This window comes from Urocampus carinirostris, chromosome 14 (genome assembly GCF_059441175.1).
Source record: "Urocampus carinirostris isolate Australia breed hairy pipefish chromosome 14, RoL_Ucar_1.0, whole genome shotgun sequence".
In the NCBI taxonomy this organism is placed as follows: Eukaryota; Metazoa; Chordata; class Actinopteri; order Syngnathiformes; family Syngnathidae; genus Urocampus; species Urocampus carinirostris.
In genome coordinates this window covers 22,154,628-22,222,572 of record NC_142362.1, presented here as the reverse complement: position 1 = coordinate 22,222,572, position 67,945 = coordinate 22,154,628, and the positions used below count along the sequence as shown (strand labels likewise).

At 39.0% G+C, this 67,945-nt stretch overlaps 1 protein-coding gene across 1 annotated transcript; it reads left to right on the top strand.

Moving 5' to 3' along the window:
• The first annotated feature begins 14,470 nt into the window (after positions 1-14,470).
• Positions 14,471-66,988, top strand: nck2a (NCK adaptor protein 2a). The gene is made up of 4 exons (XM_088352846.1): positions 14,471-14,749; positions 45,894-46,135; positions 61,556-62,310; positions 63,812-66,988. Exons 2-4 carry the CDS (start codon positions 45,910-45,912, stop codon positions 64,004-64,006), a joined length of 1,176 nt encoding a protein of 391 aa, XP_088208972.1. The 5' UTR covers positions 14,471-14,749; positions 45,894-45,909; the 3' UTR covers positions 64,007-66,988.
• Positions 66,989-67,945: the final 957 nt, after the last annotated feature.

Here is a 67,945-nt window from a genome sequence, read left to right as displayed (position 1 = left end):
CCGGTCCACATTGTCCCTAGGTGTGAATGAGCGAGTGAGTTGTCTATCTCTGTGTGCCTTGCGACTGGCTGGCAACCAGTTCAGGGTGTCCCATGCCCACTGCCCAAATTCAGCTGGGATGGGCTCCAGCACCCCCGTGACCCTACTGAGGATAAGCGGTGCAGATCATGGATGGATGGAAGAATAATGCCAGAGCCCGTTTCCCAAATATCAACAAACTTGTCTCCCCCCACAATTACTTAAGATCATTGAGGTTAATTTTGTCCTTAATTTATTTTATGAATAATCGGTTTTAAAAAAGGTGCAATCAGAGTTCTTTTGTTAAAACCGGATAAAATTTCACTAACGAGGATCCCGACGTATTTACCTTCGGCGCAGGTGGCGCATGGCGTGAGACAGGAGAGAGTGCTTGTGCTCCTTTCATAGCTCCACCCATCCCAACCGCTCACTCAATCAAATTTATCTGGGTGCCCTTCTGGAATTTTGGCATATTTACAGTTTGTACTGTGGATTTTCATAATAAAGTGTCAAAAGTAAACATTGAATATTTAATTATTTTCCATATGAAGGATTCCATAGCGATGTACAGCCAAAATTATTCCTTTGTTTGACTTTTTGACTGTTAACTGGAGTTAAAATGTGCCCTAAATATACTGGACAGTACCAAGGCAATTTTCGGTTTTGGTCCAGCTTTGGATGCTGTATAATACGCTTTACTCACGCGAATTTAAAACGACATGGGGAAAATCTGCAAGGTATCATTTTGGTCCCCGAGCCATACGCACTCTTGAAGAGAGCACTGGGTTCCGACCCCTGCTGTACAGTTTTAACAGGATTGTTGATTGCACAGTATGTAAAGATGGTAGATGGATGTGGTATCTGAAGGGCATAAACATAGCACAGTATATAGTTCATAGATGGTACGCCTAATGCTGAACCATGTCAGACGTGCAAAATAGTTAATCTTCTCTGTATAAACCGCATGGGTGTAGTAACAGGCACCCTGCAGTCACTTTCTGTAGAAGCTTCACTGTTAATCTTTTCTAAATTCAGTGAATGAGTGAAAGACACTCTCTTATCTTGCCAACAACCCAAGCCCACTGTTCCCGCATGTGTTTATCTGGTCGAATCCACCCGTTGCATGGCAATCACAGCTGCTCGCAGTTACTAGGCCTCGAGTGTCCAAAGGCAGAATCAGGAAATGAAACCCCAAGGTGGTTCAAATTGCAAAATACTCAAACGGTTGATCATAATTACATTAAGCATAAGGTATCGGTCCATGTCATTTGAAACAACCGGTAGTTTGTTTTCAGTGACACTTCGGAGAAAAAACAAGTTGTATAAGAAAGTGTTGTTGGCATGCAAACCTTTATATTTGCTGCTTTAATTTCAGTCTAAATATACACTATATATTGTTACATGTTTCTGTATATATTGTTTCGTGTTTCTGTTTCAGTTTCTTCAGATCCATGTGTCCAAACTTGAATTCCTCTTTCCTCTGAATTTTCATTTTCCTTGTTTTCCTTTTTTTATAAAGCATTCCCCCAAAATTAGGAGTATATTAGGAGTGACAAGATTGGATAGATTGAGAAATGAAATTGTGAGGGACAGACCTGGAATAGTAGGGGAACTGAGCAAACGTGTGAATGTGAGAGTACTCGGTTGGTTTTGACATGTGGAGAGGATGGATGAGGAGTGAATGCTGATCTACAGAGTAGAAGTAAATGGAAGGATACTTAGAGGAAGGCCGCGATTGACATGGATGGTGTTATGAGTGCACTGCATGAAAGAGGTCTAAATGTAGTGGAAGCTAGAGCTCCAGTTTGTGATAGGAGAGGTGTTGTAAAAGGATAGTGGGATGTTTAGACTCCCTCAGAGACTCTGTGATTAAGGGCTATACAAATAAACATGACTTGTTCTAAAGGATAGGAAGGGCGCCTGTATGATGCGGCAGGGGTAAACCAGTGAAAGCGCTCGGGCCCTGCTGTTGAACAGAAGAGTGTGTTGTGTCACCCTGACCCGAGTGACATGGCCGCTTTCTTGTGTCCCGTTTCATCTGGAGGGACGAAAGCATGACCAACTTGGGTGCCGAGTTGATTAACTTGTTTGGGTGTTTGGGCATTTGGGTTGGCTATGGTCATTTTTTTCCGTTTTCTTTGTTTTTGTCTGTGTTTGTCTTGCTGTCAGTCACCCCTTCTCGAGGGATATGACCAGGGTAGATAGATAGAGAATCCCTCAAAATGGATGCACAGTAAAGTGTTGTCATAGAGTTGACACACAATCATAGTTCGAGAGGAATTGCAGCGAAAGACAGGCCGCTGGATCATTTTCAATGGGCCTTTTTCAATCCAGATCAACAAAGACAACAGACACTCAAGCTCGATTTACACATGCAAGAGAGGCGGTGTCATGAACTTGCACTCTCACGATTTGCTAATTGACAAAGTTGGAGGCACATTAACGTGTTCATAACGCATTATATGGTCCATCCCTTGATAGGGAATTTCCCAAACCTTATCACTCAATCATGCATGTATCGTGCCATCAGCATCTTGTGACACCTGGGAAGCCAAAAAGAAGAAAGCCAATAGTAACACGAGTAAATAATTATGAAGCGGCTGTAGCTCAGGAGGTAGAGCGATCGTTTTAGGATTAAGGGATCCCAGTTCGAATCCCGGCTTGTCCGTGTTACATGTCGAAGTGTCCTTGGGTAAGACACTGAACCCTAAATACCCCCAATAAGCAGGTTAGCGCCTTACATGGCTGCACAGATCACGGCCGCTATTGGGAAATGTGAAGCACAATGTAAAGCGCTTTGGGAAGTCATTGACTTGAAAAGCGCTATATAAATGCAGATCATTTCATTTCATTTCATGATAATTATATTTGTCATTGTTCTGTGACTGGCAGACAACCAGGGTGTCCCCTACTCACTGCCCGAAGATAGCTGGGATGAGCTCCAGCTCCCCCGTGATCCTGATGAGGACAAGAAGCTAGAAAATGAAGGAATGAATAGACGAATGAACATATTTGTCATGCAGCCTTGTGTGTCTTTTGACACCACGAGAATGTCAAAAAGAATTCGGCTCTTTAAAGAAGTACATTTTACGATAAGTACTAAACGAGTAAATGTATAACCGTATGGTATAGGTGAGACTTAAACAAAAATTGCAATTGTCTTTTTCCCTTTATACATTTCTAAAAATAACATGTATGTGCCACCACTAGTCTACATTTTTGATTGAAACTGGAAAATCTACAATCTATCACTATCCAGGGGCTGCCATTTACAATACACCATCAACTGGTTCACTGAATATTATTTAGCTTTTATCATTCCTGCTAAGGTTTTCCTGTTCAAACACAGCACCAGAAATATTGAATATTGATTATTGAATATTGAAATTAAAGTGGTTTTGCTTCCAACAAACTAGTGGAAGGACTCATTCTGCTGATTACAATTGTCTTGGACTGCATTCTTGTAAATCAGTCAAATGCTCTGTAAAAACAAATCAGTGAATGGTAGGATGTCAACTACCTCTGCAATTGCCACTCAAATGAATCAGCACTCAAAAATGTGCTGGCTCCTGGTGGAATATTTTGGGAACCTTCACACCCTTGTCTGTTTACTCTTGATTATTTGAATGGACATGCAATATTGTAACATTTCGCCAGTGACAGGAAAGAACTTCAGCCAATTTTAGTTTGTTATTTCCCGTTTTTATTTGTTTTCAAAAAAATTGAGCCACTATTAATTTTACAATTATTTTCAGCATGGCACAGAAAAAAAGTGGACAGCTGTCTTCCGGTGATCCAGGCGACCACTGTGTCTGGGGCGCCATTTTACACTCCAAGTGATAAAGTACGTAGCTGTGACTGACGCCTTAACCTAGCGGGAGTCAAAAGTGGACCAGTACTGCGCAGATATTTTGGGAACCTTCAAAAATGCAATAAACATTTACCAGAAGCAGTTTGAGAAGACAAGTGACAAGATTTACAGCAAGGCTGGGAAACTCAGTCCCAACTGTGGGCCTTGTATGTGGTCATTTGAGACATCCTACCAGTAAAGTACTGCATTTCACGCACTATAAGGTGCCCCGGATTATAAGGCGCACCCCCGAAAATAATCTTTTGGGATATTTTCTTCATATAATAGGCGCCCCGTATTATAAGGCGCATTGAATTAAAATTGACATAAGGGTTAGGGTTGCACAAAATGTAAAAAGTATGATAGTTGTGTATAGATTGATCAATCAGAATTTATCACTTGGTACAATTGCATAACATTGGATGCAACGGGAATCATTCCTCATATTGCGGCCAGGAGCGTTGGGGTACTATCCACTAGGGATCCCCATGAAATCCCATTAGGTTTTATCTCATCATCACGCTATTTTTACTCCTGATACTAAATTGTTGATGTTATTATTTGACCAGATCACGAGAATATGGTGTCAGACATTAAACCAGTCCCAGGTACAGACAAGTTAGGGCCACTGAAATATAGTACTGTATCGGTGACTTTAGAACGTGCATACAGTTCATAATTGAATGAAGAGAAAGGCATTGTGGGTAAGTAATTCAGTCACCCTGGACTGAATGAAGAGAAAACATTTGTGAAAAATAATTTGGTCATCCTGAAAGATATATATAAATATGGCCGCTTGTATTCAAAATGTTTGTCACTTACAATTCTTAGTTTGAGCTAGAAAAAAATGAAACAAAATGTGTCTTTTTATTTGTTGTCTGTCTCCATAGTAGCCTAGTGGATAGTCAGGCGCTCTCCCCCGGTGATTCCGGTTGCATCCAATGTCATTCAATTTTAAACAACCATCCATGTCCTTAGCAACCTGGTGGTAAGGATTCTGTGCTCTTACTATTTGTATCCTGAATGACCCTGTATCCACCATAGTTATGCAATTGTTGTCGGCGAAAAAAATAACTAATTTCCAATATTCTCTGCATGTAAAGTGCCCTGGTTTATGAGGCGCAATTTCTGGCCAATTTTTGGGGGGCAGTGTCTTGTAGTCCAGACAATACGGTAATCACTCTGCAGCCCCGCTTGTAAATTCCTTTGATGTTTTTATCAATATTTGGAGGCGTTCACCGTGCTGTTTTTTCATAATGACAATGAACGTCTTTACTGGGATTAATTCAGTAATTGATAGCTAACACACAAGATTCTAGGCCAGGAGACTTGTGAGGCACATTAGCCAAGATTCTCCACTACTCTGCCAAGTACTTTCCAAATTTTGTGTGGCTCTTAAAGGATTATTTTTATTGATGGGCCGTGCATTCTACGCCTAGGACTTCAGTAAGCGGAATCTATCCAACCCTCAGTAACTGATTTATGCCTATAAAAAATGTACTGCATCTATAAAAGCATCAGTAATAACTTCATAAAATTGTGCTTTTATTTAAGAATATAGCCACATTTTACTCACCAAAAATTATTTTACCCCCGCACAAATCCATCCATCCTCTTGTCTTTCCTCAGGATATCAATTACGTTTAAGTTCCATCCAAAAATGATTTTCTATCGCCATCGAAGCTCAAACTGAAAGTCGAGCCTGTCCTTACGTATTTCTTGCATACGTTTTTATTTGATTTAGGACTGAAAAAGTCCATTCGACAGAAGCAGTGGACACAGGAATTATTTCTTTACATTTTTGTTGGGAACTTCTGCCATTTAGCCAATTATAAGTTGTGACACCGGCAATGTTTCCTAAGGCTCACTAGCTGGCGCTTACTCACCAACTCAAAATCCAAGTGGCCAAACCATTACCTTTATCAAACTCTGATGTTATTCCTAAGTACCTTCCGAAGTCTTTGTCAAGGCCTCAGGGCAGATCTCTGACCATGGCAACAAGTAATGGCTGAAATGTGATTGATTAAAAGCTTGAATATGAAAACATACATCTGGAAGCCGCGCGACCATTGGGAATGCAACGGTAGGAACAGATCATTTGGAATCATATAATTAAAATTAGTGAACAAACTCTAATAACTCGATTCAAATATTTTTCAGGTCAGCATAGAAGGACTTGCGGGCTCTGAGGACCCACCATTGATTTTTTTTTTAATACCTAAATGGCCTTTGAGAAGGAAAACTGCTTAATCTGATTTCTGAATCAACCCCATTTGCTTAATACAATTTGAAAGACGCATGGACACAGATTAGCCAATTTAGTCAAAAGTGCAAAGAAATACAAATAAATCTCTATTTATTGCTCCCCTTTCATCCCACTCCCAGAAAAGGCACAGGGATTCAATCTACAAAGGTTTTCGCAGTTTACCAAAACTAATCGAATATGGAACCTGCTGTTTCAACATACGCCCATCATTAAATCGCATTCAGCTTGAATCACGTTTCACGAGCATGAGAGCCAGCGAATAGCCCACATAGTTGAGGAGTCATAGAGATTCTGGCCTACATCATTACTCTCGGTCAGGTGGACTTAAAGGCGACCGCCCTTAGGTCGAAATAGACTTTCTGCTCTTTAGGCCTGTAACTATAGCTACAGACCTCTCCGCAGTTAATCACTGTCATCATTTAGCACCAGCAGGTGACAGTCAAGGCTTGGAGACTCAACAGGGTCAGGGGAGTTTTCCTAGCTGACGAAAGTTGTTGTGTAACCCCCGTTAAAAAGCGAGTCGTAAAACGTGAGTTACAAATAAATAAAACAAAAGTTAATTTGACATAAAAAACATACCGTATATATAAAAAAATAAAAAGAAAACACATAAAGATGGCGCCCAATTGGCCCCGCCCGTGTGGCGCCAGCTGCGGCTCGTTGACAGATTGGTTTCCCTTCTATTTAAGCTAAGTGCTCTCACTCTCCCTCTGTCAGTCCGTCAACGAACCTCTGCCCCGCAAGACGTGGGTTTTGACTCGGTCCGGTTTCCTCCATGCATTTCCTGTCCGGTATTGTTCCCGTCTATTTTTGTCCTGTTTATTATTTTCTCCAGTCTATGTTCCCCTGTCGTTTGTCCTGTTTAATTTCGACATCCTGTTTCAATATCAATACTGTCATTCCACGCCAGACTGCTGCCTAACGTGCATAACTCCCCATTTCCTGTAAAATGAAAGGCTCGTGTGAGAAACGTCACGACATGACACTATCAAATAACAAAGTTATTAAATGAAATATATTATTTTAATTAGCCAACAATGATTTGTTGTTCCCTATTTCAATAAAGTTTTGTAAAAAAAAAACAACAACATAATAGCGAGTGCCATTAACAGGTCTTTCTGCATTGCTCGCTGCGGGCAGAACAATTTACACCAACGTAGACGACAAACAGGGCCTGAGATTATCAACAGCAATCATTACCAAGACATTACTTTGAACAACAAATCTCCTTTTCCTCGTTTTGGATCCAGCTGGTAGCGTGTGATTCATAAAGGACGAAAAACCCAAGCTAGATGAGTTTTAGCCATTTTTTTTACCTCCAGAAAAAAAAAATCCTTGAATTCCCGGACGATTAGAAATCCTGCTGATCCAATTGGAGAGCTACCCAGACCAGGAATCTAACAATGATCTGATTCATCAGAGAGCTCCACATCAAGGTCCTGGTGGGAATGGGATTATTCCTCTTGACAGTAAACTACTGAACTCTGAAGATCCAGCGTGTGCACATACCCATGGATTTGGGTAAGCACTAGCTTGTAAATTTGTTTTGCACATTTATCCTGACATTCATTTTTCTTTATCATGTGTTTATCTTGTTTATCTTCGTCCCATGTCTATTAAAATGTTACCAGAGACAAAAGAGATAATTGTATTCTATTCAGATTTTTTCACTACAGTAATAGGTGTTTTCCTGTGCTTTTTTCCTTTCAGGGTTTTAGGTTCATCTGAAGCTTTAAAACCCTGCCGTGTAGACAAACTGCTTCCCCCAAAAAAGTTAGATCCAGTGCTACAACCACATATTGTGCATGTGCTCTGACTCATGGTTAATTCCCACTCATCTGATTACATAAAAGCCAGTCATGACCATCTGATAAGCTTTAATCGGAGAAGGGCTACAACTGATCGACTACTCAAGAAAGACGTATGCAAAGGTCACACTGTCAGTCATGAAACACGAATCACTGATAAATTACATCAAGGAATGCAGAAATATTAGCTTTACTCAGAAACCCGAGTACGCCAACTTGTAATTCAACGTACAGCCCCCATTGGTCCCATTTAGCCCCCTGTTAGCTGTACGGTGTGTTGTTTGGCCATCTGGCTTGCCATACTTATCAATCGTTTAATTCGCATTTGTTGCCGTAGCCGTTTTCCGTTGTTGGCTTTTGGTTAACCTGGCTGCTCACTGCGTGTTTTTGGGTCGGCCAGCCTCGCTTTTTTTTACCAAAGTTGCAGCTGCCTTTTGTTGATCACTCCTGAGCTCCGGTTAGCTGCAAACAGTAGTTGTCTGGCTGGGTAGCCTGCCGTCCATCCATCCATTATCTGCACAGGGGAGCAATAAACACAGATTTATTTTTATTTCTTTGCACTTTTGACTAAATTGGCTAATCTGTGTCCATGCCCAGCCATCTTTGGGCAGTGAGCAGGGGACACCCTGAACAGGTTGCCAACTCACTCGCTCATTCACACCTATGGACAATTGGGACCGGCCAATTAACCTGACATGCATGATTTTGGGATTGTGGGTGGAAACCAGAGTTCCCGGAGGAAACCCACGTAGGCACGGGAAGAACACGCAAACTCAAAACAGGGAGGCTGCAGTAGCTGGACTTGAACCCTGAACCAAGCGCTAACCACCCAGCCGCGGTGCCGCCTTGCGTAGCCTGCTGTGTCTATTGTTTATTCCCGGCCGGGTTGGCATTTATCGCCGTAGCCCGATTTTTGTTTTTGTTTCCCAGTATACCAGGTTTCTTACGGCGTGTTTTTTGGTCGGCCAGCATTGCATGTTTCATCGATCAGTCCTGGTTAGGCCCGTTGGCTCTCCATTTGTTATTTTTGTCATTTAGCCCCTTTATGGATGCTCGTCTTTTGTTATGCACGTGCAGAACAATGCTTAGGCATTCTCCACAAAAACTACCAAAACTTTGCTTGAACATTTGTAACCTCTTCAACTAATTAACACGTGAACCAATATGGTGACTGGCCTGCAAGGGTGCTGGTGTTCCTTAGATGACGTCACAGCTCAGGATATCAAGGACAAGACAAGCTGTCTTCAAAACGCATCATCTTGCAAAATAATTGAAAGATACAATGGAATATATTATATATATACATTTTATGCAAAAAAACGTAATGCTTCCTAACACTTTGCATGTTTTAGAATTTGTCAATGCCTTTTTAAGTGTCACATTTCATTTTATTTTATACCCTTAAAAGTGTTACTTTATATTTTACTATGGGGTGTTAAAAAATGTAATGGAAATTATAGTTTGATAATACTTTGTGTGTGCCTTTGTATAATTTTATCCTCAAAAGTACCTTAACGAAGCCAAATATTATATCCAGGTGCTGTTTGTATTCTGGCAACAGTTCTATCTTCTTGGCGTCCGCTAACTATTAAACAAGATGGCCTTCACTTTAGTGCCTGCAAGCTTGCCTCCCTTTTCCACTCTTATGACTTCACAGTGACGCATTGCACCTTTAGATAGATAGATAGATAGATAGATAGATAGATAGATAGATAGATAGATAGATAGATAGATAGATAGATAGATACTTTATTCATCCCCGAAGGGAAATTCACATTTCCAGCAGCATCCCTGAGCTGAGAACAATACAATAATAAAGCCAAAAGAATGCAATATACAAATACCCAGTGTGACGTGCAAATGCCCACTGTAGCGTGTTATATAGAGTAACTAAATAGTGCTACACAGAATACATATTGCAGTAAGATTCGGTAATATCCAATGTAGGTGGTGTGGTTTAATGTGTGATACAAACTTTTCTTACAACTCATTTATTATGTTTACACGCCATCTAGCAAACAGCATTATTGGCTTAATTTAAACAAGTGAGTTCTGTCTAAACCAATCAGATTTGTCTCGTGTATTCATGTGATCTCGCTTAAGCCAATCAGAGGTGTTGTTTTATGCCTGTGTTTTCAATAAATGAGTCTGTAGCCATTGTGGTGTGTGATTCCTTCCTGAGCCGATCTAGGAAGCAGAGGCGTGTTCAGGAGAGTGATCAGACATGTAGTCTCTTGTTAATCGCTTGCCGCGCACTGCTGAACGGTTGTAATCGCTCACTGTGATTGCCTTACTGATCCAAAATGGCCGACGACAGTACAATGGATTTCGTTCTACAGCTTGCTTTGAGCGAGTTGGCTGATATGAGCGACAGTTCGCATATTGACACAGTTAAGGTTATCCTAAACGCAGTGGAAGGGTCATACCTGTCTTGCATTGTTCACAAACATTACCAGGCAATGTAAGACGATATATTACATCGCCAACAGCACTCGTCAGGGTGAGATCCTCCATCTTCTGCACTGTCGACGCCATGTTGGAAATCAAAGTAAGCGGTCTTTCTCCCGTGATTACTCGGGCACGCGAGCGCTCAATAATCACTGGCCGTTCAGAAGCTAGCGATAGCTCGCGATAGCAATCACTCACTCTCCTGAACACGCCTCAGATCTAGCACAAAAGCTTGGGTGGGACGCACCTCTGAAGGAAAGGGTATCAAAAACCAAATACCCAACACAGAGTGTGTTCTTTTCTTTATCCTAATACAATCCCAAGTTTAAACGTTGAAAGGGTACACTGACTAGTGTTAGTTGGCCTAAAGTACTTACAGTGCTAAATTTATTTGACGAGTCCCCCAACACAATCCCAATTTTAAGCCACTAGTGGCGGGCACAAGTCCCCAAAAACTATCTCAGGTTAATGCCCACAAGTCCCCCAACACTAGCCCGGTTTTATGCCCACAGGTCCCCAAACACCAGCCCGGTTTTAAGCCAATAATGGCAGGCACAAATCCCCAAACACGAGCCCGGTTCTCAGCCACTAGTGGCGGGCACAAGTCTGCCAACACAAGCCCGGTTACCATCCACTATTGGCGGGCACAAACCCCCAACATTTATTATTTTGGTTTGGCTCCCTGGGGTCTCTTTCCTCACATGGTTTGTCTGTGTCTTTCCATTTTCCCAAAAAAATATTTTATTTATTTCTTTGTTTTCTTTTCCTATTTAGTGCGTGTGTTTGCGTATTATGTTGTTTATTCATATACAAGTTGCATTTTGGGTGTTTGACAAGTGGTAGACAATTTTCTTTTAATTGAAATGTATGCAAAATGTTATATTTTTTACATGACACACGTACGGCACACTCTTACCATGCATAGAGATGAATTTACTTTATAAGTAAGGATTTGCTTTAATGGCAGCACAGCGACTGAGTGGTTAACGTACAGTCCCATGGTGCGGAGGTCCAGGGTTCAATCCCAGCTACCACAGCCACCCCATGCAGAATTTGCATATTCTCTCCATGCCTGTGTGGGTTTGCCCCGGGCACATCGGTTTTCTCCCATGTTCCAAAAAGATTCATGTCAGGTTAATTGGCCGGTCCAAATTGTCCATAGGTATGAAAGAGCAGGCAAATTGTCTGTCCCTGTGTGCCCTGTGACTGGCTGGCAACCAGTTCAGGGTGTCCCCTGCCCACTGCCCGAAGACTGCTGGAATGGGCTCCAGCGCCCCTGCAACCTTACTGAGGATAAGCGGTGCCGATAATGAATGGATTGATTTGTTTAAATGATCATTGTATTATTATGAATTATGCACGCATAATTTATTTTCAGTAATGGTTTAAATATTTTTCATAGAGATGTTATTTTATTGATTTGAGGTTGATGAGTCATTAAAAACCCAGCTCTTTTTTCATTTAACTAAACTAATATTTTACATAATAACATCTACAAAATACATATAATCCCTATTAAAACGTTTTTAAGTAAAATAAAACAAAATAATAGAAGGTACTGCAAGCCAGTGGTACGAGTATAAAAACATAGTGTGGAAATATGTTATTGTAAAATAATTATATTTTTCCTTTTCCTTGTCAGGAATTACTTGGTCTGTGGGGACAAATGATTTGTTTTGTAGACGTTTGCTGCCATCAAGCTGGCACTTTAAGCCACTGTTACATTCATCTCAGTGTGCATGCATGTCATTCTGCTAATAACTTTACATTTTGAGGACCTGAATTAGTTTATTGAATTAGTATACATTTATTTGGCACTTCACTTCAATGGTCAGGCACTATTAAAAAAATATTTGAATAGTTTTATAATAATTTTGAGATGTATGATGATTAAATCAATGAAACAATAAATCAAAACATACATTAATTTTCCTGCGAGCCTGCAAGGATACGCAGTGCAGAAAATGGATTGATAAATTCATTTTTGACACTTTTTATCCATTAGGGCGCCGCACATTTTAGGGGGTTAGCACTCATCTCATCTCATCAGCCGTACCGCTTATCCTCATTAGGGTCGCGGGGGGGCTGGAGCCCATCCCAGCCATCTCCGGGCAGTGGGCAGGGGACACCCTGAACTGGTTGCCAGCCAATCGCAGGGCAGGGTTAGCACTCATGTGATGCCTAATTTACCATTGTTTTTAATTAACTTTATTATTTAACAGTATACAAATTAAGTGAAATAAATGAATGTGGTAATAACATTTCATCCAACAGCAAGATTACGAGAAAGGCACTTAGATTAGTTTATAAAAATGTGGGGAGAAAAATAAATAGCTAAAAAGGAGAAATTAAAATATATTCAGGTAAATAAATGTTCAGTTTTTGGTAATGCAGCTCATGTGATGCCCATTTTGGAATTATGTTTTTTTTAATAATTAACTGTATTATTCAACATATATATTGTGTAAAATAAATGAATGTGGTACTAATAAGGCTTGGGCCAAACTGTACTGGGACATTAGATATAAATCTGCTCCAAGTAAATACAGTATTAACAAACAATAACTATCTGATACTGGTACCTTTTGCTTGGAAATGTCATGATAATTGAAAAATAAACCCTTCCGCTTGTGTTATTTTATAATTATGAAAAAAAAAAAAAACAGCACATAGATTTTAGGCACTAAAAAAATTCAATTTTTAATAAAATAACTACAGTATATAAAAATGAATATAAAGGTTTAGATTACAACTGTTTCAAAACTAATGTCGAGTCAAACAAAAAATACAGTAATGAAATGAAAATATAAAAAACACAAGGTCATCATGAGAAGTATAATGCCTTCCACAGCACATCTTGAAAATGAAGTCATATAGCAAATCGTGTAAACAATAAGATGTGAGAACACTAAAAAACACAACTAAAGTCAAGACAGATAACCAAATTAAGCAGCAATGTAACAAAATAGGGCAGCATGCCGGCGTAGTGGTTAGAGCATGTGCGGCACAGTTCCGAGGTCATGAGATCGATAGAGTTTGCATGTTCTCCCCGTGCTTGCATGGGTTTCCTCCGGGCACTCTGGTTTCCTCCCATATTCCAAAAACATGCATGTCAGGTTAATTGGCCGGTCCAAATTGTCCCTCGGTGTAAATGAGCGAGTGAGTTGTATGTCTCTGTGTGCCCTGCGACTGGCTGACAACTGGTTCAGGGTGTCCCCTGCCCACTGCCCGAAGATAGCTGGGATGGGCTCCTACTGGGGATAAGCGGTGCAGATAATGGATGGATGGATGGATGGATGTAACAAATAAAATGGCTGTATAACAATGCCATCAACTCCAGTAAAATACCTTTCACTGTACAGTATTTTGAAAATGAAGTCAGTAGTGCGACTGAAATGTAACCACAATTAGACGGAATTCGAAAGTTATTGTGTATGTATAATCTTACGAGCCACAAACAACGTTGTTATAGTGGTAAAATAGGAAGACAGTATTGATGCTAGGTAAATAGTGTCGATCTGATTCAAGTACTCACTAAGTATCTTTAATATCGATATTTGGATTGATCTGCCCACCGTTAGAACTGTACTAACATTTCATACAACAGCAATATTACCAGAAAGGAATTTAAGGGAGTTAATCAAATAATTGAAAAATATTAATTTTAAAAAGGCCAAAGAAAATACGAACAGATAAATAAATGATCAGGTTTACAGTAATGCATTTTTGGGCCTTGACAGCTTTTTATTTAATGAATAGATAATGAGGAATCTAATTACATTTAATTAAAATAATCAAAGTTGGATTTTAAATGCAAACTTTTCAATAGTAAAAAGTTTTCGAGTAAAACTGTGAACAAGCAGTCTTATCAAAGTCAAACATACCAAATAAAGAAAAGTCTCAATAAATGTCAGGTTTAATTTCATTTTCTCAGTGGCAGTTTTTCAGATCTCGGTGGCATACAGTACCAGTCTCTCTTTATAGTGACGTCATCTCCTGAAACTGAACAGGAAATAATTACTTCCTTCAACATAAACGAACAGAATGGACAACGCGGATGTGGATTTATTATGAAAACTGATACCGGAAGTGTTACCGTCCAGTCTTTTTAGCTTGTCACGTATGAGTTCAGTGTGGAAGGGTAGTGGTGGTGGAGACATTCAAGCCTGCAACAGAATAACAATAAGGCAACATTTATTTTACAGCACCCATTGTTATTCAATTAAAAAGTGATATCCCAGAAAGAGGCCATTCGGTGTACTCAAACATCTTTGGTTGAGTTACTTTCCCCACTCAGCTTCTTTTCCCGGGGTCGTGCAGTAGAGTGTGTCGCCGTTTCTCTCTGGAGCCAACACTAAGGTAAGCTCCAAATTATTAACCAACTTAACAAGTTTCCCTCTTCATAAAGCCACCTCATGCCTCGTGAAATGTCGCAAAGAGAATGAAAATAGCAATAAAAGTTGTGACAAAACGCGTGCATGCGCTCGTCACTTTTGAGGCTCTGACGCAGGGTCTTTGTCCGGTCAAGAGCACTGCTGCCTCCGCCACTTGCGCCTCATTTGTCCTCGTTATCCCTATAATAGACAAATGATTATTTTTACCCTTAACGTCTTCAATGAACAAATCGACACAACGTCTAAAATCGACTCTAATTGCTTGATATAGGTTTCAGAATCATTTTAATCGTGATGTAAGCGTCTATCTATTCACAGCTGTTTTCCGTTGGTCTGATTTTTCTTGTGATACAATAGTGTCAAGTTGTCTTGATTTTTTTCTTTTATTTTGTGTTTTAAGCTCTAAATTGTGTAATTTAATCTCAATGCTTGTCAATTCTTACTAATGTCTCTTTATAATCGCTGCAACCTGCCATTCAGTGATTTGTGATTTATCCCTGGTGTATTCAGATATACAGGTACTAGAATTTCTTCCAGAGACAGGTTTTGGTGCAGGTACCTTTCTCAGGCCCACCTTTTCTGCAGGCACACCCTGTTGGTAAGGTTGGCTCTGTAGTGCTGGTACAAGGTTCACTTGAAATGTCAGGTATGTGGAAGGTGAGCGGCGGAAGGAGTGCAAGGAATGTTTTGAAGAAGCTTGCCTCTTGTATTCATTGAAAACTTTCACAGTTCTCAGTGACCTAATACTGTCAATTGTAAAATGCCATTGACATTTACATCAGCGAGCTCTAGAAAGGTTTTAAATCATACCTACAGTAACTGTTGCAAAATACCTTGGGTTGGAATCATTCTGACATGTATGTATGCTCGAGTTGTTTTTATGTAATGTTTGCCTATTGTGCTTGATGACAGACGTTTAGGAATTATGTCAATTGCTTGATATATATTACAATTCATTGTGCTCTAAACTACTGTACTATGGCAATGTGGAAAAACTATATTGAGGGATAATAATATGAAATAAATTAGTTTAAAAAAAAATCACCCCCTGTAGCATAATGATCCTCATATCTGAAATTACCTAAGTGTGTTATTGATCAAAATATAGCAGGAAGTATGACATGTACTTTTTGAGATTTATTTTTCTCAAAATTCATTACTGTATTGTCACGACCATAGGGTAAACTGTGTTCAAATGTGCATTCTGTGTAGCTGGCTCTTTCTGTATTTAAAACATACACAGGGCGCACCGCACAGTAGGGTCCAGATGCCCTCTGGTGTGGCCCCCTTGCGACAACACAGACAAGTGTATGTATTTAGAAATATAGGAGGAGCAAAATTAAGTTTGGTTGCCGTTTATGTAAATATTGATTACAAAGTAAAACATTCAGTTCGTTTTTCAGCTTCCTCTACTTGCGAACCATCAATTTATTTATCTTCAATTCTTTGAGGGCTGCCTGGTTTTCATGTTCTTCCGAGTAGCATACAAATCAACACACTATGGCAAAAGAAAACATGAGAAGCATTCTATGGCGGGAAAGTGAGGTTTTGGATTTACCTAATATTTGGATGACTACAATAATGTTCAAATTGCTAGATATGCCACGGCGTTAGCATCCATGAATACTTCTGCCCTCCAATTTCGTTGTCATTTTGTATAATGTCAAGACCATTTATTCAACTGCAATTCTGTTTTTATTTGTACATCTATAGTTGATATTATGTAATTGTCGTATACTCTCTGTCTCTTAGTACGTAATCTCAAGTTATGTTTGCATGACACTATGTTTATGTTCTTCCTGGAAAAAAAAGTTCACAGAAAATGTACTTCTTTTTAAAATCGAAAATGGCATCGAAAATGCAATTTGGGTCTGAAAAATCGCAATCAAGTTTTTTTTCCAAAATCGTGCTTCCCTAATACCTATACAGCCAACCCCCGGTTTTCCGCCCACATTCACAGTAACATGCTGTGAAAATCAGTTGGTTACAATTTACACTAATGCATTACAACGCAGCACCCTATCAGCTTCACAGCATGACATGTAGCTCCTCCCTCACACGTTAATTTGGTATGTTACCATGAAATAGACACACCCTTAAAAATTCTCAAATGAGTTTGCTCTGTCAAAGGTTATGACCTTATAGAGTTATCCACATAGACAGCCTAAAGAAAACTTCTTTTATAGCTTTAGATGCGACAAGAAATAAGAGGGAGGGGACATGTCTTAGACTTAGAAGATCTTAGAAGGAAAAACAATAAAGTGTACATACCCTGCTTTACATTTTCAGTAAGAGTCTGTCAGAGCTGACATATCTGAATCTATTTCTATGTGTAGATGGTACAGGACTTCTGACTAAGGATCGACTGAAATGGGTTTCTCAGGAACGATACTGATCTTTAGTATCTAGAGGAGGTCGATAACTGATATTTGAAGCAGATTGATGTGGGAAAAAAAAATAATGCAAAAAGACACAAACTATATTTCTTATTAATTCAAATAAATCTTTTATAGCGATCTGAAACCTTTTTCAGTAAATAAATTTGAATTTCAACACAGCTAACTCGACTAACAAGTGTGGTATTCCTTTGTAGTCTCCCAAAACCACACAATATGTTTAACCGTTTCTTACTTTGCAAACAGTCGATGGTTAGATTTCAAATTCAATTCAAACATTTGTTACACAGGTAAATCCAATAAAACGAGGGTATCATTCACAATGGTTCTCTGGAAACAGCGATCAGTGAACAACTACGTACAATAATCATGCTTTACAATGGGCTACTATGGCACACAATATAAAGCCTACCTGTCTACAACTAGTCCTGGTTGTGAATAGAATAGCGTTTAGCTGCATTGGGTCGTCTCCACAGTGTTGGTGACGTTCACATGACTATATCTTAAAAAACGTATTGTTTATACAATGAACGCTTTTATGTTTTAATCACGTTTATATCTCTTACTGAACACATTTTTATGGACTACAACCACAACACTCGTTCTACCGGAAGAGCAGCACTGAGTAGCATAGGAAAATCGTAGTTCACGTGAAGTGGAGTGAAACACCGGTAGTTTCTGTTTCCGTGTGTGCGTCGCTGCACGTTCACAACATTTCCTCGACATTTCAGTCAATGGTAGTCACAAAGGGGTGGAGAGAAAGAGAGACAGGAAAAGCAAATGTGAAATACATTCGCGAATATGAAAAATATTAGCGAGAGCCTTAACTCTCCTTCCAGTCTGCAGACTGTGACTGCCAACCATGCCGAGTGGGTTTCCTGCTTCATTTGCTCCGTCCCCGGTCGCTTATGCAAACAGAAGGCTCAGGACGGGTAGCGTTCGAGACAGAAGGCAGAAGGGGTAGGGAAAAGCTCAGACCGGCTGTTGCTTGGTGCTCTGCTTAGAATTGGGCTTAATTGGCTAAATAAGTTGATCATATGATAATATTATATCAGTATCCGTCAAATTCCCAACACATCTTTGCCGATAATCGACCCACCAGGAAATCTGCCTGCCCGATAATCGGTTGGCCTCTACTTCTGACTTCCTTATAGATCACCAACATTTTGCATCCACCCTTACAAAGTTAACGTCTTTGGACACTTTTTATGACATGAATATAACTTATAATAGAGACCCTTTTCTACTGACTTTTGAGATAAGTTTGCATCATTTGGAAGAAATGATAGTTATGCCATCAGGAATATCGATTTAAGAGTTGCTCGAGCCTGATATTTCGGCCACCATTTATGCTCTGCTTGTAATACATGGATGCTGTAACTATGGTGGGCGTGGCTTAGGATGTATAAATTGCCAGTACATGCGCATTGCAAAATGAGTAGTCTTTGCGTGAAGCCTTACAATCGCGTCACGTTGTGCATATGTAAATGTGATGTATATAGCGCCAAAAAGATTGTCGTCTTCAAGTTAGCTCTCCATAGGGCTGGTGAGCTGATCTAAAACCACTCGTCAAAATTGACATCTTTTATACACGCAAGAATAAACCAAATCATGTGTATTTTGGAGGCAACTGGGTCCAGGCATGGTTTGGTAGAATAATGTGAATGTAGGCCAAGAGTTCGGTTTCAGCACAGCAGAGTACGGTAGAAATGACCCTCGTGTGAGGCTCCCCTTACTTGAAGTAAAATCAGAAAACTTGCATCCATTTTTCTATATAAAAACAAAAGACACTTTCATTCAAATGCTAATACTGGGCACATGTAGGAGCAGTTCTAATTTGCGTTCTGTCACCTATTACGTCACACCCTTATTTGAAAAGTAGACCAAAATGTATAACTAGAACTGCATATCCTCTTTAGCAGCTACTTGTCAACTGCCTTTTGCACATTGTTACTCTTCACGTAGCTCAGTGACCCACTCGTGCCACCCCTGGAAACTTCCCTGCTTACCATGGTCACCAGGCTTCCCCATTTAAAATGAATGGGCCCATTTATTCTGAATCGCAAAATTGTGAGCCCATTCATTCCCTATGGGATACATTTTCCAGTACTATGTCGCCGTGGCAATGGTTATGGCTAACAGATAGCACACAATGCCAGGTTGAGCCAGAATTATATATATCGTTGGGGTATTCTCATAAGCCTAGGAGAAAAAGCAAACCAAACTTTGGTGGAAAAAGATGGAAAAATAGATATAATAAAATGAAGGATTTTCAAAGGTTGGGAACAGCACTGTTGGCAATGAGTTGGCCTGGCATCAGCCAGCCCCAACTTATAACTTATTTGTTAACGACCCATCATTGACAACCCACGAGCCCCAAAACTTTTAACGACATTTTCTTAATACAAAGCATTCCATCACGACAATACTAAAATTTCTATCACTCTCTTGCAAATTCAAGAGAACAAATTCCAAGGTTATTGAGTGAAAATATTACATATTTTTAAAACATCCACCTTTTTCCATTTTCTGCACATGAGAACCAGTTTGCCAGAGCTGGGCATATATTAAAGTGTATTGATTACGCACCTCTGCCGGGCTGTCAGTTTCTTTGTTGGTGCAACATTCATGAATTCTGTGCTTAAGCACAATCCACTCAAATTTCCACGATTGCCAGAATTGTCTCCTGAGTGGCATCAAAACTACAGATGTAGCCATCCGATATTTTGTTTAGTTTCCTTATGTTATGTGTCTTCGCTTGGGCTGCTGCAGTGCTGTAATCCGCAGTCTCCATCCTGCTGCAGGGATCAATCTCCTAATTCAATTTGTCTCTTGGCAGTGAAAACCAATACAAGAGCGGTTTTCCATTTTTTGCTCTTATTGGCAAGTTTCATTCTGACTGAATCATTTAATCATGGCATGTGTTCGGTTTAAATTTTTTACAACATTCTATATAGATAAATGGGTGATTTCAATCAAAGTTAAGTTAGTTAGCTGAGTCGCGCTTGTATTGTGTAAAGTGTTAGCAATGATGAGCAGTGCCCAGTAATCAGGGGGAAAAAAAAATGGTGTAACTCATGACTCAATTATTGTTTAGAGGTACAATAATTGAAGTATTTTCTGTATTTTTTTCCCCTCACTAAGATTAAAACACGTATAATTTTTAATAAATGTGTTTTTAACGAACAAAAAATAATTAACTATTTTCCACAACATTTTATGCACACTGCTAACTCAGAAAATGGCACATATAAGACAACTTCAGCACCTAAAGCTTAAAATGTGTTTTGGAGTTTTATTTTTTTATTGTGAATTTTACTTTTAGATAGTTGGGTTATTGTAGTTGGGTGAAAATCTTCATTTTCTAATCACTGCTGATAAAAAGTGCAGTTAAATTGACAAATTGTTTGGTTAAGAGAGACCTCCAAGCACCTCGTCCATGTTGGCTCTATTGCTTGAACGAATTGCATCGCCTACCTTGGATCATACATTTTTTGGAAGAAGTGGCAGGTTTCTGGTTGACTATGGTAATGCAGCAAATACGGTCTTGTCAGCTGTCACTCAATGCCTTTTTAGGATTTATATCTTAGAGCAGCGTAACTGGCATATTCCTGATTTTATCTACCTGCGAATCACCTGAGCCAGCAAACTACTTCGACACATTTGCGTTTGATTGGGGAGCTGTCTGTTTACATGGGCCTGTGCAACTGTGCATGCCTGCCTAGTGTCCGGGCAGGACCAGAATCTGATTTCTTTTTTCCGCCTTACTTATAACTTTCAATTTCGATGTTGTTTGCTTTTTAAAATTATTTAAATTTGGACCTTTTATAAAGATTCAGATCCATTCATTTCAATTGCGATTCTCCAAGATTCGGAAATTCCCCTGCCCCTTACAGTAATTCTGTGGCTAAAATTGCAAGTCTACTTTCATCAGGCCCTATCCACCTATTGCTGTAAATTGTGCTGGTCAAAAGGTGAATTTCAAAAGACATTGTTATTTGTTTAACACTGATGCTTTGTTATGGGTTTTACTTTGACTGGGTCATGGGCCAGCTCAGGGTGGTGCAGAAGCACAGCGCTGAAACCCAGATTAGTGTAGCACCGGATGGTTTTTATTTTGGGAGGGTTCAGTGCACATGAAGTAAGGAGCTAGGCAATCGCAGTCCAAGAGGCAAGCAAGGTGTTGGTGAACTGTTGAACGTGTCCAAATGTTTGGCAGGCAGCAGTCGTGGTCAGGAAAGGTGGCAATGGTTCAGTCCAGTGGAAACAAACAAGGCTGTAACATAAAGGCTTGGAATGCAATGAAAGAGGCAACATACTATCACGAAACCCAAAAAACATCTTAAGTAGTGAGTAAGATTTCTGATTAGGGAGCAATCAGGGAAAGTGACACATATTGGTGTGAGTAGAATCAGAGCCAAGGAGGAAGTGATCAAAAAAGGCAAGGGGAAAGCAAAGAGGACCTGACAGTCAGACGGTGACAGACTGCTGTAATTTAAATGTTTGAAATCATTTGGTGAGAGCTGTGACAATAATGGAAAGTATAGGAAATCAAGTAAATTACTACACATTACATACTTCAACTTTGATGCTTTACAATGCAAACTTTTGTTGCTGTCATGCTTCTCTTCTGTACTGCTCATTGTTTGTAGTTAACATGTTATTGTTATAGGTAACATCTTATGTGTTAGTTTAATACATTTTTATATTTTGTGAACTAAATGTGTGATTTCCTATTTCATACCAGTAACACCTTTGTCTGTGTCAATATTTGACAAGCCCCTAAAACAATTACACGATTTTCCAACAGACACATTTTCATTTAGGCTTGATTGCCCAGTAATGAGTTGACTAATTGCTTGTTCGCGTTTCTGATAAGATGTTAATGGGTCTTGAACACTAATTATTACCCCAATCCACACGGAGATTCTGCAAACCAGGTGCCATAATGAGAGTGATGGTTACACACTGCCTATACCTTTTCCACAAAGGTCTCTGAAAGTGAACTATTGATAAATGGATGCTTTGAAACGTTGACAATGTTTTATATTTGTGATTATGCTAGCTTCTGATTCGACAGTGTCACTTTGTTAAATACTATTGATACAAACGCACAAAGTTCCAGCAGTTGGCCACCAAAATCCTAACTAAAATGTAGATCTTGGAGGGCAAGTGCAAAAAAAATAGATATATATTTTTTCAAATAGTTAATAGACACTGAACTATCTACACCATGTTACTGTAAATTATTAATTTTCTCCCCTTTGATTTTAAGGCAATCTACCTTTGTCTTGATAATTGTCATGTTGTGGTTTAATAAATGGAAAAATACTTGTGTATGAGAGAGGGCATTTTGGGTAATCAGTTGTCAAATTTAATTGTTTTTTGGAAATCTGCCATTTTTAGATTGTTTTATTTAACATTTGCAAACACTTATAATTAAATTCAATATGCTACTTGGACTCAGTTGGTCCTCATTAAAGTATATATATATATATATATATATATATATATATATATATATATTCGCACACTGAATTATTCTTTTGGCTGCAGTGATTATTTGTCCCATTTTCTTGATTTTTGTGCACTGTCAATAAGACCCAGTTAAAAAAGAAAATCTATTGAATCAAAGCAGATCATTCTATTGTTAATATATACATTAATAGTTGTAGAGCAGTAGATCTATTATTTTTATCTCAAAATGGTGGTTCGCTGAAAGTGCACATCCAGTGGCAATTTGTCCATTCCTTTTTCTTATAAATTATCTTTGAAGTAGAAATTAAGATGCAAAATCAACCTGTTTTAATCCATCCCTAGAAGGCAGCCATGTTGCTTCTTACCGTCAACTGAAAATTGATGCGCTGTGTTTGGACTAGTGGGTATACATATTTTACAGCATATAAGCAAACCTTGGTTTTGACTTTCCATTCAAACTTACCCCACTTCCCAGCGCTCTCTAATATCCTTAAACACCTTTTGATGATGGTTGGAAAAAACATTCAAAGGAAAAGCTGTTTTTCTCAAGCAGGTTAAAAGGGTCTCCTGATTATCCTGACAATCCCCCCCGATTGATTGATGGTTGATGTTTCCAGGCAGCAAGCATTCTGCGGATTATCCTATGAGTCTGTGTTTTACTCTTGCAAGTGAGGTTTACAGCCCATACTGGAGAACAGACTTAAATAAAGACTGAGCACAGATGGGCACACTGGTGGCTCACGCGACTTGGTGGCGAGATAAAGGTCACCCCATTGTTATTGTAATCTGGCCAGTGGGTAAACATTAAAATGTGCTGTATTTGCCACTGAAACAATAGTGATCACATCTGTCTGTGTGTCGGAGCTCCCCCCCATTTATCGGTCAACATGTCTTTTCGGCCTTAACCCTACTCTTTATTCATTGTGTGTTTGTTCTGGTCTCAACACTGTCTATATCTGAGTCTACTATATTGGCAGCCACCATTTCTGGGTTTCTAAATAGTTGTCCTATTACAAAATTAAGGGTTTGTCATCACACACACTGCCATCAGGCATCAGACCTCTGTAATTCCAAGTCAAGTCATTTTTATTTGTATAGCCCTTAATCACAAAGAGTCTCAAATGGCTTCACAGGTAATTACACAGACTATTTTTTCAGATTATTATCACACCATCCCCTGATCTGGAACCAACATGAGGGCAAGAGAAAACTCAAAAACCTCAACATGAGGAAAATGAAGAAACCTTGAGGGGACCGCACATGTAGCATCCCCCTTTCAGGATTACCAGACAGCAAAGGATGTTGCAATCACAAATATTACAGATATATTGTCCAAGGAAAGTATAGGTTATTCATATGCTATAGAGTAGAAGTATGTTTTAAGCTTAGATTTAAACATTTCCACTGAGGTTGCAGAACGGATCTCATGGGGACCAACAAAGAAGGAAAGAGGAAATGAGTCATGCTGGGTCTAGTACCTCATCTCATCTCATCTCATCAGCCGTACCGCTTATCCTCATCAGGGTCGCGGGGGGGCTGGAGCCCATCCCAGCCATCTCCGGGCAGTGGGCCGGGGACACCCTGAACTGGTTGCCAGCCAATCGCAGGGCACACAGGGACAGACAACTCATTCGCTCATTCACACCTAAGGACAATTTGGACCGGCCAATTCACCTGAAATGCATGTTTTTGGAACGTGGGAGGAAACCGGAGTGCCCGGAGGAAACCCACGCAAGCACGGGGAGAACATACAAACTCCGCACAGGAAGTCTGGAGCTGGATTTGAACCCACAACAGGTTCCCATGACATGAACTGTGCCGCACAAGCTCTAACCACTGCGCCGCCGTGCTGCCCGGGTCTAGTACCATTGGGTATATTTATATGCAGGCAATATTCCAATTAGTCCTTTCATTTCCGGATAACTTGTTCATGTATACCCATTAGACTAGTCCGACTCTATGTGGGCATTGCTGCACAGGTTCCATTTCTAATCTGACACTTTCTTTGATCATGTCGCAAAGAACTTGATTTGTAGTACAGAAACAAATGATACTCTCTCTCTGAACAAGTCTTGTTTCTGGGGGACATTTCAATTGTCATTTTCCCCCTATGGCAAATAAAACAAATTCAATCCATTTATCTACATGTCCATGTTGCAAAAATAACAGTCCCTTCTAAATGAAAAATGCATCTGGATCACATGCACGCAAATCACAACTTGTGTTAGGTAAAGTACTGAATTTCCACAACCATAAAAAAAGAAACGTAGAAAAACTAGTTTGGCACAGTATTTATGAAAGAAAATGTATCACATATCGACAAAGAAACGGAGCTGGAAATAGAAATAAAATACACTTCAGTAGTCAATCAGTTCCATGCTGGTCATGCTAAATCTTTAATGCAAATGCTATTACAAGCTTTATTCACAACCAAGTAAATGCACTTACCGGATAGGAACAATCCCCTGCAAATCATTCTTCAATCGAACTCTTTTTTTTTAACTGGACTATGTCTGGTATGTGTAAATACTTGTTACCAGTTCTGACGCAATCTATATTCGCTTTATTACACTGTGGCAGAACATGAAGCATATTTTTAAAAACATCTTAAAACCTTACCTGTACTGATTATCAACATGATTTTAATAGTAATTGCAAGAGAACATCACTATTAATGTATCTAAAGGTATTCAGTTTATCATTGTACATAATGAATTCAAGGTAGATGTGTGTATTTGTTGCTCAATATTTTCCACAAATGGGGCCTTTAGAGTAAAAACGCAGTGGTTGCATTCCTAGGGGAATCGAACATAATTTCTCTGCCTTTGAAATTGTGCTCCTTTAGTACTAAAAATGTTATAAATGTTTGTTTTTATTGGATGCTGCAGGCATTCATGCTCTAATTCCTTTGATTAAGTGACTGCTCTCCCTTTTGGCAGTTCTAGCAGTCAATCAGGCAGCCAAAACATTGTTTGTCTGAACCACAAAATGATCGCCAAACGCTCCATGCTAACAGGTTCCCTGTAGTTCTACGTAGCTCGTGTGAACGTGCCTACCTCTGAGGATCACCCTCATTAACAATCTACTTGCACTCCTGTGGAGGTAGTGGATGGTGTCAGCGTGCCATTAACCTCTCAAACTTACATCTATTCTAGGGTTTTTCCTTGTACTTAGATGGCGAGGAATGGAACCATGTCTACTAAAGTCATTGATCTTTGCCAACCCATCACCCACCCCAGTCAATAAATACCTTGACAGGGAAGTAGCACATTTGATAAAAAGGACTCCCTGTTCATAAATGTGTTTAGAAACTAGGCACGGGTCTTGTAATATCTGATCACATTGCACCATGATAAATTGTGCAAGATAAAAAAGTAAGAAACCTTAAAGAAATAAGGTACTATAGCCCACAAACAAAACTCATTTCTGTGCCAGAAATTGCAACTTGTTACGATTATGATACATTTCACACTGGAGATCAAAATTGGAAAGTTATTCCATTTTCACTGTTCCATGGTTAAATTACATTTTATTGTGTCTCTAACATAGTACTACAAGAAGTCTTTTACAAAATGACAAGGCGTATCCTTTTAACCGCATGGGTCGTCGGGGCACCACTGAGGACACAACTGTAGACAGCCCTCTCCACTGTTGCCGGTATTGTAAAGACATTTCACAAAAAAGTAATATTTTTCAGAAAATGCATCGATCAAAATCAAAGAACAACACTGATTTGGCACGGAAAATTATGTGAAGGTTACAGTGGTCAGCAATTAGTAAGTGGTGTAAAGACCTCTGATGTAAATGACTTGAGCATATCTGCGGCCACAGGATAGCACTAGTCTCCCACACTGCTGTGGAGTGTATTTGATCCATTCTTCTTTCAACCTCCTCCACAGTTCGGTGATTGGAGTGGGTTTCTTGACCATAACTTTGTCACTGAGGATTTTCCATAACTTCTCGTTTTGGGTTGAGATCAGCACTCGGGAAGTCATGCCATTAATCATGTTTTCACCATCAAGGGAATTCTGTACCTGATTTGCTGTGTAACATGGTGCATTTTCCTGCATTAAGACTGCAGGCTGATTGGGTGATGAACGCAAGTAAGGAACCACGCATGTGTTGTTGAACAAGGTCCTGATACACATTTTCATTCACATGCCCATTAAACTGTACAAGAGGCCCAACTGCTGCGGAACTCAATACCCAAACCATGACCATCACCATCTTGCAAAGTCAGTGGAAGTTAGAAGTTAAATAGTGGTTGGCAGATAATCAAGGAAATGAGGACCAAACGCTAGATTAGCACCATTAAGTGGGAGGCACCTGAAAGTGTTCTCTAATTTTGATCATTGCATTTTGGGCAAAATTGTTTTTTTTTTGTTGAAACGCATTTTGCATTTTGTGAGAAGGTTTTGTAGTAGCAACACAATGTCCTTAAACTGTTGAGCAGTGAAAATGGTACTATTTCAAAATTATTAAAGTCGTTCTCTAATTTTGATCTTCAGTGTATATGCTAGCAAATGGTAATAACCAATTCAAAGCACAACTGTTCCGGATTTTTGTAAGGCGATGTAAACATCGACAAGAACACAAACTTTAAATCAGATTAAAAAAAAAAAAAACTAAATAATAAAAATGCTTGATTCCAGTTGACCCTTTTTAAACAGAAATCTGAATTCAGAATAGCTGTATTGAAATGAGGCATTACCTTTTCTTTTTCTGCGCCTGTTTTTTCTTTATGCCGTTTTCACTTGCAAGAATCTCAACGAGTCCATGATTTATGCTTTACACTTTATATTTCCATGACATTATGACATTTTTATCTCGAGAGCAAATATGCCCCATTTGTATGCATACATCATTTTCGCAGAAGAAACCTACAATAAATCAGTGAATACTGATGCTTCTGGAACAAGTGGGAAAACAACTACAATAATTTATTAATGGGTTGAGTTGCATCAATTAAATTGTGGTGTTTATAAACTATAAAATCAGATATGGAAACTGTCTACTTGTGTAATGACTTTTAATATGCGCTTCTTTCTGGAACTGAATATTCGTTCACCCAAGTATAGGCAAGTAATACTCTGCTCGTTCATGTAAATAAGTTATTCCCAAATGTGTACCATTACTCAAATTTTGGCTACATTTAGAAATGTAGATCTAATTTAAGCATGTTTGGTTCTGTTTTGTTCCGTTTACTCATTAGCAAACAGCGACTTGTAAGCCCCTAGTCCTCATAGTTTCTAGATGGTGTAGTTGATGTAAATCAGTCACTGTTATAATACATATTAATCACTTCTCTGAGTCCTATTTTTACAATCTGAACATAAATTGTAACATTTTGCCTTAGGGAACATGTAAGTGTCATCAGCAAATGTCTGCATAAGTGGTTCTGCCAAAAAATAAAGAAGTGACACCCATAAGAAAATCATTAGGAGGCAGCATATTTTTCTCTGAAACTTTTTGGTTTGTAATTCTGCATTAATGATGCCTCCTCAAATGTGTAAATTAGATACAGACGCTCCCTTACTTACGACCATTCGACTCACAAAAAACGGTGGATACTAACATTTTTTTCGGGATGTCGAAAAATATCCGGACATAGATGTAAATTACATTTTGTATTGTGTGTACCTGTTATACAAATACATTCGATTTGATTCTTTAAAATTGCAACACATTTTCTTGTGTTTATTATCATTTGCCACATAAATCAACTTTGTGGTAAAATTATATACATCCAATTATTCAATTGTTTCATTAGTCGGTGACTAGTCGACTATTGAAATTGTCGTTAGTTGCAGCTCTACTTTGTGAAGATGATTAAGTCAATAGTCATTTCGTTTTGAGTAAGTGCTGATGTCCTTTAGGACATTAGCCCAAAGATGTGCAGTGGTGCTGCAGAGTTGAATGGAGAAATACGATAGCCCTCCTAATCCATTTGTCCTCCACATCCACTCTTTTTGCAGCTCTCTTTTCAAGCACGCACACATACATGCACGTCAACATGACTGCAGCTGAAGGAAGTACTGCTTTATTTATGAGATGGATCACTCTGAATGCCACAGGGCTCTCTTGAGATTTCAAGACTGCACACAAACAGTACTTGGTCTCTCTTGCTCAGACACGCACATGCACGACTCCTCACTCGATTCCGTCGCGCAGTTGGTCTTTCTCGGCAGCGCGCTGAGTGTTTTACGGCAAGCCATGAGCACACTTCCACACTTCTCCCATTTGGTGTGTTACATCACCCAGTCAGCAGCTGAGGCTCAACTTTAAATTTGGAATGAAGTCCCCTGTCACACAGCCACATAAATTGTTGACCAGGGGTCACCAAACTACGGCCCAGGGGCTGTAAAGGGGGGCAAGCGGATTCTATGTGCTTTGCGAGACGATGCCGAGAGAAGCATAAGAAAAAAATCGAGCCGCTCCTCGTCAAATAATGACCCTCGGTGTTAAATATGTCCATCGGATGTCACAAAAGCCACCTGCTACTCCACCCATTGTAGGCTTACTGTATATGCTGACTACCATTTATCAAACAGAGACATTCAGATTTATTTTGAATGTAAGGCCTTTTTTAAGGGAATGCAATTGCACTCACCTGGATTTCTATTTTATATTATACATTTATATTTGTATTTTAGTCAACTCACTCGTTTCCAGCAAAGCAAACATGTTGTTTAACGAATATTTGGTAACTATAAAAAGAATATTTTAAAATAATAATAATAATAATAATAATAATTTCCTTGTATTGTCATTCTGTGTAACAATGTACACAGAACGAAATGTCGATTGCACCTGACCCGATGCAGCCGCAGCCAAGAGAGGGCGCCGCCGACCACTTTTTAAGTCTTAGGAATGACTCGGCCGGGGCGCGAACCCGAACCTCCCAGTCTCAAAGCGGGCGCCTTACCATCTAGGCTACTGAGCTGGTAGAAGGTCGTATAAATACAGTAAATATACTATGCATTAAATCCAATGGGTGAGAGGCTCCCTTTTAAAGAGATGTGTGCTATGATAATTCTTGTAACTCTCAAATAGTTGTAATCCTAATTCAATGGCATTTCTCCCAGTAAGCAGATTCTGCGATGCCCTATTATTTCAAAAATCTCAAACTAGCCACTGGCCTAATTGCTGATAATAATTTGGACGTGGGTTGCTTATTTCTGTTGTGAGCATAAGTAAATACAGTTACAGCAATACCCTTTCCTAAGTAAGAACCATTAGCAGAATAATCACAAACCAATCTCTAGATCTAGAGGCTACTGTCTTTTCATAGCATCTCATGCTGCTTACTCTCCAAAGACTCACCAGCTAGAATCTTTTTAGCTCAAATTATTACTGTGTGTGTTTTTAGCAGCAGGTTGTGGGGAAAATAATGGGTGCTTCTCATTCAGTATCATTGTGAGGTCCAAGTTGATATGCTCAACTCTGCTTATCTGGTACATTAATGTGCAATGAGTAACATGGTAAAGGGAGGCAGGGGGGCATTCTTAACTGCCTTATTTTTTTTCACTGTAACCCCCAAAATGATTTTTTTGTGATATTTTTTTCCACGTATAAGGTGCACCAAACTATAAACCGCACAGAATGAAAACTACAGTAAGGGCCAGGTCTGCATTAAAAATGAATTGAGTACCATATTTGTGCATTAATTGATCAGTCAAAATGTATCGCTTATTAGGGGCACCAAACCGAAAGCCGCATAGAATAAAGACTATAGTGAGGTTTAGGTGTGCACTTAAAATAAGTACCATATTTGTGCATTGAGTAATCATTTGAAATATACTGCTGATTACAATGGCAAATTGTGGATGCAATGGGAATAGAACTCTGATTGCACCGGATCTTGTCCGCTAAATTTCTGGGGACACCGATGACACACACAATGGAATTAGGTTTTATGTCATCATCACACTATTTTTAACTATAGTTCCACATTGTTTATTATATTATTGGACCAGCTCGTGAGAATATTGTTTGACATTAAACTGCTCCGTCTGACAGAACAAATTGGTGACCACTTAACTAAAGTATTGTATTGCTGAATAACAAAGTCTTTACTTGGCACACTAGATTCTGAACTGAATGAAGAGAAAGGCATTGTGGGAAGTAATTTTGTCGTTTTAAACATGGTTAGTCTCTTAAAATGCTTTGTTTGATAATGCGAAGACCTGTTGCCTTTACATTGTCTATGTCCTTAGTGACTTGGTGGTTAGTATTCTGCGCTTATGCCGTTTCTATCCAGGTTCTATCCCCGTTGCCACCTTTTTTATGTAATTGTGGTCAGCGATAAATATCGACTGATTAATAAAGGAACACATCAAAATACACCTGTATGATTTATAATTCTAAGGTCTATGTTCAAATTTATGGCCAATGTGGGTTTTTTATTAGTCCAGAAAATGATGTACTTTCATATTTTATTTTAAAATTGTGTTTATTAAAGTACTGTATAAAGGCTCAGTCTCCGTAGACCCTTCTACATCTGTATTTAACACGAACATGCGGCGCACCTCATTATTGGGTGTGGGTTCCCTCTGCTGTGGAAACCTTACCTCACAACAGCCCAGAATTTAAGTGTGCATATTTCAAAAATACAAGAGCAAAACTGAGTTTAGTTGTGGTTTATTTTGGTATTGATTACAAATAAAAACACATGGACAAAACAACATTTTTTTTTAAAAGAGCACAGTAGCGATAGGCATAACTTGGTCTAAAAAGTTATTTTACTGTTGCGCTTTGTTCGATGATCCACTGCGCCAGTCTTTTCTCCAACTTCAACCAAGTCGCCCTATTTCTGCGGAAGGTCATCTGCATTTTCTTTCGTTTTTTTATTCAACATTAGTCTTTTTTTAAGGGAATACAATTGCACTCACCTAGATTTATCAGCCTTTCTCCACTTGGGAACCATGTATTCATCTTTAATTCTCTTGCGGCTCTTTGTTTTCCATGTTCCTCTGCGTAGCGTAGAAATCAACACACCATAGCTTAGGAAAACATGGAAAGCATTCAATGGAGGGAAAGTAAGGTTTTGAAATTAATTCATATTTGGGGAGGACCTCTCTGTTCTGTCTCCCGTAGCAAAAGAGATTTCAAATTGCCCGATATGCTACGGCGTTTACATCCATGAGTACTTTCGCAAACAATAGTCACATTGCATGTGATGTCACATGTCTTCTTCCGCACATGCGTGATTCTTATCGCGTTAACTAACATAGGAGACGCGGAGAAGTCACAGGAGATCGCATACAAGTCTCATTTAGTTGGAGATGTGAACCATCTCACAAAAGCATCATAATTTACGCAAAAATCGGAATTGAGCCTTAAGCTCTGCAGTGTGAACGTAGCCTTATGCACGCCCACACCTCACATTTTAGCGTTGACACTCTCATTACACCCTTTAGCAGCCTCACTGCTGTGTCTGTCCTCAGCTGCGTCCGCCACTTCACATCACACACAGGGCACACTGCACGATACGGCACGCTGCTCAATTTAAAGGAAAGCTGAGACTTTTATGTGCACCTTATGGTTGTCAAAATACAGTAGTTCATTGTACTTGTTTATTTGTGGTCGAGCCTACACTGAACATGGAAACAAATTACTATCCATTGAGCAAAATGAGCCATCCTCCTATCTGCAGGATTTCGAAATTGCAATTTTATTAAAAATCGTACCATCATCTTCCATTTGTGAAACAATAGCATAGTCATTTCCAACCCTTCTGGAAAACGCATCAAGACTTCCTTCCATCCTTCTTTCCCGAATTTACACCAATGTTGCTGCATAGTGTTGCTTCATATTTTTTTTACGTTCTTTTGTTTTGTGTGTGTGGTTTGCCAGGGGGCATAAAAACTACTGTGAAGCATGAGAATATAAAAATAGCAACATTTTTCCCGCTCTAGCAGACAAGAAAGGTAATGATCACTGCATGTAGCAGGTTGCGTTTGAGAGATGCTAGCTTTTAGGGAAACCAGCTGCCCCAAAGGGCAAACATGTATTTCAAGAGCTCAGGGTGTAAAAGAAGCTCCGTTGTTTTGGAAAGGGGGAAAACTAAAATGATTCGTTCACTTGAGATAAAGGTGCCGTTTCCTTGAAAATGTGATATTCCTTTCTGTGTGTGTACGGTAATTGCTCTACGGGCAGAAATATCATGATTCGCAAAGGCTGATGGAAAGTCAGATTCTTTGGTAATGCCCCTGTCACTGAATGAGACCACCCTGTGATGGTTGTCATGGAGACTCACTCAACAATGGTGGCTATGCTGATGTGAGAAAGCCCTAGAAAATTGTATTCCATAAAAGTAACATGAAAAGTTGCTTGAATGTGGGAAGATGTGTCATCACAAAAAGTTCATTATACCTTTTATAAATGGATACATACAGTGCTGATAAAAAGTATTTATCCTTTCATGATTTTTGTGTTTTTTGCATATCTATCACTCACAAATCTTTCAGATTATCAAACTAATATAAATATCAAATGGGGATAACCCAGGGAAATAAAATATTCCATTTTGAAATCCTGAAATCAAAATCTATCTGGCCCTATGTGAAAAAAGTAATTGCCCTCGGAACCTAATAGTGAGTTGGGCCGTCTTTGGCAGTGATAACATAAATCAAAGGTTTAGAATAATTGGTCTTTCACAACACTGTGGAAGGATTTTGGCCCATTCCAGAATCTTCGGTTTGTTTGTTTTTTGAGCCATTCAGAGGTGGACTTGCTCATGTGTTTTGGATCGTTGTCCTGCTTCATAATCCAAGATCGCTTGAGTATAAGGACACATACTGATGAGCCGCTGTCCTCTGTCAGGATCTTCTGGTAAACACCAGAATTCACCATTCCATCAACCACACCAAGTAGTCCTGGTGCTGAGGCAGCAAAGCAGCCCAAGACCAGATGACTGCCAACACCATACTTTACTTTTGCTATCATATTCTTTTTGTTGAATGGTGTGCCATTTTTATGCTGGATGTAACGGGCTGCTCACTTTCCCAAAAGTTTACTTTTGACTCATCAACCCACATAATGCTTCTTCTCAGTTTGAGGGTATTCAAGATGCTCTTTGGAAAATATGACTTGACTCTGTGTGTTCCTTTGTGACAGCAGTGGTTTTTGCCGGGGAACTGTGCTGTGGATGCAATTTTTGACCAATATTTTCTTATATACTGGTGTCATGAACTCTGACCTTAACTGAGGATAGCAAGGCCTGCAGTTCTTTGGATGTTTTTCAACGTCCTGGATGAGCCGTCATCGCACTCTTTGAGTAATCTTAGTTGACTCTTGGGAATTACTCATTCAAATAGGTCCATATAGGTTTGGATATTTTTTTGTACCTTTTAATAAATGAAATGGACATTTCAAAACCCAATTTTGTATTTTGTTTTGTTGTCTCTGTATGATATTAATTTTGGTTTGATGATCTGAAACCTTTGTGAGGGATACATATGCAAAAATCCCATAAATCAGGAAGGGGCGAATACTTTTTCACGACTCTGTTTTCTTTAAATGAAACATTCCTGCACTGTGCAATGAACAACTATTATTCAGTTTCCCCTATGTGTGTACGGGGTTGTCGAATATAGTAGTCTAGTCATGTATTATTATGTGTTGTTGCGGTTATTGGATGGGTACCTAGCATTAGACACTGTAATTAAGCTGTTGAGGTTTAAACCATTCATGCACAGTTGCAGTTAAAAAACGAATACAAACTGTCTATTACAAAATGAAGTAAACATGTACTGTTATATATGTATGTATGCTCTTTAAATTTGATAATTATATGGACATCGTACTTATATTAGTGGTTCCTAAAACACAAAATGCTTGCAGCTGACTCATAAAAATGCTTGCAGTATGAGAGACTGTACAGTAAAACAAGGGCTGAAAAATACATCCTTTGATTTTTTTTTTGGGACCAGTTTTTTATGTGTGGTTTTTAAATTTGATACTTATATGGACAGCATACTTTATTAGTGGTTCCTAAAATACAAAATGCTTGCAGCTGACTCGTGTAAAATTGCTTGCAGTATGAGAGATTGTACAGTAAAACAATGAAATGAAATGAAATGATCTGCATTTATATAGCACTTTTCAAGTCAATGACTTCCCAAAGCGCTTTACATTGTGCTTCACATTTCCCAATAGCGGCCGTGATCTGTGCAGCCATGTAAGGCGCTAACCTGCTTATTGGGGGTATTGGGGGTTCAGTGTCTTACCCAAGGACACTTCGGCATGTAACACGGACAAGCCGGGATTCGAACTGGGATCCCTTAATCCTAAAACTATCGCTCTACCTCCTGAGCTACTGCCGCCCACAAGGAGTGAAAAACAACTATCCATTGAATTCATTGGACCAATTCTCCCAATTTAACTGGACACCAACACTTGGTTATATACCTCATTGTTGCTTAAAAAACGTTAAAAAACCCGAATTGTTAACACTATGTTTTAAGGCAAAGCTATTGATTGACTTCTTCCATTCAGTTTCTTTTATTTCAGCCTCAGCACCTATGATTTTTTTCCCCCTATAGTTGTTTTTAGGTAGCCATATTGCAGTGGTTAGCAAATTCACCTACCGTGCAAAGGTCCCCGGTTTAAGACCGGGTGGATGCCACCGGGCTGTACTTGCCCAAGACACACCACACAAAGGTTAAATACTGTTGTAAAATCTTAGTGCCTCTCAGGGGGTCAACATTTTCAACCCATTTGACCACTTTAGAGACCACTTGGAAATGATTTAGGTGGCATTGTTTTGTGCGTCCGTGCTGTCCTTGCACTACTGCTCAAATCCTGACTTGAGCACCAAGCATGCTAGGGCATTGTACGATTGCTCGAATATTGGCTCTTAAAGGGTTTAACTATTTACAAATACCTATTTAGCTTTTGAAAGTGATTCATACAAATTGTGTAATGGCTCCTACTTTGTGGGTGATACACTGCTATAATTAGGAGCAGGTTGAAAATTGTACCTGTAGGTTTTTATCATTTACTCAAAGTACCACATGACTTGCCAAGAGAGGTTTATTGCTGCTGGAAGAAAATATTATAATACCTCATAATGAATTGAAACTTATCTACCATATTATAAAACTCAACACAAATTTTTGATTATCAATGGGTCTAAAAGCTTTCAACTTTTTCTCAGCTCAAACTAAGCGTTGTAAATGATGTTGTTGAATATGTGCAGCTATTATTAAAACAGTTTACTGACAGCCTAAAGCATGAACACAGTACCAACATAAAATTTTCAATGTAGTTAATTTTCTTTCAGGCCAGATCAATCATCCGATATACCAAAGAGTTGTTTCCCTCGTGTCTTTTTGCGTTTGTTAATATATTTCAGGACGACATTCTATTTTTCCATTCTCTAAAATTTTCTTTAGTACTGTGCATAAAATACTGTTATAATGGGATGTAGTAGTATGTCTTTTTTAACTTATCTATTCCACTGGTGTTCAAGTGGTTAGGATTCAGCGCCCAATTCAATTCAGGTTAAATTCCCATTGCATACAATGTTTTGCAATTGTGGTCAGCGATATTTTTCGAATGATCATTGCAAAAATATGATAATGCACTACCATAAAACCTTGTGTATAAAGCTCGTGTTTAAAATAATAAGTGTGATATACATGAATAAATGCGGTATCTGCATCACAAAATATGAAATTTGTCCAGAGGCTTGTTGACCCTTGGGTTTTGTGGGCAAAACTGACCCAGATTGAGGTTGCTCTATTTTTTTATTCATTTAAATCCCCTTGGTAGGTTACCAAGGTAGGTTTAATGCGCACTAATCCTAGCCTAACCCTCAACCTTTTATGCAAAGTGAACTTGCTGACGATCCATTTCTAGTTAAGAATGAATGTGCCTCTGTTGCATCCCAAATCTATGGGGTCAATCATCATTCCGGTTCACAGAATTGACAGTTTTTTCTTTTTAAATCATATTAGTAATGTCTAGCCTGAAATAAAAGTAATTTCCCTTTTCAATTAAACCCCTCCAGTTGACAGCCAGAGGTTTCTTCTCAGAATTGAGCAATCATGCATGAGTGCTTGTGCGGAGGCGACAGATTGAAAGCTTGTTAAATTGATAAACTGTTGAAAGAGCCGACAATGAGTCGACATCTTTTAGTGTCGATGTGAAACAGCAGTGGCAGCAGCTGCCCGTGTAAACGCCACCGAACCGTTCAATGGGGCAAGTGTCTCTGAATCAGCACCAATAGGCTGATTAACATTGGCAAGCCTTAAAGAGAGCTATTGGCCCTGCTCTGTCAATGTCCGATGCTCATTGAGTTTCCTCAAACCATTCCCTTATTGCTGGTGAAGCAGCTTCCCTCTTGAAATTGTCTGGAATGAAGTAGAGTAGGATTGGGGGGAGGTGGGAATGAGTCCCCATTGGCTGAATGCTCCTTGTGTGTGACCTGAATGGCAAACATAGAAAGCTCTGCCAAAGCTTTTTTTCTTTAAACATCTCCACTCTTGTTTTTTATAATCCTCTTTTGCGCCCCCTTTCTTTTTGTGTTGTGAAAGAACCCAAGCTCTCCCGCCTCGCTATAAGGATTCGAGAAGGGTCGTCGGCCACTTCAGCAGCCTGTCACCCATCTTTTTCTCCTTCTCTCTCAAATGTTAGCAAAATGAGCCTTTTTAGGCCGGGGTGTTTCTCTTTTGTTTGATTGCAACGCTACTGGAAATACCCCCTATAAACATGCAAACTCAATCAGACAGGTTTGAAGTTCAATTCAATCAATTATATTTTTTGTGTGTTTCATAGCATTTTACCTTATTTCTTGTGCTATTCACTATATATCTTCAAAGATCTTTGGCCATCTCCATGTACTTTCCACATCCAGAAGAGTCTCGTAGTTTTCAGGAAATAAAAAGAGGTGAAGGACAGATGTAGCAGAGACTGTCCCCATCGTCACACATTGTGAACAAGGAAAAACGAAAGAAACACACGAGAAACTTGATGTGCTGAGGTGGTGTTCCTGCCGTGCATTGGTCTTCACCATGTTTGCAAATCCATGTTCTTTCACCACCCACTCCCTGTTTAAAGGCAGTCAGTCTTCTGATGGCATGTTTACAGATGTAATGTTTATTTCATATTTCTTTTTGATCCACATAATTGGCGTGAGAGGACTTAGATTCAGCGTTTCTACTTTCAGGGAAAAGCCTTTCAGCCTCTAGGAGGAAAAAAATGTATATCATGATGCAGAAGTGCAGAAGTACAAGCTTTTGGTGTTCCGCCTCAGTAGCTGTGTGGCTATTTCTGGAAGAAGCTAAGATGAAGTTGTGGTTTTAGTTTTTATTCCTCTATATTTCGAGAGGTTCACGAAAAGATACATTTTTACATTTTCTTACTTTTATGTATTGAATAATTTACGTTTTAATGGCATTATGATTGCTTGCTGCTGTATTATCACTACGCCTATACGTTTTTGATTCAACGTCAAACACAGACTTAAAATTGTATTTCCTCAGTTGATATTTGGGGACTAGATCTATTACCTAAATGTTCTCATTGTTAATGTTGTTTCATTTCATTATGTGGCAGCAACAGTTGTAGTAAAAGTAGCTGTAGTAGTATTAGTACTTCAAGGTAGTTTTCGCACTTTAAAAACCTGCCGCCATTTCCATTAAGTACATGCCTTTCTTAAACGGGCTCAAATAAACTTTTTTTATTTAAACCTCTTTATGGTATGGGATGGCGTTTGGACTGTATTTGAAACTTTACTTTTCTTACTTTCACTATTTTTAGCTTACCGTAACAGAAAACCGTGCGGAAGAACTTGAAAGAACCCTACACACCCATGCCCACCCTTCCTCCCTTGTAATGTGTTGCCAGGCCCGAACATCTCTGATAAAAGAAAAAAGTAAATGGTAAATGGTCTGCATTTATATAGCGCTTTTCAAGTCAATGAAGACCTCCCAAAGCGTTTTACAATGTGCTTCACACACACACTCACACACCAATAGCGGTCATGCAGCCATGCAAGGCGCCGACTTGCTTATTGGGGGCATTAGGGATTCAGTGTCTTACCCAAGGACACTTAGACATATAACACGGAGGAGCCAGGATTCGAACCTGCAATCTCTTGATCCAAAGACGAGCGCTCTACCACCTCAGCTAATGCCGCCATAAGTAGTAAGGTGAGGTAGAAAAAAAAGAATATGTAGGCTCTTTAAACTCATTTGGTCATTGTTAATAGATACTTCACTGAGAAAAGATTCTACTTTCAACTTTTTAAGGACACCCCAAACAACATATCATTTTGTATTATTACGTATGATTTCAATCAGAAAATTGGTTTTAATTTTTTTTCTCGATTCACTTGATAGGTAAAATCATTTACTCTTTCATCGTGCATCAGTGCTACGTGTTAAGTTTTTCTGCCACATTAATGCTTAATTTGAAAATACCATATTTTCTGGACTATAAGTCGCGTTCCCCCCTCCCCCCAAAGTTTGGCCGGGGGTGCGACTCATACTCTGGTGAGACTTATATGTGAAATAAACACTTTATTATTACCAGGTACATCATTTCACATGTTATTTTCACACTAAACAGCAAGAGGTCGCTCTAGGCCAGTGTTGATAACTTCAACCTTGTCGTGTCATGGTGAAAAATGTCACCCTGCAAGAAATGCCCCCCATTGCATGCATTTCAATACTATATTTTTGGTGTTGGATTGTATCAAATAAATTTCCCCCTAAAATGTACTCACGTAAGGTTTTTCCTTCTTATGCGTTTTTTTTTGGGCCGGTGCGACTTATATTCAGAAGCGACTTATAGTCTGGAAAATGTGGTAATAGATGGCCTAAATGCAGTTTCCAAATTGATGATCCCATTATAAGTTAAAAAATGCTCTTCTACAGACACTGTATCCATCCGGACTGTTCCACAAATACTATCAATTTTGGGGATTTTTGCTCCCTGAAATGCATTTACAAAATATATACATTTCTATTTCTTGAACTCAGTTCATCCTACAAATGTCCTATTCTTAAGCAATCCAAACGTAAAAGCTACACATAATCTCCTTTAGTGAATGGTAACACAAATAGTGTCAAAAGTATATTCATGTTTTAAAATGATTGCCTACTTTCAACAAGCAATTCATTGCATGAGGTGTAAATTTACGGAAACGTGCCCCAGACGTTTTGGAACAAGGTTTTAAGATTGATGAAATTAAGACTGACTTCCATGGAAGAATTTGATAAAAGAATGGAATCCATTTATGTGTAACCTAAACTTTAGTCTAAGAGTGGAATAAAAGACAAAACAGCCAATATTGTTTGGAATTTAGCTTTGGGTTTGTATTTGCAGTCAGTACTGCATTTATGGTGAGAGGTGAGATAAGCACTTACAATAATGATGACAAACAGTGAATATGCATGAGACATGATTTAAATAATACTCCCTGTATTTGCATTCGTCACTAAAGCAGCTGTTAAGCATGTCTGCAGTATATTTCTGCATTTAACATGTCTAATCTTGGTAGATGTTGTAATAATCCGACATTAGGTCTCATCATGGGGGTTCACCCATCCGTGCAGAATGAATCATTGCAGTACAACATGGAAATAGCAGCTTGGTGTGATTCAGCAGCTGCAGCCTGAGGCGGACAGAGGCCGCAGCTTGTTCGCATACCTCACGCCAGTCTTTTGGAAAAATCTAAGTCACTTTAGGAGTGGTTTCCTCGTGCTCAGAAATTGGTCTTATGCAGCGCCTTAGCATTTTTGTGCTACTGTTTCATTCTAGGGACCCCCTCCGCTGTCCTTGTTGAATACCATTAAAGGGCAAAATCTCTTGAAAGCAATCCAAACTCTCCTAGTGCGGTGTTGCAAAACTCTCAAATCAAGTTAGACTGCATCAGTGACTGCAAGCAGAGACACAGTTGATCTCTTCATTGTAAAACTTTCAACATGCCTATGTCACCACTCCTTTTTCTAGAGTTCAGTATCGGTTGTTGTTTTCTGATCCAGTTTGTTACAAGTTCAATCAGATTTGTTCTGAATTCAGTTTTATTTTTTTCTTTGATTGGTCAAATTATTTTGTTAGTTTTTTGTTCATTATTTTCAGGTCTATATCTCTTCACAAGAGTCAATTTTACACTGTTTTGGATGCATCTCAATAGAATTGCGATTCGGTTTGCCATAGTATGCCCCAGTTGCAGGGACAATAATGTGGTCACCTTTTTCATTGTACTTTTAAATGTTATTTTATATATATTGGTTGTAAATGAGTACACATTTCGATCCAGTTAGATTTAATGCACCCAGATCTTCCAAATATTAATAATCTATCATCACCTTCACATGGGAAACTCCAAAATGTATTTTGGTTTGTTAGATTATCTAAATCGGCCCTCAATATTTTATTAAAGAGTAATGATTTTCTCAATCTGTGATAATCAAATGTATCTTTGCTAACTTGTAAAAAAATAAAACCCCTCATTCTTTTGGAAGGAAATAACTGGTTCCTGAGAAATAATTTCTGGAAGTTCGTTTTTTTTTTTAAATATTAAAATTCATATAATACACATGAACTGTAAAAACTGAATTTCTTCAATTTGCTATTCCTGCTTTACAATTTTTTTGACCAGTAAATGTGACAAAAAAAGCAAGATACAATAAGGGTAACTTTTTAAGTTGTTTTTCATAAATACATTACTCAGATTATGGAAATGAAAATAACCAGATCAATTTAATCATTTTTTTTAATTTAAGACCCAGCCATGTCTTTTTTGCCTTTGACTTTCTCTTCCATAGAGATCCTGCAAAATTGTTGAATCAGTACCGCGAACACTGTTTTGCGGTACACAAAATTCACTCATTCGCCAAAGGATGGGGAAAACTGTCTTGGCTATGAAAACTTTTCTCATAGCCAAGACTTTTTTTCATTTCAATTTCTTTTCACATTTTGGCCCTGATTATTGCTCCAGACAGTAGACACAGACAAATAACTGTTTGGTTATGAAACCTGACAAACCGCCATGAAACTTGAGGGCTTTGTGTCAATACCAGAAGATTTGAGTGCAAACAAAACTTAGTTTCGGTTGATTATTCTTTACAATTTTATCTGATTTTCCTGACTCTAAATACCTTAAAAATGCTACGATCCACCAGAGATCTTTGTATTTCCACACAATCGTTATTTTTTTTAATTTAACCTAATTTCTGTGGCTGTATTCCTCATTAGCCATCACTATTCATGCAGTTTCTTGACTGCTCAATGTCTATCAAGCGGTTCACCATCCGAGCCGATTAGTATCGCGAAGAATCACTTGAGCAGAGATAAAGTTGCCCTGAAACTATCTATGACACTTGAATTGCCTTCGGTTGTTAACGGTTGTGCTGCTTAAGAATGAGATGCATGCGTCAAAATAATTGCACTTCCTTTATTTGTCATTGGACTTCCAGCTGCAGGCTTTTGACATACTGGTGTGCTAAATATAAACTCAATGTCTTGCATAGTTCTCATGCCATCGCACTGTTTTTCATCACGAAATGGAAAAAGTGGATCATCCCAGTTCCCATATCCCAGCATGCATTTGACCCAACAATTTCTCACGACCCTGCTGTACCAACAGACTTGTTGGATTCCTTAAAAGTTGCGCTTGTCCAGACTACCATAAGACGGGTCATATTTTTGCTGTAATTGTAGTACTTTAACTCATTGTTTTTGTTTACATAGTGTGTACGTTGAAACATGTTGTGTTGGAATTGGTATTACGTTAAGCTTTATCACACTATGGCATTTAAATATTTGTCATTCTGCATATCTCCCTATAAAATCACGTACTAATCTGTTTTTACCAAACTGTAAGAAAAAGAAAGAATTTTCAATCCGTTTGCTGCTTAGTTTTGTCAGCCACGTTGCAGATCATAGATCCGACAGTAGGAGCTAAGCCACGCCCACTATAGTTACGGTATCCACGTACCACAAGCGAAGCTAATACAGCGGCCGAAACAACAACAGCGATACGACTCTTTAGTCAGTATTCCTGATTGCATAGCCGTATCATTTCTCACAATTTGGTCGAAAATGGTCTCAATTATTATATCCGGAGTTAGAATTAAATGACCTCAAGGTGTCCAAAGTCATTAACCTTCTAAGTAATAATATAATAATAATAATTTCCTTTGTATTGTCATTCTTTGTAACAATGTACACAGAACGAAATGTCGATACACCTGACCCGTTGTAGCGAGCCGATGCAGCCACAGCCAACAGAGGGCGCCGCCATTTTACCAATGTTATAAGTCTTAGGTATGTGCAAATGAAACATGTTGTCGATCTATGAGGATATCAGAAGCACCGTACCAACTACACATAGAAATAAATTCAGATTTGTGAGCAATAATGAAATGGAGATGATATACAATTGAGTGTTTCACTATATTAAATTTATAAAACGAGTGGTGTAATTTTCATTTGTTCAGAGTCTCCGGCGAGGAACATATGGAAATGACATCACGAGTTTCATCAATTTGGTACACTGGATTACCGATTGCATGTGCTATTTATCCCATAATTTACAAGTTTTACTTAAGTTGCGAAACACCACCTTTGCTTGTAGTTTTTGTTCATACACTAATGAGAACGCAGCGATATACTCAAAGAAAGTGGTAGTAAAATGGCTGCAGTAACCTGCAAACATCCGACGTTAAATGTAGACTGCATTGGTTACTGTGCATAGGTATATACTTATTACAAAACGCATACAATAAAGGTATCTGTTAATTTGCAAATGCAAGTTGACTCCCACAATTTCACACCACAAAAAGACCACACATGTTGAGCATAGCCAACTCAGATAAAGCACATAATATTAGAGAAATTGATTTTATCATCTAAAAGACAGACAATCAACTGGTGTTTTGGATTTGATTAAAAATGCAGCTTATTTGGCTTTAAAGGGAACAATATTACTTGAAGTTGTTTTGGTTCTGTTGGCCATTTTTTTATGTGAATATATTCTAGGGCTGCAACAACGAATCGATTAAATCGTCTGCAACTAATTGGATCATCAATTTGTTGTATCACGTGATTTATGAGACAACAAGTACGTTGAATCAATGCAATAGTGCATACAATTTTGTTGTGATGCTGGGAGTTGGAGTACTGCTTTGGTCAGGCAGAGGGCGCCAAGACCGTATTTGTAAAAGTTGTTACTTTTATTTTTATTATTGAACATGCCATTATTACTTGTATAGTAAATGGTCTGCATTTATATAGTGCTTTTCAAGTCAATGAAGACTTCCTAAAGCGCTTTACAATGTGCTTCACGCTTACCCATTCACACACACATACTCACACACCTATAGCGGCCATGCAAGGCGCCAACCTGCTTATTGGGGGCATTAGGGATTCAGTGTCTTGCCCAACTCTACCTCCTGAGCTAATGCCGCCCCTTGAACTTTTTAGTTTTTGACTGTTTCTTCATGAAACAAAGTTAACAATGTTCAAGGGAACATACAGTGCTGCAGAAATACAGAGAAAACGAACAGAAAATAAATAAGGTAAAAAACAACAATAATAATGACATTTTTTTCTCTGAACAAAGAGCAGACTCATGAGCATATATAATTTTCATATTGGGAATGTTTACTATATCCCAAGATTTAACCCCAAAACAGATTTCTTGATAACATTTTTAAAAGTGGAATTACAGGTTTTATACTTTTTTGTGGATTAAAAGAAAAATGTGTTGCCCTTTTTTTTGTTTGTATGATAAGTCCAAATATTAAATGATCTTTGGATATGGTGGTAGGAAAAGAATATCTTACATATTTGTAGGTGTATAGCATACATTTCTATGGATTTCTGTTCATTGTTAAGATATTGACAAACACTTGTATTTCATTTTTTATATTTAAAAAAGATATTATATATATATATACATATATACAATATATATTTTTGCACTATTTTCCTATCTTTCCACAACTTTAATATTTGAAGTCAAGTCAAGTCAAGTCATTTTTATTTGTATAGCCCTAAATCACGAAGAGTCTCAAAGGGCTTCACAGATTGTTACACTATATTACACAAACTATTTTCAACCGACAAGAGGAGTAGGTTATTCGTATGCAATGGAGTAGAAGTGAGTTTTAAGTTTAGATTTAAACATTTCCACTGAGGTTGCAGATCGAATCTCAGGGGGAAGAGCATTCCACAGCACCGGTGCCCGAATGGAGAACGCTCTCGAACCAGCCGAGGACTTCTTTGCTCTCGGGATCATCAGAAGACCAGCACTCTCAGATCGTAGGCTTCGGACCGGGACATAGTGGCAGATCAGATCTGAAAGATAAGAGGGAGCAAGTCCATGTATGATTTTGTACAATACTAAGAGAACTTTGAAGTCACATCTTTGGCTAACTGGGAGCCAATGCAGGTTAGCCATAATCGGTGTTATGTGATCGTACTTTTTTGTCCTAGTTAAAAGCCTCGCTGCGGCATTTTGTACTAGCTGAAGAGACTTGATTCTGGACTTCGGGAGACCGGAGAGTAGTGCATTGCAGTAATCGAGACGGGAGGTAACAAATGCATGAATTATTGTTTCCGCATCAGACTGAGACAGTATTGAACGGATTTTAGCAATGTTGCGAAGATGGAAGAAGGCAGTTCTAGTAATTTGCTTTACATGCATCTCAAAGGATAGATCAGGGTCAAATATGACACCTAAATTTTTAACTGAGTCACTCTGTGTGATGTGACATTATTTGAAGAGTCAATTAAAATGTTTTTAAGAAATCAGATTAATCGATTATAAGAATAATTGTTATATTATTATTGTTATTATATGTACTATATTGGGTTTTAACTGTACTGTCCTTTCATTCAATAAATTTGAGAAGTCGGCATTTTTTCCCGGATTTGCATCGCAGCGTTTTAATTAGGGTGGGAAAGTGGGTCCTTAAGTCAGACCAGTTGGAGACACCTGCTATACTATCGGATATGGTGTGTGATATGAGATATGATCTGTATTACCACTGATACTATTAGCAGTTTTGGGGAAGTCTGTTAACTGCTCAACCTTAATATGTTCTGTTGCTCACAAAACAATCAGAATCCACTTGAGCCTATTCAATCCTAAAGTTGAGTACATTTTCTCAGCATTTTTTTAAAAACTCAGGATTTATATTTATAAGTAACTTCCAAAAACTACATCATCCTATGCCCAAGCTTGTCTCTGACTTCTTTTTTCGCTTCTTTCTCCAGGGGGACTCCATGAAAGATGACAGAGGAGGTGATTGTTGTAGCCAAGTGGGACTACACAGCCCAACAGGACCAGGAACTTGACATTCGAAAAAACGAGCGTCTGTTCCTGCTGGACGACTCAAAAACGTGGTGGCGTGTCCGCAACACTGCTAACCAGACGGGCTATGTGCCGTCCAACTACGTAGAGCGCAAGAACAGCCTGAAGAAAGGGTCATTGGTGAAGAACATCAAAGACACGCTAGGTAATTCTTTAGTTATCTATTTTTTTTGTTTATTAAGTCAAGTCAAGTCATGTTAATTTGTGTAGCCCTTAATCACAAGGAGTTCTAAGGGCTGTACAGACTATTGCAAACTACACACTATTATTACACCATCCCCTGATCTAAAACCTACATGAAGGCAAGGAAAAACAAAACATGAAAAAAATGAAAAAACCTAGAACAGGCATGAGGTAATCCCCCTTCCAGGATGACCAGGCTGCAACGTACCCACAATACACATAGCAACACCGGACTGAGATGTTACTTTGGACCATGTGAAAGTGTAAATTCAATGAGAAGTGGCTGTATGATCAACGTTTTTTCCATGGCTAAAAGCTGTGCCAGGTAATGTGTACGAGGAACGATGTATTATGTGCAAGAAATATTTGTGTTTTTTGTTTGATTTTGTTTCGGTGGTAGTTTTTTTTGTCCACTTGGTCTTACATTTGATTTTAAAAGGCATTAAAAAGGTCTTAAGATGTTAAAATGAATTTAACTTGCGTTAAGCTGTGGAAACACTGTATAATTTTTATAAACGGGGCAAAAGAGCTTAATTATTTTGAATGACATATTTCTCCTTCAATTGAGGGATGTTGACATGAATTAATTACTGCTGCCTCATCAAATGTTGCAGACACACTCACAACCAGGAACTTATTTCGTGTTTTTGTTTCATCACATGGCGATTTATTTCTTTATCTGCATATTGTCTGACTTTTTTGGGGGAAAAAAATGTTGTTGTTTTTTTCAAGTAAGCTTTGCTAAAATTCTAAACATAAGGAAAATCCTTTCATATTTCCCATGTCATAATATTTACGCTTATCATGAAGTGAATTTTTTCAGACTAATCTGAATCTTAGTTGGTTATTGCCTAACCCAAATTGTGGACCACAAAATCGCTTGAGATTTTTTTTTTAAACTCGTTGACCGTTAAGTTCATGTTTAAATTTCCCTGCTGCATATTTGGAACGAGCAAAAGGTCGACTGTCTGAATCCCTCTTCTTTCCTTCCCGGTGCCCTATTTAGCAGAAAGAAAATCTGCCCTTGTGGAGTCTTGGCACAGCTTGACTGTACCGCAACTTTCCATTACAGATTTTAATTATTTGCAGTTCTCTAGTCAGCTCAGCCTTCTTTTTTTGTACAATGTTTCCGTGTTATGTAAAATGACACAGTTCCAAAAGTGTGACAACTTTGTCTTGCCCCCTCAAAACAACTACAAATGTGGTTCTCATTCCTAACTGATCAGAGTTTGCAACTGTTACGAGTCAGCCTTGCTTCCTCTTTGATTGTGCACAATGCTGTCGGATGGGAAAGTTTTCAAGCGGTTCTGACCTACTTGCTGCTTAACTTGGATGCTTACGACATAGTTTAATTAGGCTTGGTTTAATTAATAAGCAATGATCAATATTGTAAAGGCTTGAAAAAAGCGGGAAATCCATCTGCTATGGCAGCTGCTGAATGACTCATTGCTTTTTGCTAAGACTGACAGAGATAGAAACGTTTGTTAATTGACTGTACTCTGGTTGTGTGTGCACTACATTTGTAGCAATTCGGACGGATGAAATACCCGTTTGTTTATTTTAGCAATCAACTTGTGATTTGGAACACCTTTTTATATGAAATAAATATTTGGAAAGACATTCAGTATTACAAAAATGTATCAGTTCTCCTCAGAAAGACATTGATATCTGTTAGTTTTAAAGCCCATTTCTTTTCATTTTCATGTATGGCCTGGCAAACAGATAAACAAATCAATGTATGAGAAGTCCTCATGTCTTTACCTGGCCCCTATTCTGGTTTGACTACGGCTAAGCCATTTTGCTACAAAATAAGATCTGTTTTTTTAAACGAAAGCAGTAGTGTAAGATTCAATGCATCCCTTTCTTTTACCTGTCTATTTAAGCAAATCAACATTTCGAACAATCACATAGAACATTTCTTAATCTAATATATAAAATCCATCAAATCATTTTCCCTAAGATAATAAAATCTTTTTAACCATATTCAATGTATGTACATTCTCTCATGATTTTGTTTCAAATGTAAATGCCAAATGATAACGGCTGTAGCAGAGATGGGTCTCAGTGAGTTTTGCTGCAGCTAGACAATACTTTACTAATTTCGAATACAATTATTCATCAGAAATATGAGTTTAAAAGTACAGGAGCCCCAAAATTTGATGTTGAGCAATCAACTGGGTTTCATTTTGAGTAACAGCAGGGTTTGTGGAGAAAAAAAGAGGGTATTGCTGATCTGAAAAATATTTGCGATTAGACGAATGTCATATTCGCGCCAGCCCTTTCCTTCAGATGGTATAAGAATCTGTTTTCTTTAAATCACAATCCCTTCCACATCCTTCACGGTTAAAATTTGTCATCTCACCTGAACCGTTCTAGTTAAAAATCCCTGTGTGTTTACCTGACCACATTTAAGAAAATACTGTTAAATTGTTTTGCTTCGGTGCAAGTTCCAGGACTCTGCATTTGCCTGTGGTTGCAGTCAACATTAAACAGCCTCCCTCTGTTCGATCAGCCGCATTGCCCCATATTAGCCATTTATCCCCATACTCCATCACTGACTTTTTTTGTCAGTGACTAGATTGATCATTGAAGAAAGACTTGCATCTAACGGACGTGCTAGAATGATGAATTACTCCACTGTCCTAGATGATGACAATATTGACTGCTACATAATGGCCTGGTCTCATCTGGATAGTAGTCGGAAGTGTCCGAAGTTAAAAGCCTGAAATTATGCTGCGGCATAGGACATTTTCTTGATGAGGAAGAGGTGAGGTCAGGAGCTAATGGAACTGACATGCTCGAGTGGACAATGTAAATTAGTTAAGAGCTTGTGCGCTCCTATTACTCTGTAATTGTACAAACTCTTACCTCCTTTTTCTCATTTATTGTGATAGTTTAATATCAGCGTCGGCTACCACACATTTTACCTGTTCAAGACGAACGTGTCTGGAGCTTAAGAAAAATCGGGGCTTTCCTCGCAATTTACACTATTGTCAATGGCAACTTTTATCTAAGGCCCTGAAGAAACATGATTCCCAAAGTACTTTGTCATTTACATCTGTGGTGGCATTCACAAAAAAAGCTGATTGCATATCAACCACATATTTTTTGAAAATCCATTAACTGAACATAAGGAAACTCAATAAAATGAACAAATTCATGTATAACTAATTCAGATGTTCCACATTTTTGGTTTTCAATGTTGTTTATATGATTGTATATTTTTGTAATTGATTTCTGTCTTTTTGTTACGTTTTGGGATATAATATTGTGTGAACCTATGCCCAAGCTTTGAGTCACTTCTGCAGTCCTGAGTTATCTGAATTCAACCGTGGTTTCCAAATAAGGTGCTCCCAAAGTTTTTCGCAGAAAAAAAGATAAAATACTTTAAATGAGTAATAAACAGTGTATTACTTTCAGGCCTAAAACGCTGTTATGCCTGTTTTAACCACTGTCACTGTAATTATTCATCACCCTTGTCATCATGAAGTCTATGCCAATCTTGGGGCGGCAGTAGCTCAGGAGGTAGAGCGATCGTTATAGGATTAAGGGATCCCAGTTCGAATCCCGGCTTGTCCGTGTTACATGCCGAAGTGTCCTTGGGTAAGACACTGAACCCCCAATACCCCCAATAAGCAGGTTAGCGCCTTACATGGCTGCACAGATCACGGCCGCTATTGGGAAATGTGAAGCACAATGTAAAGCGCTTTGGGAAGTCATTGACTTGAAAAGCGCTATATAAATGCAGATCATTTCATTTCATTTCACATTTCAATCTTTGTCCTATGATTTGAGTAAAACTTGCATCTTCACAAAACCAGAGAAATCGCCGCCTTACTCCACTCATTACATATGCGCTAGGGCATCCTTTTTTATGTTTTCGAAATTTTCGCCAACATCCATTAAAAATAAACAAAAACAAAATGCTACACGAATTCGGAGATCCTAAAAAAACAAATAACCTAACTGCGCACGCATCGTTTAATGGTAATAATGCGCAAATTAATTTAATTCCTTTAAAGTAACTTAGTAAAATGTTAAAATAAATGACTACATTTACTATTAATTTCAAGGTGCACACTACTAAATCCTTTCAACTAGAATTCAAACTTCTGCTGCTAGGGCAGTAGAGCTGCAACCAAGGACTGTTGTAATATTCCTTAATATTTTGTTAAAATATAGCATGAAATTGAGTTAAATATGTGGCAAATGATATTGGGGACAATTAAAAATGAATCTTTTATTGAACATACTTTGGATTTGTACAAAAATAAAATACATTATGTAAAACCAACTAAGAACTGTGTTCAGTCATTAGAGACACATACATACACAAATAAACCTCTGAAATCTCTAAAAACCTCTAAGAAACATTAAAATCAAGTAAACATGTTCTATCCCTGTAAACCAGGGGTTGGGAACCTGTGGCCCGCGAGCCATATATGGCTCTTTCTATGAGTACCTGTGGCTCAGAGACAAATTTGATTGCATGCAAATTTTCTCCATCTCGTTCAAAACTTGAGCCATTAATCCTGTTTAGACACACCAAAGCTGATTTACAAAGCAGTACTTCGCGGAATATATAGGGCACGTTTTTCACTACAATTTACAGTCACGGTGTCGCACCAAAAAAAATAATAAATAAATAAACCTTGTTTTGGCTGTACAACGCTAAAGAATCCTTTATATAAAAGCTCACTCTATAATCTGTGTTCAGTGTTCAGATACTTTATGATGAATCTACAGAACAAACTGTAAACACACACCAAAACACGTAGCCAGGCTAAAATGCTCCAAAACCTTAGAAATTTTGGTACGCATAGTTGAGGTTGACGCTGCCATTTCTGTACGATTTTTTTTACCGCTTGAGAATATTAGTTATTGCACGCTGACTCCCGCGGCAACATTGTCACGTGCCTGCGGGGACGTTCTAAAAATACACCAAATTATGAAATATCAATGTCTAAAAAATAATTAAATTGTGTTGCAATTTTTAAAAAATGTATTTACAGTGATATAGAGCTTTCGTCCCATCTGGAGAGCTTCCGTCCCTCCAGATGAAATGGGATACAAGAAAGCGGCCATGTCACTCAGGTCAAGTTGACACAACACACTCTTCAGTTAAACAGCAGGGCCCGTAAGTTATGTGTGAATGTTGGGAAGAGCAAGGTGATGGAGTTGGCATGGCGTTAGAAATAAGGTTGCATGGACTGGTGCTGGAAGAAGTTGAAAGCTTTAGGGTTGTGATGTGGCTGCAGTTCGTAGAATGGAGTGCAAGGTATTGCACAGAGTAAATCAAGGAAGCAAGGTTTTGGGTGCTCCGAGGAGAGTGATGAGCAACAAGAGTAAGGGTATGGATGTTAAGAGAAGACTGTATGAGAGATAGTATGATTGTGCCCACTGTGTTTTATGGTGCAGAGACCTGGAGCCTGAATGTAGATTTGAGAAGGAAATTAAATGTTTTTGAGATGAAGTGTTAGAGGAGTATGTTAGGAGTGACAAGGTTGGATGGATTGAGAAATGAAATTGTGAGAGACAGAACTGGAGTAGTCGTGGAACTGAGCAAGTGTGTGGATAAGAGAGTACTTGGTTGGTTTGGACACATGGAGAGGATGGATGAGGAGGATCTACAGAGCAGAAGTAAACGGAAGGAAAAAAATATTTAAGTTTGAAAAATGTGTTCTTAAGTTCAAAATAAATGTTTTGTCTTAATGGTTGCACATTTAGTGATTGGTAGAAATGTGATATTTTATTTTAATTGTAATTTTATAAGGTTTTATTTTTGTTCCTACATTGTTCATCTATTGTACAAACATGGTGCAGAGTTCATGAAACTGGGACTTATAAGCAATGTTTCCTCTAATTTTCCACGGGTCTGAGCATTCACACAAAGTCGGTGAGCCACGCTTGAAACAACAGTGAGCAACCATAATCGCAAGTGTGGCAAGATAATTCATTATCAAACATGTCCAAAACTTGACATCAAGTTACATTTTGCTGAGTTTCAGGCAATGCAAAATTATTTTTCTTTTTTGAATGAATTGACTCATGTACTATTGCAAAGGTTGTACGGCCTACAAACGTCGTTTGTTCTTTCAATTCTTTCACAAGATATCCACTTCTTTTTATTTCCTGATATATTTTTGTGCGCCGGCTAGATTTTCTTGTGCGCAGAGAATGTGCAATTGCGCACGCGCGCAGCTTAGAGGTAACACTGCTTATAAGCAAAAAATTCAAAAAGATTTCCTGCAAAACGTTTTTGAAACTTTTCTTTTTTGTTTCCTTTTGAGTATTTGTCATTGAAACAATTGGAAAGGTAAAGAAATAAAATATTGCATGTTGAAGTCTCATCTCATCTCATTAGCTGCACCGCTTATCCTCAGTAGGGTCGCGGGGGTGCTGGAGCCCATCCCAGTAATCATCGGGCAGTGGGCAGGGGACACCCTGAACTGGTTGCCAGCCAATCGCAGAGCACACAGGGACAGACAACTCGCTCAATCATTCACACCTAGGGACAATTTGGACCGGCCAATCCACCTGAAATGCATGTCTTTGGAATGTGGGAGGAAACCGGAGTGCCCGGAGGAAACCCACGCAAGCACGGGGAGAACATACAAACTCCACACAGTAAGTCCGGTAGCTGGATTTGAACACACAGGAGGTTCCCAAGACCTAAGAATTGTGCCGCACACGCGCTAACCACTGCGCTGCCGTGCTGCCCGCCCTTGTTGAGTCATTCTCTATAATTATTAATCATCAGTTATCACGTAAAATATCAGGAAGATAGAACATTTAATTAATTCAATTAAAGTTCTTGTTCCAGAAGTGAGTTATCAAGGTGCCCTTTGGAGACCCCTGTTGTAGTGAGTAATTGTTGCAGCTCTACATGGCAGCATGGAAAAGGAGATATTAGGGTTACCATTGCAGTGTTCATTTTACCTCTGAAAAGTGATGGGTCCCGGGGACTCGCATGCTCAAAAATCTATGGGTACCAACAGAGACCTATGGGTCCCCAAAATTTAGTGTTATCGAGGTTGAAATTGTAAATGGGTGACAAATATATAATATAAATCTATAGATTCATTCAGTTTTAATCATCACAGTTTATTGGTAATACAAATCAGTTATCACTTCAAGATTTTTCAGTTCACAACAATATTTTACATTATACAAAATAATATTGCTGAAATAATTATATTAATCTATATTCTAATGTTTATTTTCTTTTGTTGAATCGTTCGCTTCAACACACGTGTTTTCCTTGTCTCCGCGATCTCCCGAAGAATTTCTCCGCCGTTTTTTTTGTGCCAGAATTATTGCTGTTGTTATCAATTTCTGCATTATGTTTCGACTTATTACTGATACTGAAGAAATTACCAATTTTGTGTTGATTTTCACCTTCCCTTGACGACAAGCGCCACAACAATGACGTCATCTCGAAGCAACGAGATCTCGTTTGCCGAGATCGGCGTGCAGACGAAAACTCGAATAGCGAGACCTAAACAACAATGGCGGATCTGCCCGACAAAGTTTGGAGTGCGGTAAATCTTTGTTTAAAAAAAAAAAAGTAATCGGGTAATAATGACAATATTGTGTCAAAAAATTTGACACTATGCGTCCCCAGCAAAAATGGTGCGTCTAGGACGCAGGGACGCGGGCGAACGACAACACTGCCATTGGTCCGGAACTGATTGTTAAATATAGATGTCAAGTATAGCAGCAATAAAACAACTGTTCTCATATCCATCGGAGCTAACGGCCATTTTGCATTTTTGCTATTGATTGTGTGGGCTGGTCACAAAAGTTGCATAAACCTGATGTAGGCTCCACTTGGGAAGTAACCTTTTGTGCTTGATGTCCAAGCTACTGATGGAGAAACCCGGCTGTCAAACTTTTCATAGTGCGGATGACTTCAACATGTAGGACATGCACGGTGTTATCCATAAACATGATCTACTTGTGATTCCCATCCCATCCCTCCTCACTGTCAGTGCACGAGAGCCAGCTGCCAAGGGACTCCTTGTCCTTTCTTCTTCTCTCTCTTCCCCGGCCAACAGGTTTCACACAACTCGGCGTGAACCTCCTTTTGCTTCCGACAATATAAACGGACCCGGCCGAGCCCGCAGCCGGCGTTGACATTTTGTGGCATTTCGGTGGGGCTCCGTGCACAAACCGCAAGATTAGCTGTCAAGGCGTGCACAATTGAAACGATACGCTGACAAAAGGCCCAAACGTTGGATGAACTGTTAAGTCGGCGAATATATGCCGCCATACAAATACGGCGCCGCTTTTATCACCTGTGATGTTGCTATAAATGCTAACAAGGAATTTATGTGTTAGTTGACTTGAGTGCCCGGACAAAGGGTAAGAAGTCGTGTATTTTTTCTGGTCTTACAATTAGGGTATAGCTATAAGGTGATCCCTCGTTTATCGCTGTGGTTACGCTCCAAAATGAACCCATGGTAGTTGAAATGCAAGAAGGAGAAACCTTTATTTCTTTTACAATTATTATACAAAGTTATACTCTACAATGCATTAAAATCAAAGAATTAAACCTTTTTACCAGCCCAAGCATTTGTTAATTTAACGAAAGTACCGTGTACTCTAAATATGTTGTTTATTTATCTTTTGTTGTAATGCAGGACACAATGCACGACGCAAATCCGTTAAGTAGCAAAACCGTGAAAAGTGAACCCCTTTATAGCGAGGGAAGACGATAAATTTAGTTCTTACTGATTTATCACAAAATGTCTTTGTTTTAGGTTCTAAATAAAGTCTCATCTCATCTCTCATCAGCTGTACCGCTTATCCTCATTAGGGTAGCGGGGGGGCTGGAGCCCATCCCAGCCATCTATGGGCAGTGGGCAGAGGACACCCTGAACAGGTTGCCAGCCAATCGCAGGGCACACAGGGACAGACAACTCATTCGCTCATTCACACCTAGGGACAATTTGGACCGGCCAATTCACCTGAAATGCATGTTTTTGGAACGTGGGAGTGCCCGGAGGAAACCCACGCAAGCACGGGGAGAACATACAAACTCCGCACAGGAAGTCTGGAGCTGGATTTGAACCCACGATAGGTTCCCATGACATGAACTGTGCCGCACAAGCGCTAACCACTGCGCCGCCGTGCTGCCTTCTCTAAATAAAGTGTTGTTTTCTATTTTATTCTATATATTTTTATTCATAATTTTGTCTACTTACTTAGTGCAAAAATATAGTATATTGATTGACAGATAATCGATCTTAAGTATTTTACTATATTTCCAACTGTTTTTTTTTAAAAACATTAAAAATTATTATTATTATTTAAAGCTAAATAATCTGGAATGCACTTTAAAATCTCAAATTGGCCAGAAATTTGAATGTGCACCTTATAATTAATTATTTGCGCCTTACATACTGGAAAGTCCAGTGGAAACAATTAAAAATGCAAAGTTACAATTAAATAATACTGCACACGGTAACTGTAGCTAGGATCTGGGTAAGGTTTGGCCAAATACGGTTTTCCACCATTTCCTAAAGGGACAGTGTTTTCTATTTGTTCACTAGATATCACGGTAATGTATAGTGCAACAATAAATTAGTCCAAGCAAAACAACAAGCTTTGGAGACTGCAAGGGGGCAGAATCCCTTTTTTTTTTCGTTTTTTACCCAGTCTTTTTTTAAAGAAAGACAAAAGAGGGAGGTTTTTAAAACAATAGGGAGAAACTAAGAACAAGAAGCAAAAAAAGGAGAACTGTAATAAAAAGGGGGGAAAAACAATCTAAGCGGAGAAAAGGGAAAGCAAGAAAGGAATTAAAAAGAACAAAGATTACGAAAGAAAAACATGCAATTTTCTGTTTTCTTTTCTTTTGTCTTTCTTACTTTTTCATTTTTCTTTTCCTTTTTTCTTGAATTCTACGCTTTATCTTAGTTCTTAATCTTTTCTTTTTGTCCTTTTTTCCCTTTTCTTTTTTCCAGTTTTTTTTTTTTTTCAAAAGTAGTAGAATGTGTTTTGATTCGAGTCTCAGTATTTTGTCTTCTTCCGTCGTGGTTTTAGCACTCGTTTTTGTTGGCAAGACAGAATACAGCGACATCTAAGTGAGAAAACTATTCACCATTTCCCTTTAACTTTCATATTAAGGCGGGGGCCTCAGACTATCATCCTGTGGGCGGCAACGGATCCCGGGATGCGAGTTTAAGACCCCCGCACTTAACGCTAGCAGTTGCATGCTTCAGTTTGTTTTTGTTCGGACACATTGACTTGTACACTCGGCCGGCTGTCCGACTCACGGCATACATCAGCCTATTACAGTCGTGCACGCAGACAGTCACGCCCACCCAATATACACTTTCACAATTGGCCCAGAGCGCTCAGAAAGCAATGCACGATACATTGATATCAATGACACAAAAGACAATTCATGCCCTAATCCGCAGAGCAGAAAACCAACAATAACCAAAGCCAGAAGTGGCGAGGGGTCTCTGTATTTCTAATATCGATTTTGTCAACTTATCGTGGCAGCCTCACCGTGCTTCCTTACTTTAAATGCTTATGTATGCTAACAGCAACTACAACTACATCTTTTTATTGGCTTTCGTGTCAAGTCATGATTATTTGTGACGCCCTTAATCACAAGGAGTCTCAAGGGGCTGCACAGACCACCATTTATTGCAAATCACTGGCTATTATTACACGATCCCCTGATCTAAGGGCCCGGTCACACAGACATTTGCGGCTGAATGACGGCTAAAATTTTGGGATTTTTTTTCGCCCGTGTTTACCCGCAATGGAAAATGCACAAAAATGGCCAACCCGCTTTTGACCTGTGGTGTGGCCGGAAAAAAGACGCCGGCGACTGTTCCCCTTCCTCTCATCGCGTCATTTCCGGGTCATTTCCGTGTTAAGACCAACAACAACCAACCAAACCGCCCTACACCCTCACGTGACTTTTCCTTCCATGTTAACAAACGCATTTTGTAAAATAAGATCGCAATTTTTGGTTTAAATAAACGCGTTATATAGACTAGGATCTCCCAATTGTTATAATTAGCTCGCTTTATAGTTTTAATAAATGTTTTATATCGAATACGTTCGCATTCGTTGGGAGCGCAGGAGAATGCACGTTCACGCGAGGGGGGGGGTCTACCGTCAATTTACGTTCACAATAATAACAATGACGGAACGGTTTAATCTGTACTACATTTCCAACAAATGAATAATGAGGAGGTTTTGATTGTATATTCGTCATTGCATTCCCTACTTCATTGTGAGATCGGATGATGTAAACATGGTTGAAGTAGCGGGGGAACGCTAATTTTGGAACCGGGCTGTGGAAGAACATGATGGTACAATTCACAGTCTTGTGAGGAAGAAGTTTACAAGCTATAGCATCATTCTTATTTTCCTATCGAGTTAATATATGTCAAGATACTAAAGTGGATTGAGACCAATTTGTAATGTTGATTGAGAGGGCGTGGAGCTGAAGGATTTAGTGAGGATTTACTCATTATTCAATATCGATCAGAATCAAAATGTGTATTAAGGCATAAAAGCAGGGATTCTTAATCTCAGCCAAAAGGCAAAGTTAAGGTCCTAGCTTCACAGCCTTACTGCGACCATAACAGATGCACCAAATAATTTATTCGAAATGAAGAGAAACTACGCTGACGGGGATGTTCACCCCTTTGACGTCACGAGCACGCTTGGCATTTGCGCTGTTTATACGCAGAGAAAGGCGTTTGACTGTCACACGCGTAACACGCTAATTTTACGTAATAACACCGCGATACAGGCACAGAACATGCTATTACCATGCTCCACCCACGATTACCCGCTGAAATTCCCCGTCCTACCCAAGTGTAACTGCGCCCTGGCCGCGACCATAGCACGTCATTTCTGCGTCATTAACTCGTGTTGACCACGTGTGCGGCACGCGTTTTAAACACGTGCTCAAACTTTTGAGCTGCTCAAAAGTTTTGAACGCGCCCAACCACGTGAAAATTTGCGACCGCGAGTAAAGCACAGCTCTATCTCGTGTATATTGCGGGCTCAAAGCGTCAAATAACGTCCTGGCGGCATCTGCTTCACGACTGGATATTTCTGGTCGTGTTCGAGCCTCTCTACGCTCGTTAAAGGAATTGTACCCGCGCTCCGAGGAAATAATCAGGGCAAAAGTAAATCTCGTTGCCACCCGCGCGCCAATTCCCGAACTCGAGTCAAGCACAGCTCCATAACGATTCAACGGCGAGCTCAATACGTCCAATTGCGTCCGCCTCTAGGGCAGAAATTTCTGGCCGTCATTCAGCCGTAAATGTCTGTGTGACCGGGCCCTTAAACCTACATGAGGGCAGGGACTCAAAAGTGAGTTTTTAGCCTAGATTTAAACAGTTCCACTGAGGTTGCAGATCAAGTCTCACCCTGTTGCTTTTCTCACAACACCGGGGCCCGAATGGAGAACGCCTTCAAACCTGCGGTTCTCTTCTTGGCTCTTGGGATCACCTTGCTCCCTCATATCTTTCAGATTTAATTTCCCACTTTAAAATTCTACACATGGCTCAAAGTTGACTTTTTTTTAATCTGTTTGGTTTTTATTTTACACTTACTGTGTGAAATTCTCGAACATTGCATTGCAACAAAATGGTTTTGTAAACGTCCCATTGAAAATCCCCTCCTTCAAGGGGGCGTTCTAAGCTGTTGGAAGTTGTGGCTTTGAAGTGTGTCCCGGGCCCCCGACGCCTGCTCCACTTTAGCCTCCCCGACTGTGCCGTCTATTTTCAGCCTTGTGATTAGCATCGGATGCTCGGCAAGAACGCGACGGCATGTGGGAGAAAGAAGAAAGCCCACTCAGCGGGCAGGTTGCGGAGAATCGATCCGTCTTCTGCCGCTCGCCTTTTTCTTACAACGTCAAGTGTACTTTTCTCGGGACTCCTTTCCCCGAGGATGATGACCGGCCTTTTCATCGTGTTGCCATGGCGACCCCAGAGTACCCTCACGCTGAGGGTCGAAACTTGGGTTTGCACTATAAGTTGGCTCCTGAGCCAAAAAGGAGCCCCAAACTAAATGAGCAATGTATTGTTTGATGATTCTATTGTAAGCTTTTTGGTTTTCTGTTTAATACAAATTTGGTCTGCTTGGTAAATCTGTTAAAATAAGTAAATGCATATTTGGATTACTGGATAGAAGCACGATTGGCCATTGTATCCTTCAGCTTTTGAAGCATCTGTAGTACATTAATGCAACTTATCAACGGCATATTTGCAAAGTTCAAGTTTATGTAAAGCTTAAAGGGACGGTGTGTATTTAGCCCTTGCTGGTGGTTAAAAAAAACTTGATATACCATAAAAACTAAACCGTATTGATTCAAATAAAAAGCAAGCATACATGAACTATTGTATAAACATGTATTTTTAAATACTTTTGGATTGAGGCATTTCCATTTATTTACCACAGTTGTTCTTGAATAATCTGGTTCCGTCAAGGGGGGCAGGCACGTTTGACCTCTGAGAGTCAATGTCAGGCTGGAAAGTTGCCTTGCGACCCAGTTTCTGGAGGGAAGGGATCGTTCTCTGCTCCAGTTTTTCACGGTGTCTGCTTGAGTTTTTGTTTTCCTCTAATTAAATCTAACTCCCCAATTCCAGTTGCACTCATGCAGCCCCAAACCATGACATTCCCAACACCATGCTTGACTTTAGGCACGACACAAACATGTTTGTACTCCTCACCTAGTTGCCGTCACTTATGCTTCAAGCCATTTGAGTCGAATAAATGAATATTTGTCTCATCAGACCAGAGGATATCTTTCCAGTAAGCCATGGTCTTTGTTGACAAACTTATTTTCATTGTGTCTAAGTGATGTTCCTTCAGTGATGTTCCATTGCTAACGTTAGCATAGCGCTAAATCTCCTGCCCGCTGCTATCAATAAACAGCAGCTTGCACACCCCAACGGAGCTTTATCGTCGACGGCGACTTTAATCGGGAATGTTTATGGACTGTACTCCCAAATCCATTCAATTGTGGACTGAGCAATTCGGAAAACACTGGACTATGTGTAATGTATAATGTAAGATCGAACATCAAACATTCCGGTTGTATCCAGCAACTCTGTTTGACCCCCCCACCCCCACCCCCGGAGGAGAACAAAGCCTACTTACAACAAAGTCAGTAAGTTCTTTGTTCCTATATCTCGTTGTTTCCTTATCCTAACTGTAAATATGGAACTGGAGTAGTCCAATTTCGTTGTAACAGCATATCCCATGTTGTAACAATGACAATAAAGGCATATTCTATTCTATTCTATTAAACATTATAATGAAATCTCAGTAAAAATGCGAGGGGTGTACTCACTTTTGTGACTTACTGTACGTCCTTGATGCAGAATCTTGTCAACAATCATCCCTCCTATGTCAGTAAACCAGAAGCATTGTTGGCATCACATGATTGAGCAGAAGCGGAGAGTTGCTTGGTCCTGCTTCAAAAAGTATTGTGTATTGAAAGACTTGCTCATTTATTTATATAATCCTTGATAGGAAAAAAGATCTGCAGTAATTATGTTTTTCTTACATGGGTTTTTTAATATTGTGCTCTTGAGTTAATGTTGGTGATCAGTTCTGAATGCATTACTATTACTGATGTTATGTAAGTTCATTTCTCAGTATATGGTTTGACATGGTCAGACAAAAATGGTTATAGTTTAAGGAGTTTTATTTTGGAATTTCAGATGCACTTTTACAGTTAATGAAGTTATTCTTTGTTGTAAGTTGGTCCATATTTCTTTTTCATTCTCTTATTCATTGCTTGTGCACTTTGAGGGTAAATGATGAGGCTTCCTGATTTTGGACAGAAAGTTGTCAACTGGACATTCTGTTATGACCTAGATGTCCTGTTGTTGATATCTGTGTATTAATGGTTATTGCAACATCCATTGCAGCCTGGTCGTCCTGGAAGGGGGATTACCTCATGTGCAACCCCTTCTCAAGGTTTAGTTTCCACATGCTGATGCTTTTGAGCTTTTCCTTGCCCTCATGTAGGTTTTAAATCAGGGTATGTTGTCATGGTGGTCTGTGCAGCCCTTTCAGCCTTTTTGTGACTAAGGGTTATAGAAATAAACATAGACTAAAAGAATATTGAGAGGTACTGATTTAACATAACATGAACCTCACCTATAGGGTACTGACATCTTGCTGCTATGAATAACGCAAAAACCATAAAACTTAGGAAAGGCTAAGCAAAAAAAGAGAATGGTGCAGTTAAGTCACTTAGTCTCTGTAGGTTTTTTTCTTTAACATTTTGGTTGTCAACTATTACACACATTCCCTTTAAAGAAGGAATGTTCAGGCAAGTTCAAAAAAATTGATGAATAATTCCACTTGTGACCTGGTTTCTTTCTCATTGCAGGTTTAGGAAAGACAAAGAGGAAAACAAGCGCCCGTGACACTTCGCCAACGCCGAGCTCCGACACCGAATATCCCACCAACGGCGGCGGAGGGATGGGAGGAGGCGCGGCCGAGAGAATCAACGACCTCAACGTCCCGGCCGTGGTCAAGTTCGCCTACGCGGCCGAGAGGGACGACGAGCTGACCTTGACGAAGGGCTCCAGGGTGATGGTGATGGAGAAGTGCAGCGACGGGTGGTGGCGAGGTAGCCAGGCGGGTCGCGTGGGATGGTTCCCCTCCAATTACGTGCAGGAGGAAACGGTAGGGCCGGACGACAGAGGGGAGAGCGATCCCTCGCGGATTTACCACTCTCGAGGAACGCTCTTGGCCAACGGGAGCGTCGGCGGTGTGCTGGAGTTGGTGCAAACGCTCTACCCCTTTAGCTCCGTCACGGAGGAGGAGCTCAACTTTGAGAAGGGTGAGGTCATGGAGGTGGTGGAGAAGCCGGAGAACGACCCCGAGTGGTGGCGGTGTAAGAACTCGTGCGGCGTGGTGGGCTTGGTCCCCAAGAACTATGTGATGGTGCTGGACGAGCGACCCGGTAAGCCCTCTCCGGCGGCCGTCTCGCCGCCAAACCGCCACCTGGCGGCGGCGCGATCCGGCAGGTTCGCCGGCAGGGACTGGTACTACGGGAACGTCACCCGGCACCAGGCCGAGCGCATACTCAACGAAAGAGGCGACGACGGCGACTTCCTCATACGGGACAGCGAGTCTTCGGTGAGTCCGAAAACAGAAACCGACACTTTAGTGGTTGCAACGTGAGTTGCAATGTTTTACACTTAAAAATAAAAGCGATTAAGTAATATATTTGGCAGCCACACTCACAAAAATTAGGTATCCTGTATCGGGCTGCAACAATTGGTCAATGTTGTCGACAAAAATTGATAAGGGAAATAGTCAACAATGAATTTTGTTGTCAACTATTGTCGCCAGACACGTTTTTCCAACAGCAAGGCATCTTGGATGATTAGAATCTCTTCGAGTCACTCATGCACGACAGCGTTTCTGTCTCAAGTGATAACATACAGAAGTGACAATGTCAGCCAATGTTGCAATGACATTTTTAATTTCCGCCTATATTAAAATATTGAAGTTTTGGAAAGATGGAACAATAGTGCACAAACCAATAGAATATTCTATATAAAACGATACAAAATTCAAGCGTTTGTTAAATAACAATAAACAAAAATACATACAAATGTATGCTTTTTACCTGCAAATGTGTTAAATGCTCTTTGCCTACCCGTTATCCAAAGATCAGATCATATTCATACAAAACAAAAGCGAGGAACATTTGTTTCCGCCAAAAAGTATCAAACATGTAAACCCACTCTTTAAAATGTGCTCCACGTATTTAGTTTTTGGGTTAAAACTTTGAATCTGATAAACATTCCCAGTGTGCAAATGATATATAATATGCTTAAGAATCTGCCTCACGAGTTGAGCTAAACATGGCATCATTAATATTATTTTTCTTTTTACTATATTCATTTTATTATTTTTAGATTGTTTTTGTTTCTGCATCACTCTCTGTTCCCCTTGTTAACTCTGTAGTGTTTGACCGTTTAATTCCAATTTGGTTTGTAATGGCGCAATGTCCATTAGTGGTCAGCACTTTCGCCTAACACGCGAAAGGTCCCCAGGTTGAGACCAGGTGGAAACATTTGTTGGCCTGGAGTGGGATGCGCGCCACAAGTCTGTACTTGCCCAAGACACCCCCCCAAAAAAAAATGGTCTCAAGGCGCCCTCTGCTAGCCTAAAGTGGTATTACATCTCAAAAACACTGCAAATAAGTGCATTGGATCGTGTTGTAAAGTTTAAAGTGATAAGTGGCTCATAAATCACGCAACACGACGAATCGATGAGGTATTCATTTGAACACTCCTTTAATAATTATTATCGTTTTGTAGAAGAAGCCCTAGCGTCAACATCAAGTACGTGTACCAACATATACGTTTTGAGAGTAATTTAGCCAGCATACCACAAATAAAAATTCCTGGTATCATGGCAGTACCTCTGTGACGGACAAACATCTAGAGACAACAGTAACATTCGGGCCAATAGGGTTTTGATGACATGCATTGTACAGTTTGAGGTTGGAGACCCCTGGACTCGAGGGTGTGTACTAGTATAGAAACACGTTTTTTCATGTTAGTCCTACTGCAGCATTTCATCGGCATGTGAAAGAATTAAGCGCAAACTTCGTTGTGCGTTTCAGCCCAGCGACTTTTCGGTGTCCCTGAAGGCATCGGGCAAGAACAAGCATTTTAAAGTGCAATATTGCGAGGGCGTCTATTGCATCGGCCAGCGTCGCTTCTCCTCCATGGAGGAACTGGTAGAGCACTACAAGAAAGCGCCCATCTTCACCAGCGAGCACGGAGATAGGCTCTACCTGGTCAAAGCGCTGCTGTGAAAAACGCAAACAGAAGTTGATCATACTTGCTCTCTCGTTTGACATCATACTCTTGCGCATGCACATATTACTCTCATACAGTCATACCCATGATCAGACACGGCTATACTGTCATACACACCATTATACTCTCTCACAGTTACTACTATACTCATACGCACAGTGCTTTACTCTCTCACACATACTAACTTAAATGCATACACACACTATGCTCTCAGACACATACGACTGTACTCTCTCTCACACACACTAACACTAGACTAACACACACTACTATGCTTGACACACATAATCCTATACTCCCACAAATACACACTTCTATTCTCCCTCACACACACCACGATAGACTCTTGCATACACCATTATACTCTCTCACACACCGTTAAAATAGCTATTTGTGTCTTGGTTTTCCACACTTAAGTTTCAATTTCATTTCACCTCTCATTGTTTTACTTTGGGTACTTTTTGGTAACCTTGGCCATGCACAATGATCTGTTTGTATATAGTGTTCGTCAAACTGAAGTTGCTCCCAGAACAGTAGTATGTGTGCTAGAGTATTGTTGTAAATGTGAGGGAGTCTAGTAGTGTGTGTGAGTATAAGGGTATATTAATGGTGTAAGCAAGTATAATAGTGTGTGCATGTATAAAAGTATAGTGTGTGTGAAAGTATAGTAGTGTGTGTGAGAGAGGATAGTAGTGTGTGTGAGAATATAGTAGTGTGTGTGAGAGACTTCAGTAATGTCTGAGAGTACAGTAGTATGTATGAGAGAGTCTAGTGTTTGTGTATGGCTGTGTCTGCATGAGATTATAGTTGTGCATTTATGAAAGTATGATGTTAATCGTGAGAGCAAGTATGATTTACTTCTAAAACAGCCTCTCATACAAAAAACACACACACACTGGAGCTCTCATGCACACCAACACACTACAGCACTCCCTGACTGTCTTCTGAAGCCAGCCTTATCTGGACCTCCTCTACTGGGAACATCGCATCCACCTTCTTTGGCGCCCCCTCGTGGACATCAGGTGAAGCTCTTTCTCAGCAGGAGCACTGAGGATTTGTTTTTTGTTTTTGTTTTTTTTCCTCAAGGAGGTGGTCTTAAAGTTTCCGTGATGACTTAACACCATTGCTCTTAAACGGTTGATGACGACTAGATGTTTTTTTTTAATCGTTTTTCTGCCAGCGTCGTCTTTTTCTTTGTCGTCAGTTCCACCGATCCTGACGTATGCACAGTAGAAAAAAACGTATAGATAAATAAAAACCTACAGATACATGCTATGTAAATAAAAACATAAATCACGTAATACCCAAATATGAGAAATGCATTTTTCATATTTATTTTGACATTTCGGGTTCTATTTTGCCACAACAGAATGTTACACACGACTATATTACTCAAAAGAAACACTAAAATAAATATCGAAATCAATAGTGTCGTTCATTTTGTCACGATAAACATAGACTACAATATACAAGACAAAATAAATACAGAAATAACAAAACAAATGGCATTCATTTTGTCACGTACAAGGTCGGGTATTTTGTCACGACAAAATGTCACACGCAAAAAATAAATACCCAAATAAAGGACAATTCATTTTGTCATTTATTGTCGTTTATATTGTTTATTCTGTCACAATTAAATGATAAAATGACAAAATACACAACAAATATAATCAAATAAATACTGTCAATTACTTTTTTTGTCGTTGTTTTTTGTCAGAAGATACTGTTTAACGACCAAATACATAATAAAATAAATCCTGAAATCAACGTCTAAATCTATTCTATTATTTGTCACTTATCTCGGTTTTTATCACAAAAAAATTGTACACGAGAAAATAAATGACAAAACAAATGTTGTCATTCATTGTCTTATCACACAACGAAATTTGACATAGTACATGACAAAATACTGAAATAACAAAATGTATACGTGAATTCATAGCTTTTATGTCACATTTACACCATTATGTGATTTATGTATGTGCTCTTTTACTTATGTCATACTTTGTACGTTTTTATTTATTTAAAATACTTTATTTGTACATACGGAAGGATCAGTTCATTGGATGACCACAATCACTCGCTTGCCTTTTCGAAACTTTTAGTTTTTTTTAAACCGTTTTTGTCAGTTTAAACGGAACACTATTTTACTGTTAGGATAATCACAATCATTTACAGTTTTGACTATTGTTCTTCCCACAATCTAATCCAAATTGGATTCATTAACTAAAGCTTTTCTTTCCAATGACAACTCATTCAATTCAGAATTTAAGAAACATCAAAGAGCAAATTATAGCTCAGCGAATTTAGTTGATTAATCAGAGTTGGAACGTTTTGGGACAAGTTTTAATTCATATCCTAAACACATTTCCAGTCCAAATTAGATCATGTTCCAAAATCCAAGTCCCAAAATGATTTTCTCATTCCTATTCCTCGATTGGATGAACACAATTCGATGTTTTTATCAAATTTCTGTTCCACATCACCAATTCTGAATGCCGTGCTTAGCATAGTGGGTTCAAACGAATAAACTTGAGATTTTGGTTTAGTAACAGTTTAAAAATACTTTTTAGGGTCTTAAACTTTCTGAAGTCGCCCAAGTCATAAATCTTGAAAGTATATGACCCCTTGCTTACCTCAACACATAGAAACACAATTGGGAGCTGGAGTTAACTGTGACAATTTCCGTGTGCCAAATGTTTGTCCCTCGAATGTTTTCATTTGATTTCAAGCGAACCAAAACATTCATTTACGTCTTTTTTTTTGTTTTGGACTCTGCTTTGTTGACCTTTTTTTTAACATGTATTTACAAATCGGATCTGAATGTTATCGAGCATTGTTATTTAATTTTTGTCCCCACTGTATGTACATATTCCCGAATAACACAACAAGCGCTCTGGCATCCAGTTATGGTACCTGTACTGTATCACCGACAACGTGATTATTGTTCAATAAAAGTTTTTTTTTTGTCTGAATAGAGGATTCAAACGAGGTGAGATTTTGTATTTCTAATAGTTTGGCATAGTTAAGTTCAGTTTGTGGCCAAAGTTTACACTAGTTTTTATATGACCTGACGAGTATGAGGATGAGGTCTATATTTATCACCTTCATGAGTCCATCAGGACACAAGTATATAGTGAATATAGAATACAAAAATACTAGGGAAATTATACTACAGCAATTCAAAATGATTACAGAAAAACTATTGGAGGAATAGGACAAGGATACTACAGAACTACTTTAAAAGTACTAAAATGCACTACAAGTATGCATTCACTACAAACGTTCTACAAAATACAACTGAATAAAGACAGGAGTACTACTACAGTATTACTGAAATAATACAAAATACATCAACAGTAAAACTACACAAATACAACAAAATATGAGGAAACTACTTAAAAATACTACGGAAACAATACAAAATACATCAACAGTAATACTACAGAAACACAACAAAATATGAGGAAACTACTTCAAAATACAACGCAAATGATACAAAATACATCAACAGTAATACTACAGAAAAACAACAAAATATGAGGAAACGACTTCAAAATACTACGAAAATGATACAAAACACATCAACATTAATACTATAGAAATACAACAAAATATGAGGAAACTACTTTAAAATACTACAGAAATTGTACAAAATACATCAGCAGTAATACAAATATTACTACTACTACAACACTAATATTATAAAATGACTACGACTACTGAAATAGTTAAATATACTACTAAGGTAATACAACCAAACTGTTACAAACTACTATATGGACACCACCACAGCGATACCCCAAAAATGCTCTACAATAGTACAGAAATATTACAAAAAAACTATACAAATCATAAATTGCTACTGCAGAAATATTGCAAAAATCTTGAATTTGTCCTAATTCTTTGGTTATATTTCCATTATCATTAAC

Bases quoted from the DNA above. Each gene is read 5' to 3' on its own strand.
- nck2a (XM_088352846.1), top strand. From the start codon at position 45,910: ATGACAGAGGAGGTGATTGTTGTAGCCAAGTGGGACTACACAGCCCAA. The intron at 46,136-61,555 runs GTAATTCTTTAG...TTCTCATTGCAG, and splicing joins GAACATCAAAGACACGCTAG to GTTTAGGAAAGACAAAGAGG. The intron at 62,311-63,811 runs GTGAGTCCGAAA...TGTGCGTTTCAG, and splicing joins TACGGGACAGCGAGTCTTCG to CCCAGCGACTTTTCGGTGTC.